We start from the raw sequence: 72,089 nt of genomic DNA on the forward strand, positions 1-72,089 counted from the left end.
CGCATTCTTATCCCCTCTGCAGACAAGCCATGACCTTGTGGAACACTGCTATAACCTATCAAGTTCACCTGCAAGCACAATTCCTGCCAGGAAAGAAAAATGCTCTGGCAGACGACTTAAGCAAAAACATCACGGATCCTCACGAGTGGAAATTAAATCTACAAGTGTTCAACATGATAACACAAAAATGGGGGAGCCCAGACATAGATCTTTTTGCCTCCCCAATGAATTGCCAACTACAGAATTTCTGCACAAGAACTTACCACTCACAAGCATGGAAAGTGGATGCTCTTTTGTTCAGCTGGAAAAGCCTAAACATTTATGCCTTCCCACCACAGCCTCTCCTTTCAAAGGTATTCCTAAAAGCCAGACAAGAAAAGCCAAAAATGATCCTGATTGCCCCAGACTGGCCACGCCAGCACTGGTACCCAATCTTAAAGAACTTAGCTCAAGGCCCACTATGGATTTTACCTCAAATTCCACATCTTCTGACTCAACAAAACAAACAGATCCTGCACAGCCAGCTCAAAACATTAAACCTAGCTGCATGGCAGATTCCTTAGTCAAGCAGACAACACCTCTCTCTAAAGCTGTTATGGATGTCATTTTGGAGGCCAGGAGGCCTAGAAACAGGAAATCCTACTCAGAAAAATGGAAAAAGATTCTGTGCCTGGAACCTGGCTCAAAGCTTTGACCCTCTTGTCCCAAATATTCCTCCGATATTACAATACTTAACTGAGATGCTGGACAAAGGCCTATCCTTTTCATCCATTAAGATCCACGCCTCTGCCATCTCAGCTCATTACAACACAGATCCTCCTATTTCCTCTCATCCATCGCTAAAACAGTACCTCAGAGGGGCTAAAAACATAAGACCGCCCCGGAGAGCACCAACACCAACTTGGGACCTCAATTTTGTCTTGGAAAAACTAACTTTATCTCCTTTTGAGCCAGCCAATTCAGCAGAATTAAAATGTGTCATGGAAAACTGCTCTGCTTCTGGCAATAACCTCAGCACAGAGTCTCAGAGTTACAGGCACTAATGGCAGTGGAGCCTTTCATCATTTTTCACCAAGACAGGGTTTCTTTAAGAACAAACCCTTCATTTATGCCAAAGGTAGTCTCCAGTGTGGCTCTTAACCAAACTATTCACTTGCCAACTTTTTATCCAAATCCCCAGAATAAATGGGAGAGACTTCTGCATTCATTGGTTCATAGCTAGATACTAGGCTATCTGCCCTAGGGCATTTATAAGCCTAGCCAGAGTGTATTTGGCTTCCGCCTCCCTATTAGATTAGCCTACTGTGCCTCTGTAAAGTAGGTCACAGGAAGGTACCCTTTTAAGATTAGTTTACTGTGCCTCTGTCTAGCAGGGACACAGAAGAGATCCCATGGGTGAATTTGCGATTTCCCATCCACACGTCCAGATTTCGCTTGAAGAGGGTCAGCGAGGGGATATGTCTAACATGAATTGGGATTCTATTCCAGAGTGAGGGGAGCCTCTGGGAAATGAATCTGTCCCTCCAGCATGTCCTATTTATTTTTGTGCTGGCATACACAGACAGCTACGTTTCTACTTGGACAAAACAAAAGCTCTCAGGAAAACTGAGCAATTGTTTGTAGCATATGCAGCAGGATCACAGGGAAAGGCTATTACAAAGCAGACCATTTCAAAGTGGATAGGATACTGTATCCGTTTCTGCTACACACAGCATGGAAAAACTGTACCTAGCAACATTAGGCCACATTCCACCAGGCAACAGCCACTTCAACTGCCTACCTTAGAGGAGTACCGACCAAAGATATCCTGGAAGCTGCAACTTGGAGTTCAGTGCACAACTTTACCAAACATTATCACTTGCCTCTTTATTCTAAATCCAGAGCTGGCTTTGCCACTGTAGTGCTGTAGGGCCTCATAGCCACCCCGAATCCTCTATAGAACCAACCACCCTACCTCAGCTTTGGGATTCAACCCAAGTGTAATGACTGCAGCAGTGAAACACGAACATAGTACAGTTTTGTACCTACCATAAATGTAGATGTTTGAGTGTATTCACTGCTGCAGTCCAGGTTACCCTCCCTCCATCCCCTCTTTTTTAGCTGGGACTTATCCATACCTTTCTACCCTATACTTACCTATGTGGTGTATTTGCTGGTAACTGAAGGTTTTTGGTTTTACCTTTTATGTATGTTTTATTAGCAATATGTATTGCCTACCTATTTGGGGCACCTGACATCTGGGGCAAGAAAAACTGTGGAAAATGGTGTCTGATGCATCTTGTATACCCCTGGTGCACTGACGTCAGGGAAGAAGCGACAGCAACCAACGCTGAACCAAGACTTTGGAACTCTGGCCGACTGCGGGACCGCCTGACGGCAGGATAACCCTAGTGTAATGACTGCAGCAGTGAATACACTTGAATATCTACATTTATGGTAGGTACAAAACTGTACTTTACCTTACAGACTAACCCATCTTTTATGCCTAAGGGGTGGTCAATGAGTTATCCATAAACCAAGGTATCCACCTTCACACTTTCTTCCTGAAGCCCCAGATTGAGAGTCCTGCATTCCCTTGATGTTCACAGACAACTCAGATTCTACATTGGCAAGACTAAGTCTATTTGAAGATCAGAGCAATTGTTTGTCTCCTTTCACCCCAGGGCTCTGGGAAAAGCTGTGACTAAACAGACTGCTTCTGCATGGATTTCCAAAGCCATCTTCTTTTGCTATGCCTTCCATGGAAAACACATAGATTCCAATATTAAAGCCCATTCTACTAGGGCCATGGCCTCCTCTTGAGCCTTTTTCAAGGGGTTGGGCACTGCCTCTATTCTAGAAGCTGCTTCCTGGACATCTGTCCGTACCTTCACAAAACATTACAAACTGGTTCACATCTCCAGAGCCAGAGTAAGGTTTGCTAAGGCAATCCTGACTGGATTTTTGGAAGTAGTTCCAAACACCCTCTTCTTCCCTTTGAGCTATGGTACTCAGCCAAAGGTTAAGAATACTGCAACATGACAATAGGATGAGACAGAATAGTAGTTGTGTAGTCTTACATAACTATAGATGTTCTTTGTGTTTCACTATTGCAGTCATTACATTTGGGTAATCTGCTTGCAGGTTGCCCTCAGTCGGCCTGATTAACAAAGTCTTCGGTCCTGCGTCGGTTGCTGTCCCTTCTTCCATGATGTCAGGTCATCAGGGGTATAAAACATGCAGACGACGTCATTACACCAGTCTTTCTTTTCGTGTGGTGCCTGAAGCAGAAGCAATTCGCAAGTGCCGGTCGGCCGACTCCTGAAACTTTCATTTTCGAGTTTCAGAACCAAAGTTTTCAACTTAAAGCTAAGTATCCCTTTGGGGAAACTTTTTTTTGCTCCGATGTCAGTAAACGTTAATAATTGCATTACTTGTGGAAAGCAAATACCTCATAAAGATTTTCATTCGTACTGTATTCCTTGCCTAGGCCCTACCACAAAGTACCTTGCTGTCGGTTTTGTGCTTTATTTAATCAGCGCACTATCCATCGTCTGTATATTTTTGCCTCTAAATATTTCAGTTCTCGATTTAATTATCCAGAAATGTCGGTTAGCCATCCGACTACCGGGATTCTGAAAAAACAGAGAGAGAGAGAAGACAGGCCACTGAGGTCCAAACCTGCTGTCGATGCTTCTAAGCCAGTCGCCAGTTCACTGGTACTCAGTGAGGCACTTTTGCAGCCCCTGATACCCGCTACTTCTGATTCACAGGCTCTACTGAGACTCATTCGGAGTCCGGTGTGCCGTGAGATACTTCAACTATGGAACCCGCGGATGTCTCTACCTTGGATGAGTCCGGAGCCACTGTGTAGGCACCGGCTTCTGAGGGTGTATTCAGGCCTAAAGACTTGCATATTAAATCGATGACTCCTTCATTACTAAGGTCTAAATCTCGATCCATATCTAAAAAAACGATGCCCAGGCCACATGCTCAGGCCCCATGCCTAAAAAACAATGATTAAAATGGCTGAAGATCTAATAACTCTAATCAGGGGTAGTCAACCCCTCCCCAAGAGGCCTAGGGCTGAGCTTGATTATGAATCTTCTGATCAGGATACTGTTTCTTCTGACTACCTGGATTTGTCCATACCTACTTATGAGGATTCTGATGCAGAGGATTCTATTCCCTCTGCTTCCCCTCCTGAGGATTTTGCTTTTGGGGAAACTTTACATACCTTAAGGGAGCATTTCCACTGGGAAAGCCAGGAGTTTTCTGATTCAAAAAAGAGACTTGTGGATTTCCTCCTCCTACCTTAGCATAGGCCTTTGGCTATACCTCCTGTACTCAACATTGTTTGTGTTCTCGGAATCCAGTTTGGCCCCTGATTCCCTGCCTCCTGCTCCTAGTAAACCTACACAGCTACTACAGGGTTTCTGAGTCCCACAAGTTCCTTTTCAAAAATCCTGTTGCAGATCCAGAGACCATTTCTCAGGGGCCCAAGGGCATTAAGGCTTCTACTGCTAAAAATCCTACCCCTTCTGATAGAGACTCCAGGGCACTGGATGGATGGGGTAAAAAGGTTTATACTTCAGCAACCTTGGCAATCAGAGCTTTAAACTGCCAATTTCATATGTTAAGATATCAACAACACATTATTGGACTGCTTAAACAGAAAATGATGATTTCTGACTGTGTGGAAAATAAAGATTTACAGGACTTAATGCATTCTGCTGAACAAGTTGGAAAACATACTTTGCAATGTGGTTTTGATTCTTTGGAGGCCTCTTGCAGGGCTGCTGTTACTGGGTCTGTGCTCAGAAGGCATGCTTGGCTTAAGGAGCAATCTTTGCCTGATAATGTTAAATTGTTAGATGCTCCTTTAAATCAGGACCGCCTGTTTGGCAACAAGGCTGAAGAAGTTCTTAAAAAGATGGAAGATAAAGCTAAATCTATGCAAACTGTTAAAGATTTTTTACAAGTGCAACCTGAGAGATTTATTAGGCACTGGCTTACTAAGAATTGGTCCTTTCCATACCCTTCCAGGTCCTCTCAAGCCAAACCCAGACACAGCAAAAACCCCAGGTTTCATTCCCAGAGGACTCTCAGAACTAAGCAGTGGGGGGCCTATGGTAAGTGTACACAACTGTACTATGTCCTCTTCCATGTTGCAGTATTCTATCCCACCCTCCTACCCCCTGTTCAAAACAAAATTTGGGCTTTGCTGGATGGTTATGGACTTTTACAGCTATCCTGGGACTGGGATCCAACTGGGGCACTCATTTCTGAGGAAAGTACATGCAGACATCACTTTTATGGCCCACGTTCCCTATGGCCAACATCATACGTCCCACGTACCTTGTAGTGACTAAATCTTTTGTATATTGGCCGGACGTTCGGGTCGCTAGGCGGAGACCAACCCAAAGGTTAAGAATATTGCAACATGGAAGAGAAGGATGTCTGTGGTTATGTTTTACACAACTATTCTTTCTCTGCAGTTTCACACATTTTGGGATTGAGTGACTCTGGAGCTTCTGACCACTGATATAAAGCTTAGCTCTTTGTGTGCCCACCAAAAGCATTCATTATCAAATGGATCCAAACATCATCCTAGCGAGAATGTAACAGCAGAAATTCAGTCCACCCTTTTTTCTCTTTGGGGAGCATCTAAAACTTAAATTTCCAATGAAAGCCTAATAAAAAAGCTTTCATTTTACAATAAAAAATCACAAGCAAGTTTCAACTTTAAAGCCAGAAAGTTGTGATAAAAAGCTCTTGTTTAAACATCATTTCTCACTGCTCTGTAGTGATCACAAAGTGCTATTTATGTAAGGGGACTACAAAGAACTAAAAGTGATCGTTTAAGAAGGAAGGGAGAGGGCTTAAAAACATAGATTGTTAATTGGGGGCTAACCTGGTTATGTTTTTGAAGATGTCTAGCTGGGCTGGTGACCTCCCATTTAATTGGGAGAGTGAGGAAAAGTTAATTCTTCCATAGCTATTGTAACCAGCAGGGAAGTGAGAAGTTTTAAAGGGAGGAGGAGGAAGAATAAAGAAATGATCATGTAAAAGGCAAAGTTTTCCAACTGAAAAGAGCAGTGTGTCTAACTGTGGGGAAATGGAGGAACAGTAGGGGATAATGTACATACTTTTTGAGAAGGTAAAGTAATATACTTTTTTTAGAATATTTCAGAGGGGTTGAGGGGGATTAATATTAGAACAAGAGGACTTAAAACAGCAAGGGAAAAATCAGAAGCATGGTTCCATTTAACAGTTGATGTAAGTGGGGAAAGTTGGATGGAATGGTTATCGGGCAATAAATTACAAATATGATTAGCTTAAGTGATTATTTGGAATGTTAAGTAGACATACCTAACTGAAGAACACAAGTACTTTTTTTTTTTTTTTTTTAAGTATGGGATGATGGGCTTTAAATATAAAAATGGACAATGCAGTGGTAGTGTTGTCCACTCACAGTAAGGTTCTCCGGTTCAATTCTCATCTGGGTTGCCTTCTGTGCGGAGTCTGCATGTCCTCCCTGTATTCATGTGGGTTTCCTCCAGGTGCTCCTGTTTCCTCCCACATTTCAAATATATGCGTCTGGAGTGTTTCTGTCCGGACCTCTGCTCTAAACTTGCTTTGTTCCAAGTCAGACTTTACCAGTAAACAAATAAGTAAATAAAATAAAAGTGGGTGAATGAGGTATGAGACTGCTGACTCTAACTGAAAAAAAAATGATCCACGTTCCTGTGTGAATTAGAAATTGATGAGTAGATTTATAGTAGTTGAGGGTAATTGGAAGGAGAAAGAATAATGTTGTTAAATGTGTGTGTATTTATACCACCTAAAAGGATGCAAAGAGAACTTAAGGGGATTTGGGGGGAGATTTTTTGCACAGCAGTGGGATCTACTACTAATGGGGTAGGGACTAGAGCTTAGTTACAAATTCAAGTGCTATTTCAGGAGGACCTGGGAAAGTTAAGGTACCAGAGTTTCTAGGAAAATATGTGAAGATCATAGGTCTTTAAAATATAGCAAAGTGAGAACAAAGTAGTAATTGTTTATTTCTCCCACCAATATGGGAATTGTGCAAAATTAAGTAGATTCTGCACATTAATATAGCATAGTGAAAGAATGGTGAGGTTTGATGACGCACATAATAAGCATATGTTCACGGAAATGTTCATGTACACGTCATATGAGGGAGGGTTAAGGCACTGGTGCTTCCCAGTAAAAGTAAGCTTCAAGAAACATGTAAAGTCATCTTTACAGAAACATTTGTTGTTGAAGGCAAGAGAAACTGAATTAATGGTGTGGGAGACACTACAGTATATGGTGCCTACATGGGAAAGTGGAATGGGAACAAAAGATATGAACAGAAACTGGAAGAAAGTGGAGGAACTCTGTATTTTGGCTTCTCCCATTAGGGGTCACCACAGCGGATTGATTAGCAGTAGAGTTTTAATGGCATTGAGTTGCCAGCCCAGCACCCAACCTTCACAGAAGGCGCACGCATGCAACCTCCTACCTGCATGTCTTTAAAACTCATTCGACCACAGGGAGGACATGCAGACTCCGCACAGAAGGTGCTTCAGCTGAGAATAGAACTGCAAGAACCTCTTGCTGTGAGGCAATAACATTAACCGCTACAGCACCACGGCCTCATCAGACTAAAACATGGGAGCTGACAGACAAGGAAATAGAAGACTGACAAAAGTAAAGGATGGTGTGGAGTGTTTAGTAATTAATGAATTCAGAAAAATAATATTGTCCTATATATTTCTGATGCCACCCCAAGAAATACCAAGATACTTGTGCAGAAAGAAATGTAGATAATCAACTCTGAGACCATGATACAGCTAAAATTGTAGAAAGAAAGGTAAGGGGAGACATTTTGCAAGTGCTGCGAGAACTTGTATATATAAAAAAATAGTAATTGGATGGGGGTGTACAAACAAGCTTTCTCCAGGAGCTAGAATTGGCAAGGCTGAATGAAAGTATGAGAAGATTACTTATTGGCCGTTTGGACCAGCTCGTTCTTACTCCCACTAGAGGTAGCAACATCCTTGACCTGGTCATTACTAACATGGTCTACACCAATAGTCAACTCCTCTCTGGTTAGATCTGACTACAAACTATTCACCTTGGAAGTCCACATCCCCCCCACCCCATCCACAAAGGCAACCACCATGAAAAACTTCTCCAAGGCTAACTTTGGGCTGCTAAAAACTGAGGTTGCTAACTTCACGGCACCCATGAAAATGTAAAATAGTTGCATGACCACTGAATCATACACCAATGCACTGTATGAATATGTACACAAATGCATGGCTCTCGCCATACCCAATAGAACCAAAACGCTCTCATCCAAAAAAGGAAAGCCAATCTGGTGGTCCCCTGCCATACACAAATTTCTACTAAAGGAGGAGGAAACTGATTCAGAATAAGGTGAAGTCACAAGACTGGAAAAACTCCCTTATCAGCCTCAACAAAATGTTGAACACCCTCATCAAATCCTCTAAAGCTAGCTATGAAAACAGAATTGCAACAGACAGTAAAGACAACCACAAGCCCTTCTATAGTTATGTAAAGAGTCTCCATGGCAATACCCAGATTTGCTCTGAGCTGGTGCACAATGGTACCTACTATACTGAGCCAACAGATATTGGCAGTATACTGATCAGCAGATTCAGTGCCAACTTTTACCCTTCTCTCTCCCCCCAAAGGACCAATCACAATACCAGTAGATTGCCAGGCACCCAGTATTACTGCTGCACAGATTAACACAGCACTGTACAAGTCCACGAGATTCTGTGGGACCTGACAATATCCCTGGCTGTCTTCTACATGAACTACAGATTGACTTGGCACCTTGCCTGTGTGCTCTGTTCAATCACAGCCTTACCTCAGGCTTTGTCCCTACCGAATGGCGCACTGCTAGTCATCCCTGTCCCACAAAGGAATGACTACAGACCCTGGGAACTAGTGTCCCCATTAGCCTGATGAGTCTGATATGCTAAGCTATGGGAACACATCACCATGGAGTTAATAAACAAGGATATAGGGAGTCTCCAAACATGAAAACATGCCAGTTGTACATGAAAAAATTGCACTTTATTTTGCTTTTGCCTCTTCTTAAAAGTACTTAATTGTATTTATTCTGCTGCATTTATTACTGCTTGGTAGTGGCCTGATTAAATTGTAACTGTTATTCTAAGCCTTTTGGTTTAAGCACTTGGGATTCAGACCAGTTTTTTTTTGCATTATGCACTGTTGTGGCAGGAGAGGTAGCTTACATCCTTCTAAATTGGGAATTGCTGATTGAAGGCTCGGTGTCTGTTATTCTAAAAGTGTATTAGTTCTGGTTTAAGCACTTTGGCTTAAGGCCAGTTATTTTACATTAAGAAGGTTTGTGGTCTGTACTCTTGTGGGAGGAGAGGTTAGATTCTGACCTTCTGAGCTGGGAATTTCTGGTTAAAGGATTATTGTGCCTGCTTATTTGAACTGTTTCTTTCTGAAATTGGTGCACCTTGTTTGCTGTAGCATAGACTAGATTCAGGCATACTGAATCTAGCTTTGCATAACTTGAGCACTAATCCAGGCCATCTTTTTTGGAGAAGGTTCCCCTGCACCCTAGTGGCAGGAGTGTGCAATTAGAACTTGTCTGATTGAAGACTGCTGGGACAGGGCTCAGTTTTTAGCTTTTTTACTGGTTAATTGGGTAAGTTGTTAAAATCAGTTTGCTCATTTTCTATTATATAAAAAATTGCACTTTATTCATCTGCTTATACTGTATTTGTGTTTATTCCTACTTTATTGCATTTATTCTGCTCCATTTATTACTGCTTGTTAGTAGCCTGAGTAAATTGTAACTGTTATTCTAAGCCTTTGGTTGAAGCACTTGGGCTGCAGACCAGTTGTTTTACATTAAGAAGGTTTGTGGTCTGCACCGTCGTGGTAGGACAGGTAGCTTACATCCTAAGTTGGGAGTTGCTGATTGAAGGCTTAGTATCAGTTGTTCTAAAAGTGTATTAGTTTTGGTTAAAGCACTTGGGCTTTGGGAAAGTTATTTTACATTAAGAAGGTGTGGTCTGCACTCTTGGGGAAGGAGAGGGTCCTTCTGAGCTGGGAGTTTCTGGTTAAAGGCTTATTGTGCCTGCTTATTTGAACTGTTTCTTTCTGAAATTGGTACGCCTTGTTTGCTGTAGCATAGACTAAATTCAGACCGGCTGAATCTAGCTTTGTTTGTATAACTTGAGCACTAATCCAGACCATCTTTTTTTTGGAGAAGGTTCCGCTGTACCCTAGTGGCATGAGTGTGCAGTTAGAACTTGTCTGATCGAAGACTACTGGAACGGGGCTCAGTTTTTAGCTTTTTATTGGTTAATTTGTTTAAAACAGTTTGCTCATTTGCTATTGTTATATTAAAAAAAAATACACTTTATGCATCGCCGCTTAGCTAGGGTTAAACTATTCCCAGCATCATAAAGTCTGCTCTTCAAAATTTTCCCTTAGAACTAGCCAGTTTTTTTAATTTTAGCACTCAAATCTGTTTCTTTGAGCTCAGCACTTGTTCAGAACTCGTAAGCACTAAATAAGCTACAAATTACTACAGCAGTCAACTTTCCTCACTTATCTAGAGGAAAGCAGTTTTTAGTACTTAATAAATAAGCACCTATCCAGGCATGTCTAAGGGTCAGTTTCCGGGTTTTCTCCTGTCTACCTAATTAATCTGGGCATCTTGGGGCAATGCAGCAATTGCCTCATGTACACAGACAAAACTCTCCTCCTACCACCCAACACTACAACCTGTGAGAGTTGACTTCTATAGCTAAACTGGAAGCAAAGCTCTATTCACCCAAGAGGAGAAGGTAAACACTTGCACCTCACCACACTCATCACACAGTCCTTCAAAACCTACACCACCAAAACACACACATAGCAACACAAAATGCACAGCTACATTCCTAAAGGCTCTCAATAAAAATCTGCTCAAGCAACAGGGACCTTCGAAGCAGAAACGCATGCAACCTCCACCCCCCCAACACAACCCAAATGACACACAGCCCACAAACTCAGTGTGCCACTCAACCACAGCCCATAAGGCATAACAACATACCCAACACTCTAGTCATAGATGACTCTATAGTTAGGCACACTAATTTTCCACTTAGGGTAAACAAGGAGAAAGTTACTGTCAGCTGTCTGTCAGGTGCCAGGATCCTCCACATAACGCACACACTCAGGTCACTCCACAATAAGTACAAATATGACTGTCATTGTCCATGTTGGTATGAATGACCTGAGATGTACCTCCCTGGACTGCATGAAAAGAGACATGGAGGAGCTCTCCGATCTTGTAGCCCAGGCAGGTATGACCCTAGTCCTGAGTAGCATCCTGCCATCATCCAGAATGATACCACAGTACAAGGACAAAATGATTGACTTCAACTGGCTAAGCTTCTGGTGTCATTCTAAGGGGATCCAGTATCGGTCTGCCTGGGATGACATGACCGACAGACCATGATGCTTTGCCAGAGATGGCCTGCACCTGTCACCCTTGGTATTGCGGATACTGGCTAAGGCTCTTGCCACCCCTATAGTGCCTTTTTTAGGCAAGGTCCAAATGACAAATTCACCACCATAACAGGTACAAGCAGGCAAAATCTGAGGGTAATGCTACTCGATGCTAGAAGTATAAACCTCAGAATGCATTCGTTCGAGGCACTTCTTAAAATGGAGAACATTGACATCTGTGCAGTGACAAAGACTTGGTTCAAAGCTGCAGAGAGCACCCCTGAATTACCAGGCTATAGTTCATACCGCACCTTTCGGCCACCTAACCTGGAACAAAAAACTAAAGGTGGAGGTGTGTCCATATTCATTAAGGATATCCACACCTCCAGGCTAGTTGCTCAGCATAATGCATCCGAGATTACCCAAGTGCAACTTAACTCTGGGCAAGACTGCAATCCAAATTGTAACTTACTACAGATTCCCCACCATGTCCCATTATTCCCACTCCTCATTTCTTGATGTACTGGAAAATATTAGGGTACAACCCGACACCCTTATAATGGGCAATTTCAACTACCCCACCATTAACTGGAAAAACGACTCGTGTACCAACTCTTTTGCTCAACGTTTTCTAGATTTCATAAATTCCAACCTCTAGGATCAACTTATCCACACCTCGACCAGGGGCAGGAATATCCTAGACCTGGTCATTACCATCATGGGCGACCGGTGTTCCACACCAGTGGTCAGTTCTTCATTGGTCAGATCAGACCACAAGCTAATCAGCCTAGACATCCCACTCCAACCCCCCATTAGGGAAACCACAGTAAAAAATTTCTCCAAAGCCAACTTCACGCTTCTTAAGACAGAAGTGGCAAACCTCACGACACCCATGCTGACGGACAATAGAGGTATGACTGCTGAATCCTACACAAATTCACTTTATAAGCACTTACATGAGTACATGGATTGTACTATCCCTAACAGAACCAAGATGCTATCCTCCAAAAAAAGGAAGCCAATCTGGTGGTCCCCTGCCATAAACAAACTGTACAACAGAAGAAATAAACTATTGCAGAAAAGAGTAAAATCCCCTGACTGAAACAACTCCCTGGTCAGCCTCAGTAAGAAGCTGAGATCCCTCATAAAATCCTCCAAAGCTAGTTATGAAAACAAAATCACCACAGATGCTAAAGACAACCACAAATCATTCTATAGCTATGTCAAGAATCTCAATGGCAACACTCAGATCTGCTCTGAGTCACAGCACAATAGCACTAATTATACAGAACCAACTGATATTGCCATCATCCTGGCAGATAGGTTCAGTGCCTTTACCCACCTCACCCCCTAAAGGGCCCATTTCTATACCAGAAGAATGCAAACTTCCTGTAATCACGGCTGCACAGGTAAAAACTGCACTCTCCAAAGCCAAGAACACAGCATCCATGGGACCTGACAACATCCCAGTCTGCGTTCTACATGAACGACAGAATGAACTGGCACCCCACCTAAGCACCATGTTCAATCATAGCCTCACTTCAGGCTTTGTGCCCACTGAATGGCGCACAGCAACGGTTATCCCACTCCACAAAGGGGGAGCCACCACGGACCCCAGGAATTACCACCCCATTAGCCTAATGAGCCTGGTCTGCAAGGCCATGGAACGAACGTATCATCATGGAACTTAAAAACAAAGACACTGGTAATCTCCAAACTCTGGACCCCACTCAGTTCAGGTTTGTAAAAGGCGGATCATGTCTCCTAAACCTGATTGACTTTGAAGCAGTCAACAAAGCCATAGACGAGGGTAAGGTGGTTCACACAGCCTATCTAGATCTCACCAAGGCTTGTGACACCATCCTCCACTCTGGAATTATAGATAAACTCACTAAACTAAGTATAAATTCCTATGTCACAAGATGAGTTGCCAACTGGCTCATTGACAGAACCCACACTGTGAAAATAGCAGACTCCAAGTCCAACTTTAGACCAGTGACAAGTGGAGTACCACAGGGTTCAGTCCTGGGTCCTCTCCTGTTTGGTATCTACTTTTCTGAAGTACAGGCTAACACAGAAGGTCTTTGGCTAATGAAATTCACAGATGACTGCAAAGTAGGAGCCATAACTGAAACTCCTAATGATGTGGACATCCTACAAAAGGGCCTCACTGAGACAGATGCCTGGTGTCAAAGCCATGGCCTGAAGCACAATGCCAAAAAGTGCATTGTTATCCCCTTTGGTAAAAACTCTGTACCATGAGCTACGACATAGGTGGTAGTCTACTTAACACCAAAAGTGTGATGAGACCTTGGGACACAGGTGGACAGTACTCTCTCCTTTGATAATCACATCGCCACAGTAGTCAGGTAATCCTTCTACATGGCACACCTCATCATAAAATGCTTCTCATCCAGGAAAAGAGGTCATTTTCCCCCTCTACTCATCACTCATTAGACCCATTATAGAGTACAATACCCCTTTTCATATGTACCTCACAAAACATCTACAACAGATGGAAAGGCTGCAGAAATACCTCACAAAGAGGATTACCAGCCTCAAACAGATGCCCTATGCAGACCAACTCAAAAAACTCCAGATTTACTCCGTCGCATATCGCCTACTCAGAGGTGATCTCTGCCTAACATACAAAGCTATGTCAAACCCAGAGCTGTTGGACATGCTCCACTTAAAGAAATCTTAATCCCTCCGAGCTACATGCTCTAGGGATTTAAACATTGTCACCTCAATAAACAGAACATGCTGCTGAAGGGATAGATTCCTGTCCCAGAGACTACCCATACTCTGGAACAAACTACCTTTCTACATCAAACAAAGCTCCTCATTAGCTCATTAGGAAGTAGGAAATTAACCCAGGGGATCACCTCTGTGGCTCTGCTCAACAGGGGCACAGGAAAATAATTTTCTTGGGTGGCAAAAGCCAGGGTACCTTTTTGGCTAGGCTTGTATAAGCCCTAGGGCCAATAGCCCTAGTACCTACCTATGGATCCCACACAGTTTGGTTTTGTAAAGGGTAGATCATGCCTGCTGTACTTGGTCGACTTCTTTGAGTCAGTCACCAGCCCTGTGGATGAAAGCAAGGTGGTTCATACAGCTTACCTTTATCTGGCCAAGGCCTTTGATACCACTCCCCACTCAGGAATCATAGAAAAACTCCCTAAGCTAGGCATCAACCCCTGTATCACTAAGTGGGTTGCAAACTGGCTCACAGATGGAACCCACAGTGTGAAAGTAGCTGACTCCAAGTCAGACTGCCGACCAGTCACAAGTGGAGTCCCACAGGGTTCAGTCCTGGGTCCACTCCTGTTTGGCATCTACTTCTCTGAAGTCCAGACCAACATGAAGGGACTCTGGCTGACAAAGTTTGCAGAAGATTACAAGTTGGGCGCTATTAACTCCCTAAGTGATGTTGACATCCTACAGAAAGGCCGCACTGAGACCAATGACTGGTGTCAGAACCATGGCCTTAAGCTCAATCCCAATAAATGTGTCATCATCCCCTTTAGGAAAAACCCAGTTTCCATGAATTACCACATCGATGGTAGTCCACTGAACACAGAAGGTGTTATAAGAGGTCTGGGAACACAGGTTGACAGCAACCTCTCTTTTGACCACCACATTGCCATTGTGGTCAGAAAGTCCTCTTTTGTGTCACATCTCATTACTAAGGGTTTTGCATCCAGGAAAAAAAGAGGTCATTGTCTCCCTCTACTCTTCCCTCATTAGACTATTCATAGAGTACAATTCCCCATTTGGCATGTACCTCACTAGACACCTGCATCAACTGGAGAGACTTTAAAAGTACCTCACAAAGAGGATCCTAGGCCTTAAACACTTGCCCTGTATGGACAGCCTCAAACTGCAACTATTCTCTGTCTCATATCCCCTACTTAGAGGCAATCTCTGCTTGACTTACAAATCCATGTCTGATCCAGCTCTGTTAGAAATGCTACAGCTTAAGAAATCCCAATCCCTCCACACCACACACTCCAGAGACCTCAACCTCATTAACACAATCAACAGAACATGCTGGAGGGACAGGTTCATAACCCAGAGACTGCCCATGCTATGGAATAGATGTCCCATACATGTCAAGCAGAGCACCTCACTGGCCCACTTCAAGAGAAATTTTGATGAGTGGATGGGAAATAGAAACTTCACCCCGGGGATCACTGCAGTGGCTTTACTCAACAGAGGCACTGGGAACTAAGGTATTGTGGCACGATGCCAGGGTAATCCTATAGGCTAGGCTTGTAAAGGCTCCACGGCCATTAGCCTACTAGACACCTATGAATCTATGAACTAAAGCGTATGAGAAATTTAAAAGGCAATGCAGCATCTGTCCACAACAGTTTGACTCTAGGTGGTGTACTGACTGAATTGAAAAATTTCCAATAGAACTAATAATGTATGTTGGGTAACCATATTTAATGTGATTGTAAGACGTGCAGCAAAATATGCTGACTTGGTCTAAACATGGCCTAAAGTCTTGGGTAGGCTTATAAGGGCTAATAGCCTAGTAACTTCCTGTGGTCCTATGAATACCAGACTCCTGGAGGATAACCATGATATTGGCAAGTATCCTGACTGAAATCACTGTTGCAGTATTCCAAACAAGTGGGTTATCACCACAGGTGTGGGATACCAAAGCTTAACCTTAGGTCGTACATACAATGTTTGACCTCCACTCATGAGTTTAGGCATATGTTGGGGGACCATCCTTTACTTACCTATTTTGTTATGCTATATCTGTATTAGGTATCAACTAGGAGGAGCAAGTGCAAGTCCAGTAGGCAAATCCCTTACAAAGATCTGCATACCCAGGGTATGTCCTTCTATTCATATGCTGCAGTATTCCTAACATGAGGGAGTCTGCCACCGGGTGACTCGTATGTTGGCAAGTGTACAAAAGTCTGTTGCTACTGTGAGGTACATGCAATGCCGCACATCAGCCATAAAACTGAGACATCTGGTATAAAACGGACATCACGTACCAACCTCAGAACTTTTCTGCTGCCTGTCTAATCTCCTGCTTCAGCATCGCTCTTCAGACCAAGTTGCAAACATTGGTTCTAGTACCCCGTTGTTTTATTTTCTTTAATATTTTGGCTACTGTGTTTTGCTGTGATTACATGTCAACTAGGAAGGGCAAGTGTCAGTGTGGAAGACAGATTCCACATAAGGACTGTCATGATCTTTGCCTGTTTTGCCTAGGCCCAGACCATGACCAATACTGCCTGTGCTCTCTGTAATGCCTTCGTACCCAAAACCCTTTGTAGCCATTTAGCTTCCCTGGAGTTATAGCTTAAACAGCACCTTGAGTGTCTCACGGATGACATGGAGGCTGCATCGGGCCCTTCCGATGAGCCACAACCTAAAAAGGCCAAGAAACCATGGCCTGATTTACCCACTGCTCCTTCTCATCCAGACATCTCTGTCAAGGCTGGTGTGGGCCCGAAGGCTCTTCCAGAGTTGGTAGACGTTCCTTTGATTGGTACCAGAGTGGAGGCCGTGAAGAACCCTACCAGAACATCCTCGAGGGAATTGTAGGTGTCTGACTTGGACATGGGAAGGGCCACGGCTTGCTGTTACTGAAGGCCCGCATGGTGTCATCCAGATCATTGTGCAAGAGGATGTTACTACCAACATTGTGGAGTGCAGGCTGACTTCTGGCTCATCCATCTTCCACAACATAGAGGTTCCACAAAAGGTAAAGCTCAAGACTAAACATGTTTCTCTTGCCCCCAGGAGTAATCACTGGATTGGCAGGCCTTTTCAACCCCTTTATGGCTCTACAACAGACCTCAGCTTCCTCTCTCCCTTCATTTCTCCTTTTACTCTCTTAAAGAGAACCTCTGAGGAGGTTTCCTCAGATGATCAGGAATCAGCAGGAGATGAATCTTTGGCTTATTCAGACCAAATTTCTTCCCCTTTAAGTTATGCCTCAACAAAGATGAATCTAATGCCACATATTCCCTGGGGAGGATATCCCCTTTGGGGAAGCTATCCTGAAGGTGAGAGAGTTGAAGTGAGACTGCTGCCAAGTATCCGATATCCAAAAAAGGTACTACTACCTCCTACAGATGGATTCCTCCTCTCCTTCTACTATACCTCCTGTTCTACTGGCCTTCTTAGATGTTTTTGCAGCTGCATCTAAGTGCCCTAATTCCCAGCCTTCAGTCCCCAAGCACCCAGATATATTTTATAATGTGCCTGAGGACTCCAAATTCCTCTTCAAATGTCCCTCTGCAGACCCTGCTACCATTTCAGTCTGTGCAAGTAAGGCATCCAAAATGCCTGTGCGTCTCCCTTTAACTTCCAGGTTGGAAGTTGAGCTTTTCTTAAAAGGTGTCCTTCACATCAAACCACCAAGAAAACTAGTTCCTCCTCCTTGGGATCTCAATTTTGACTTGGCAAAACTTACCATAGCCTCCTGTGTGCCAGCAAGTTCCTTTTCTTTGCACCATTGCTCCTGGAAAACTGTCCTTCTCGTGGCTATTAATTCTGCCAGAAGGGTATCTGAGTTACAAGCTCCGATATCTTCCTCTCCTTTCACAGTTTTGCATAGAGATAGGGTCTCCTTCCACACTAATCCCTCTTTTATGCCTAAGGTAGTTAATGAGTTATTTTTCAGTCTGAAGTGAGACTGCTGCCAAGTATCTGATATCCAAAAAGGTACTACTACCTCCTACAGATGGATTCCTCCTCTCCATCTACTATACCTCCTGTTCTACTGGCCTTCTTAGATGTTTTTGCAGCTGCATCTAAGTGCCCTAATTCCCAGCCTTCAGTCCCCAAGCACCCAGATATATTTTATAATGTGCCTGAGGACTCCAAATTCCTCTTCAAATGTCCCTCTGCAGACCCTGCTACCATTTCAGTCTGTGCAAGTAAGGCATCCAAAATGCTGCCATCTACCTACTTGCTTCCCTTAGATAATGAGAGCAAAGTCAGGGAGAGACTAGGGAAAAAGGTTTATACCTCTGCTACTCTGGCCTTCATGGCAATTTAATTATCAAACTCATATGGCCAGATATTCCTTTGCCCTTCTATCAGATGCAGGAAAGCTATTTTCTGAGCTCCCTGATTCTCCCACCAAGGCTAAGCTCTCCTCCATTCTTAATTCCTCAGCCCAGGTTACAAGGCACTCCATTAAGAACAGTTATGATGCTGTGGAGGCCTCAGCTAGAGCAGCTGGATCTGGGGCCATCCTGAGGAGCGGTATTCATGGCTTAGGCTCCAACTCTTGCCTGATGATAAAGCAAAGATCATGGATGCTCCTCTGGAGAAACAAGGCTTTGGTACCTCAGCTGCAGAACTATTTAAATCTTTACAAGAGAAGGGCAATGAGCTGCAAAATCTAAAACATATCTTTGTTTCCCCTGTCCCTAGGTTTCAGAGAAATTATCTTACCAAAACACATTTGTCAGAAAGCAGGCCAGGCCCCAATCATCCAAAGGTAAGAGAGATCCTAGGTAACTTCCATCTTAATCTTCCTCTTCTACTCCCACCCAGAAACAGCCCTTTCAGCCTAAGCCAGTAGTCTGACTACCCACCTCCAGGCCATTTAACTCCTCTGTCTCTTCACCCCCCTCCCCCCTGCTTGGAATCGGATAACCCAGGACTCTTGGGTCCTATCCATCATCCGACAAGGATATTTTATGGTGTGGAAAACTCTTCCCCTCTTCAGGGGCATTTCACAACCTCCAAAACCACAATTGAAACTTTTTCCCCAGGTCATATACAGCCTTCTTTCTCAAGGCGCTATTCAGGAAGTGCCACCCTTCCAAGTTGGAAAAGGGTTTTACTCCAGGATGTTCCTGGTTACTAGGAAGGATGGCCTTGGAGGCCCATTCTAGACCTTTCCCATCTAAATACCTTTCTGAAAGTTCCCATTTTTCGTATGCTAACATTACCCACCATTGTTGTTCTCATACTTCCCCAGGCCTTTATGGAGTCATTCGACATCAAAGATGCCTACTTTCATATCCCCATTCACCTTCGGTTCAGGAAATTTCTTCTGTTTTCGATTGCTTCTTCACATTTTCACTTCTGTGCCTTGCCATTTGGTCTGTTTACAGCACCAAGGGTCTTCACAAAATGCTTAGCTCCTGTCATAACCTATTGCAGACTACAGGGCATACAGATTTTTCATTACATAGATGACCTACTTCTACAGACCTCATCTCCAGACGTCCTTCAGGACAACTTCTCCTTCACAGTCTTTCTCCTGGAGAGTCTAGACTTCATTATCAGCTATCAGAAATCTGCTCTGATCCCTTCCCAAGACCACATTTTTCTTGGCTGCAGGATTCAAACAGACAGGATGATGGCCTCCTTACCTCCAGAAATGGTTCTGTCCCTAACTTCCTACTTGCAGGACCTCTTGCCTCTCCGATCCCTGACTACTAGGGAGTTTTTCTTTGCCTCTTGGGGTTCATGGCCTCAATTATCCCCATGCTCCCTCTAGCCAAGTTACACATGAGAAAATTCCAGTGTTTTTTGGGGACAGTTTGGATGCAACACACTCATCCTCTGGAGTTTATCCCACTCCTGCCTTGCTTGAAAAGGGAATTAAACTGGTTGATACTTTAAGTTGCAAGGAAACCAGGTCTACCCTTACAACCATCTCTCCCTACTCGGGAGCTGTTCACAGGCACTTTAAACTTAGGATGGAGAACAGCACTGGAATCCTGGAAGGTCAGAGATGTCTGGTCTCCAGGCCAAACAAGGGAGCACATCAATATAAAGGAGATGAGGGCCTTGATTTTTGCCCTCCAAATCTTCAAGGCTATACTTTCTTCAGGGGTCCCAGGGTGGTTCACAGGCAAATACCACTGTCCTCTGGTATGTCAATAGACCGGAAGGGATGGAGTCTTACCTCCTGTGCAGACTGGCTTTACAGACCTGGGAGTTAGCTGTGCATAATCTACTTTCCCTTCAGGCTGTCTTCATTCCCTCAAGTCAGGATGTTGTGGCAGATGCGCACAGTAGGTCTATGACACAATCCCATGAATGGATTTTACTCAGGGATGTGTTTTTGGATATAGTCCATTGATGGGGTATACCTCAGGTTGAGCTCTTTGCCTCCCCCATGAAAAGACAACTTCCCAAGTTTTGTGCCAGGGTCCCACATCCCTTGGCATGCAAGATGGACACACTGTCTTTCTCTTGGAAGGGGATGTTTCTCTGTGCATTCTCACCTTCCCACTTCTCCAAAAGGTCCTGTTGAAAATCCAGCAAGAGCACCCAAAAATCTTGCTGGTGACCCCTTTTTGACCAAGACAGCTTTGGTTATCCCCTTCTCCTGGATTTAGCCAAAGGTAGTCACTACAAGTTAACCCACAGAGTGGACCTACTCGTACAGGGCAAGGGACCTCTAGTACATTCACAGGTGTCAACTCAAAATCTGACTCGGGGGGGGGGGGGGGGTGACAGGGTTTTGATTCCCTTCAGACACTTTGTTCTGAGAACATGATCCAAGTTCTGCAGGAGGGTAGAAAACACACAACTTGGAAATTCTATGGTTTCCAAATGGAAATGGTTTTCCATCTGGTGTCTCAAAAAGGATTTACGACCACTGTTAGTGGATATCCCAGTGGTCCTGTCTTGTCTGTGTGAAGTAATTAAGAGTGGTCTGTCTTACTCCTCAGTTAAAGCCCATCTTTCTGCTTTCTCTGCATGCCTGTGCGTCTCCCTTTAACTTCCAGGTTGGAAGTTGAACTTTTCTTAAAAGGTTTCATTCACATCAAGCCACCAAGAAAACTAGTTCCTCCTCCTTGGGATCTCAATTTTGACTTGGCAAAACTTACCGTAGCCTCCTGTGTGCCAGCAAGTTCCTTTTCTTTGCACCATTGCTCCTGGAAAACTGTCCTTCTCGTGGCTTGGCTATTAATTCTGCCAGAAGGGTATCTGAGTTACAAGCTCCGATATCTTCCTCTCCTTTCACAGTTTTGCATAGAGATAGGGTCTCCTTCCACACTAATCCCTCTTTTATGCCTAAGGTAGTTAATGAGTTATTTTTCAGTCTGTCAGTCAACCTTCCAAACTTTTTTATTCTCCACAGTCCTCCAGTGAGGGGATTCTGCACACTTTAGATGTGCATATGCAACTCTGATACTGTTTGGACAAAACCAAATCAATCCGTAAGTCTGAATGCCTGTTTGTTTCCTGTCACCCAAGGGCCCTGAGCAAACCTGTTTCCAAGCAAGACTATCTCCTCTTGGATTTCAAAAGTAATTTCTTTCTGTTATGTAGCCAATGGAAAGGTTCTCTCCTCTCCTGTTAGTGCACATTCCACTAGGGCAGTGTCTTCCTCTGGAACTTTCTTTAAAGGGTTGGACACTTGCTGATCTTCTGTTCATACCTTCAGTAAACACTATAAATTAGATGCCATTTCCAGGTCCAGGGCGGGTTTTGCCAGAACTATTTTGCATGGCTTTGTGGAGAATGCATCTGCTCCTCCACCTAATTGTTCCTCTGCATGAGCCTTGGTACTCTCCGTCATGTTATGAATACTGCAGCATATGAATAGGAGGACATGGAATAGTCACGTAAAATCTTACCATAACTATAGATGTCCTCTTCTGCATGCTGCAGTATTACTTTTCCCCCACCTTCCCTCTGATGCTTGCCTGGCATCTGGTGGCATATTTTCCTTGCCTATGATCAGGCTGGCGCCTTTTGTGGGATTCAGTTTTGAGGTTGATACGTGCTAATGTCCACTTTATACCTGGTATCTCTGTATGGCTGAGTATGTTTGCTGATGTGCGACGTTGGACTTACCTCACAGTTCTAATAGACTTTTGTGTACTAGCCGGACATACGAGTCAACCAGTGGTGGACTCCCTCATGTTATAAATACTGCAGCATGTAGAAGAGGAAGGACATCTATGGTTATGGTAAGGTTTTACATAGCTATTCTTTCTTTTGCCTAGGTATGGAACACTATTACAAGGCCTGTTCTGTCTGCCAATCTTTTGTCCCAAAGACTTTGTGATCCCATTTGGTGGCCAAGTGTCTGAAGCACTTGGCCCACTCCAAGATGGCAGATCCCACTTCCCCATATGTACCTGCACCTCTCAAGAAAAAAAAAATCAGAAGGCCACTTCTGGTTAGGGAAGATAATCCCTGGTAAGTTAATAGAGGTGCATTGGGGGTCTGAACCTCCCTGCTTGGTGTAGGCAGATGTCACACAAAAAGAAACTTCAAAAAAATAAGCTGGTCTCTTCTCCCCCATCTGGGTAGAAGGAATGGATGTACTTTTCTCAATGTCATTAGGACTCTTAAATGTCTGTTTTCAACCCACCCTCCTCCTCCTCCTCCCCCTCCCCCTCTCCCTCTCACACCCTGTAAAATTACTGCAAAAAATTCATTTTTTGAAGAGGAAATCTGACGCTGAACATTCTCTAGCATACTCCTCTCAAATACACTCCTCTTGTCAAATCCCTTTTGATGATACAGACTCCATTTTCCAAGACTCTCCTTTTGGAGAAACTTTATTTGGAGAGGCCATTGTAAACATAATACAACACTTTGAGTAGGAGTCTAGTTAGATTTCAGAGGTGCAGAAAGGATACTACAGGCTCTTGAAGGTGGGCATTCCAGGCAGTTCACTTGTCCTTCCAGTTCTGGATGCTTTCTTGGATACTTTCCAGTCATCTTCAGCTACCCCTGATTTGCATCTTCTTGCCTGCAAAAGATCAGACAGTAGACCCCTCTGAAATATCTGTCTTCTGATAAACCTTCCAAACTTTTTCAAAATGTCAATGCCCTTCCTTCAGATAGACAATAGGGCTATGGATAGGTATGGAAAAGAGTTTTATACATATATTCTGGCATTCAAGGCTAGTAATTATCAAACACACATGACCAAGTACCTGTCAACTATTTTGAACTCCTTGAACAAGGTAGTGGTAGATCCACAGGGGCTGCATTTCAAACAGCAAATGGCCTTGCTTTATCAGACTACTGAGATAGCCACAGTATTGAATACAGTTATGTTGCTGTAGAGGCCTCTTCTAGAGCAGCTGGTGCACATTTGTTGATTATCCTTTGGAAAAAGACCTTTTGTTTCATCCACAAGCTGGCAATGTATTTAAAGCCCTACCAGAGCTAGACAAGGCAATGAAAGACTGCAGGCAGATTCTGCTAACTTTTGTGCCTAGGTACTACAGAAATTATTCAACCAAGCCCACTTTTGTTAGTTATGACTCCAGACCCATTCATTAAAATAAGGTTCCCAGAAAGAGATTCCCTGAGAAACCACAGAGAGATCCCACATCTGGGAGGCCTCTGTTTGGAAGGAAAAATCTGTGTGACTATTTACAAAAAAAGTATCCTCCCAAACCCTTGATCCTGCTCCTCTCCAAAATGCATACTTAGTCAATCTCATGCTGAGCAAAGATCACCAAAGACCACTGGGTGCTTTCCATTATAGAAAAAAATTGTCATTTCCTGGAAAGAACTTCCCCCTGAATGACATACACTCTTCCCACAACCAAGTCCATATTTTACCACCTATACTCCAAGATTTTCAGGCACAAGGCAGTATAGATCCAATGCCCACAAACTTTGTAGGAAGGAGTTTTTACTCCAGACTCTTTCTGATTCCAAGAAAGGAAGGGTAGTGGATACCCATACTGGGTTTCTCTTTGCTTTGCTAAACAATTTCTTAAAAGTGCCAAACTTCAAAATGCTCTCACTGCACACACCACTGCCTTTCGTACTCTGGTATACCTAATATCCCTAGATCTAAAGGATGCTTACCTCCATATCCTAGTTCACCCCTCTTGCAGGAGATTCCTGTGGTTCTGTATTAGCTCATCTCACTTTGTGTATTGCTTTGCCTTTTGAGAGTTCCACAGCCCCAGGAATTTTCACCAAGTGTCTAACATCTGTGATAGCATTTTGCTCAACTTAGAGAATTCAGATTTATCCTTATTTAGACAATCTGCTGATCCAGGCTACCTTGCTTCAGATCATGCTACATCTTCAGTTTACCATCTACCAACTTCTGCTGTTGGGGTTCACTGTCAGCTACAAAAGGTCCTCCTTCCAGCCCAACAGACTGTGTTTCTGGAGTGCAAACTTGATACCAAAAAGATGGAGGCTAAACTGCCTCAGGAGAAAAGTACAGAATCTTATTGCTTCCTCCCTCAACCCAGTGCTCAGATAGGGAATATCTTAAGAGCTCTGGAGTTCATGGCAGCCTCTGTCTCAATGCTCCCTCTAGTTAGACTGCATATGAGAAAAATTCAGTGGTACCTGTAAACAGTCCTAAAGAAGTTGTCAGGCTCCAGATGAACAGCACCAAATTTATTGTAGAATAGTAAAACAGATAATTCCAATTAGCGCTTTGTCTCACTTCTATTAACTGAGCCTTCAGACTAATAATTTCTGGGCACACCAAACACTTTACATACTAAAAAAATCGCATGGTCTAAAATGTCACATGACTATTATAAAAACTTTTTTTTTTTTAAGTTTTTTTACAAAAAAACATATAGAGCAGGATTCACGAAGCCTCCGTGTAAGAGGTAGCAAGTCTTACACGGAGGCTGCAGTTAAACTGGGTGATGTCAGCATGCCATGCATATTCATGAGGGCATGCTGAATCACACCCTAGGCTAACATGGTCCATGTAGCAATGTAGGGGGCGTGTCCTCATGGCAAGTCCTGCAAAGGGACACGCCCCTAGAAGAAACACAGTCCCGAAAGGAAACTCCCATGAGCGAGTCCGCAGAAATGTCAAGAAACACAACAGCACACATGCCCCCACAGACTATAAACCCAACTTAAATGTAAAGCGTAAAAATGAACAGTTTAATTTTTTTTATAATTTCAAAAATGTTTGCCCGTAATTGCGCTCATTTACACGGGTGAGCCCTTTGCTCAGCCACAGTTAGCAGTCATTGAAAAAGCATATAAGATCTAAATATGCAAAATAAGCCAAGTAGCAATAGCGTAGTGGTAGAGACGGCCAAAGAGGAGGTAGTCACGGTTCGAGCCCCAACAACATCATTTTTTAGTGAAATAAGCACGAAACAATCCCCTGACATACATATATATATATATATAATATATATATATATATATATATATATATAAAACTATAATTTAAGTAAAATGTAATGAAATGGGCCATGTTTTTATGAAGAAATCTGACACAATAAAAAAATATATTTTATAATTGCCCATAGCTGAGCAGCGCTCTAACAAGCTGAGTATGTTTGCCCGTAGGTGACCAGTGGTTTAACAGGTGTAATATGAGTGCCCGGAGTTGAGCAGCGCTTTAACACGCTGAAACTGTGTGCCCGTAGTTGAGCAACATTTCTCATAGCGTAATATGCGTGCTCATAGCCAAATAACGCGTTAACCAGCCTAACCCATTTGCACGGAGCTGCGCAACTCGCCAACCGGCTTACTGGCGGGAAATGTTGAGCAACCTGTATCAAAGCCACCTTTAAACAGACACACCTTCTAGCCTGTCTAGACAGTAGTAAAATAAAAAAAAAGCAATGCCCAGGTTCGAACCCAGGATACTGTGCATCATAGTCAAAGTACTGAACCACTAAGCCATGACAGCTGTACCAAAAAATGCAGTATTAGCATATATATAGGAATGAATGGAAATAGAAGCATGACAAAGCAGGTTTTTTTAAGCTGATACAATTCCAAAATGGCCAATCACAGATAAGTGCGGGAAAAACGGCATATATAAGCCCCATAGGCGGGAATACACAGCATAACTGATTGTGGAACCTATTTGCAGTCAGGATGGCAGGTGTAGGAGAGGGTAGTCGCTTCCGAGCACAGAGGTGGGGTGTTGAGGAGTCCAAATACATGGTTTGGCTCCTAGTCCATGATCATGAGGCTCAACTCATGCAAGGACAGGTTCTGTGGGGTGTGTACAAGGCAGAGGCGTGGAACCGGTTGGCACATGATCTCACCAGTGCCACAGGCATACCAAGGACTGGTGAACAGGTCCGTCACAACCATGCGGACCTGAAGAGACGAAAACAGGACCAACTGAACCGTTGGATCCAGGAGGCCCGGCAAATGCCCGATGCCCCACTACTGAGTAAGTATCCATGTAATTATGTATGTAAGGAAAATTATCCTAGCTGATATTATGGAGATGTATGTTCCAATATTACTTCATTTATATTACAGCTGCAGGTGTGCGTTCTGTGAATCGGCGAGCCTATGGTGATAGGCTGGAGCGGTTGCACCACCAGGTAGGTTAGTAATTATATTTCTGTAATTGTTATACAATATAAGTGAGACAGCTTGTAAAAGAGTTCAGTGTAGTTACATATTAATAAAGTTCGAATAACACTAGAAGAAAGATTCTGCTAGTTCTATATGATTAGATAAGTGATGCAGCCTGTAATCCAGAAATAAAAATTAAACAAGTCTGAAATAGTGATTTCCCACCAGTAATGTAATATCAGATAACCTGCTGCAGCCTGAAAATTAATGGTAAACAAGCTAAAGACAATAGACATGTGTCAAATACATCCCCTTTGAAAATCTGCCATATGAAACAAGTGAGTCTGTTGGAAAGGATTGTTGTAACCAAGTATGACATGTTAATAACGCCTAAAATAAAATACCATCTTGAATTGTAAAAATAAAACAAGTGAGTGTGTGAGAAAGAGGTATGAATTGACCAAGAAAGCTGTTATAACGTCTGAATAAAGTATACTGCAGTCAGTACATAATGAAATGAATGAGATAGCCACAACCAAACAGTGAAATGTTTGAAATAAAGTACTGAAGCTGGAATGTGTCTGTCCCACAATTTGGATATGTTGCTGTACCCTTGCAATATGGAGATAGTATGGTTGTATGAAATAATGAACATCCACAGTTGTCTAGAGCCATATAAATGAAATGTAGCAGGATGCTGTACCTGAACACAGCCAGATATGAACGTGTATGAATAAAAATGCAATGCATATTAATGTAGCAGTAACAAGTCCCATCACCAGCATTCCTAAGGTTACATATAGGAAACTGTACTAAGACCTGTAGGGTGTATATATCTGCAGCTACTAGAGATGTACAGCATATGTATAGGTAGTTGAAGTTGTTAATGAAATATTTCTTCACCCTACCCTATATTCACAAATAATGCCATTCCACAACAAACTGGGTATGTGTATTCACAATTAATTCCTATGGACATTTATCCTGTTGGTTCAAACATATTTGCACGTACGTTGCTGCATGTGCCCTGTTCACATATCCAAACCTGATGGCCTGTTGCCATCAATCAACCCTGCATTCTGTTGGATTATGTACTGTTGTTCAAAATATGCATGTGTTATGCTTGCTGTTCAATGTTTGGAATTCATGGGTGTTTGGTTAATGGGAATACTGATGCATGCTGTTACAACTAATTTTGAATGGTATTGTTTGTTACTAACCCAAAATATCATAAAATATTGCTAAACATAGGACAACAGGGAAGGCGGGTCCCAGCGGACCCACCTCTCCCACCTCAGCTGGCGAGTGCACCTGGCACTAGTGCCCAGGCCGGAACCTCCTCCGGTGGCCCTGTGCCACCTTTGGGTGGAAGCGCTGCAGGGGATGGGGCTCATCCCCCCTCTGCAAGCATGGCTGGAGGAGACCGTCCACTCACCCTCCAAAGTGTCCGGTCTGTGGTGCGTAGCGAGATCAGGCATTCTGTGCTTGAACCCCTACGCCAGCTTGAGGCTTGGGTGGCGCAGCTCATGGGTGTGCCTGCTGCCCATCCTACACAGCCCCTAGCACACCCCCGTCCTGGGCTGTGAAGGCACAGTGGCAACTGCCCATGGGTGGGGATCTCAGTTCCACTGTTGCCATCTGTGGGCTCATGGGCTCGCGATATCCAAACATCCATCCCAGTCAATTGTGTTTCCCCCCATGTGTCATAATCCACCCCTGTATGCGTCTTGTCTTGTCTGTTAACCTCCCCTACCTACCTCCCCAAATATACCTACTTCCTGTACCTCACATTCCACTCTCACTTGAAAAAAAAATAAAAAAAGGGCACTCTGTTCCCGCAAAAAAATTGCGCCCCATACATAGCTGCCCATTTTGCAGACATGTCTGCTGGACATGTGAACTGGTAATTACAATTGGCTGTACAACATATTTTGTTGTCCTCACCCCTCTCTCAGGGGTGGAAGGTTTCAAATTGCACACCAAATTACAGACATATGCACAGCTGTTGCTGATAAAGAAATGGGCAGCTATGGGCCTTTCCTACATCCTTCCTGCAAATCCCAAGCTTGTTTTCCTACTGTCCTACCTTCTTTGTGCCCCCTTTTTCACTACTTTCCTATCTCCCCATTTTCTTTTCTTTCAAAGAAATTAGCGCGGGTGTTCACGAGAGTAAGCACTTTTAAGCAGTTGTAAGTGGGTGTGCACTTGTGTGCGCTTAGCTAAGCGACAGTGCGCATGCGTGAGCTCTGCGCAAACCAGCTTACAACTGCTTAAAAGTGCCTTAGTCACTCTGAATGGCAAGGCCTGTAGTCTGCTCAGCAGCAAAATAAAATTCCTCTGTCAGTCTCGAACCCAGGATGATGGAAACACTAGTCTGCATGACTTACCACTAAGCCATGACTGATATACAAGAACTTTGTGCTGAAAGCAATATATCATGAAATAGTAAGACTGAATGTAAAGGGAATATAGGAAGGCTATTACACAAAGCTTTTCTTGTATCTTTACTGGCAATTCTTGTGGATTTGTATAACATTAGTGTGAGAAGAGAAACAGCCATGCTAGTCGGTAGCTAGTAGGTAATAATGTGACAGTAGCACCTTGCAAACCACACACACTATCAGAGCAGGATAAACACTGCCATATTTGAATAGGTAAGAGGCCAGACCTCACAACTGTGACTGATTTACAGGGATGTCCCTGATTTGAAAACAAATGTTAACTGTGCCCCACTGACTCCCTGTGAAATGTACTAACAGTAGGCAGAAAGGTGTTTTATCCCACGTAAAGGTAACTGTCAATTACTCAAAGTATGCACTACTTGCATGTCAGAAATGGTGTAGTAATACATATGCTCAAAATACCCCACAGTCACAACTGCAGAATATCTGAAATATATCATGGGTGTATCCCACTGTTATGTACCATTCCCTGAGGCTGATAAAAGATACACCTGAGAGTATCTGAGGCCTGCAAGTGTCACAAACTCACAGGCATATCATTCTGTCTGCTGTCACACACTCTGTGAATAGCTGTAGAATAGCTTCCACAAGCACACCCACATGTAGGTGTACAACCCACAAATATCAAAGGAGGTATCCAACTAATAAAATAAGGACAGTATAGCAGTTTACAAGCGCTGCATGTACCTGCTATCCATAACTGTTAGTACAAAGTACAAGGCCCCACTACTGCTCAGCAGCAAAATAAAATACCCTTGTAGGTGTCAAGCCCCACACCTTGGCCAGACCAGACTGCATGCAGTACCACCAAACCACAACAAACATATAAGGAATTGCTGCTGAAAGAAATGTAGCAAGCATTACAAGGAGTGAATGTAAATGGAAAATAGGAAAGCCATAGCAACACATTCCAGTAAAGACACCTAGCAGGCATTCAAGGAGTGAATGTAAAGGCCAAATAGTGAAGCCATAGCAAAAAATTGCAAGAGCCACTGCTGTATACCAGATGTTCTTCATTCCACATTGCTGCAGTCCTAACTATTGGGTAGTCCGCTGTCCAGTCGGCCCGAATACCAAAGTATATGGCTGACGTCGGCATTAGACTGACGTCAGTACGTCAAGGTACTAATGCGCATGACCGACGCCATATCCTCAGTCTTTTTTGCCGCATGGTCCGATGCAGAAGCAGTTTTTGCGAGTGCAGGTTGGCGTTCTGAAAGTTTCTGAAGTCAGAGTTTCAGACCGAATCAAAGTTGGCTAAGTACCCGGATGTGGAATATTTTGTTTTTCTTGCCTCAGTATTTAACCGGATGTCAGAAAAAGTGAATAACTGTATTTCTTGTGGGAAACAGATACCTCATAGGGATTACCATACTTTGTGTATACCTTGTTTAGGGCCTGAGCACGACGTTGTTGGATGCCGCTCTTGTGCTAGGTTTAACAAACGCACTATTAAGAGAAGGTTAGACTGTGCCAGGTTAGTGTTTGGGAAGCGTTGTAATTATAAAATGCCGTCGGATGCTCCGGCCCGCTTCAGCCAAAAGCGCAAGGACAAAGCAGGGAAGCCTAGAGTGGAAGAACCGACAGTCCCGGACGCCGGTTCTTTAAAAGACTCAGTGGAGCCGGAGGTTCTGCCAGGAGTTTCTTTGGAGTCTCAGGGAGAAACTTTACTGTTACAGGATGTATCCTCTCAGGAAGTAGGCCAGCCTGAAGGGGCTTCTCAGGTGGCTGTTCTTCCCTCTCTTCCTAAGGTGGTTAGGGCCTCGCCTTCTGTTTCTAAGGCTTCTTTAAGAGGCAGGCCTGCTTTAGCTTCAGTGGGGGCTCCGAGTGTTTCAGGGTCTTTGCCTAAGAAGCATATGCTAAAAATGGCAGAGGATTTGATTACAATGATTAGAGGTTCTATGCCCCCTCCTGATAAGAGGCCTAGGTTGGAACCTGAGTTTGAGAGTTTTGAGCAATGTTCGGAGGCTTCTGAGTCTTCGGCTGAAGACTTGCAGGAGTATCCTCCTTATTCTGATTCTGATGTGGATGATTCTACTCCTTCAGCTTCGCCTCCTGAGGATTTTTCATTTTCTGAGACTCTGCATTCCATGAGGGAGCATTTTAAATGGGAAGGTCAAGATTTCTCTGATTCCAGGAAGAGGCTTAGAGATTTCTTGTTTTTACCCCAGCATAGGCCTTTAGCTATACCTCCTGTTCTGAATGTGGTAGAAGATGTTTTTGAAGAGGCTTCCCTGAATCCTGACTCTTTGCCTCCTGCCCCAGTTAAACCGGATAGGTACTATAGGGTGCCTGAAGCCCATAAGTATCTTTTTAAGAGTCCTAGGGCAGACCCAGAAACTGTCTCTCAGGGGCCTAAAGGTGTGAAGGCTTCTGTGGTTAAAAATCCTGTTCCTCCTGATAAAGAGGCAAGGGCTTTGGATAGATGGGGAAAGAAAGTGTATACTTCTTCCACTTTAGCCATGAGGGCATTGAATTGTCAGTTTCATATGTTAAAATATCAGAATTATCTCCTTTCACAATTGAAGTCTAAGGTGGATGCTCTGGCTGAAGGTATTGAGTGTAAAGAATTGCAGGATTTAGTTCATGTTTCTGAACAGGTGGGTAAGCATTCCTTGAAGTGTGGTTTTGATGCTGTGCAGGCCTCCTCGAGGGTGGCTGCTACTGGTTCTGTTCTTCAGGCACGCCTGGTTGAGGGATCAGAACTTAGCTGAGCATGTTAAGACAAGGATTTTGGATGCTCCTTTACAGTCAGATGTGTTGTTTGGTTCGCCTGTGGAAGCAGTTTTAAAGAAAATGGAGGACAAGGCTAAGTCTATGCAAACTGTTAAGGATTTTTGCAGGTGCAGCCTCCGAAGTTTAGTAGAAATTGGCCTACTAAGGGGTGGACTTATCCTGCTTATGATTCCCAGTCTAGGGGTAGGTCTAGACGTGGTAGAGGCAGAGCTCAAGGTTCTTTTAGGCCTAGGACAGGGAGTTCACCTGCTCAGACTTCTGGTGAGGGCAGGAGTCAGTCCTTTCGTAAGCAGACCCAATGACCTGCCTTTTAAGCTGCCAGTACATTCTCGCCTGGCAGCACCTTTGGGAGGAAGGCTGTCTCTTTTCAAAGAAAATTGGGATTTAATTACCCAAGACAGATGGGTTCTGGATATCATTCACCACGGTTACAGGTTTTATTTCCATACCTTGCCTCCTTTCAAAGGCATGCCAGACATTCCTCCTCTACAAAGAACAGAGGCTCACAAGCAAATTTCTCTGTTGCTCCAAATAGGGGCTATTCAGTCAGTTCCTGTGCCAGAAAGGGGCCTAGGATTTTATTCTCGCCTGTTCCTAGTACCAAAAAAGGGGAACACGTGGAGACCAATTTTGGATTTATCTATCCTCAACACTTATCTGGACATTCCCAAGTTCAAAATGTTGACGTTACAACAACTTTTACCTCTGCTGGGCAAAGATCACTGGATGGTAACTTTAGATCTAAAGGAAGCTTACCTTCATGTGCCAATAAGACTAAGTTGCAGGAAGTATCTGCGTTTCGAGCTGGAAATTCTCATTATCAGTTCTCTGCATTGCCCTTTGGCTTATCTACTGCGCCCAGAGTATTCACAAAGGTTCTGGCTCCAGTGATAGCTTACTTCAGGCTAAAAGGAATTCAAATCTATCCTTACTTGGACGACTGCCTGATTCTGGCTCAAGAAAAGGAAGACCTTCTACAGCATTTGGAATATGTCATAGCAGTGCTAAGATGCCTAGGGTATTCTGTGAACGAAATAAAGTCCAGTCTAGTACCATCTCAAGTCATGTGCTTTCTGGGTGTGAGACTGAATACAGCAGCCCAGATGGCCTTTTTAACCCCGGACAAACAAAAGAATCTTTCCAGTTACTTCCATCACCTATCTCTTCAGTCCGGGCTGACTGCAAGGACAGTCCTTCAAGCCTTAGGGTTCATGGCATCTTGTATTCTGGTGCTTCCCAATGCCAAACTGCATATGAGGAAGCTACAATGGTATCTCAAAAATCTGTGGACACAGCACTGCCAGGATTTGGACACTGTCATTCAAATAATACCTTGCATTCAAAAGGAATTCTTGTGGCGGGCTCAGCAGTCTCACCTAAACCAGGGACTCTCCCTGTCCCGGCCAGCGCCAAGTCAGCTCCTAACGACAGATGCCTCCGATATTGCTTGGGAGCTCATCTAAATGGAAAGTGGATACAAGACAAGTGGCCTGCCAGACTACAGCATCTACATATCAACATGAAAGAGATGTTAGCAGTCCAGTTTGCATTAATGGCTTTCAAGGAGTTACTTCTTCCAGGGCAGGTGTTGATTCTAACAGACAACACAACTGTCATGTGGTACATCAACAAACAAGGAGCAACACATTCTTACCCATCGTGCTGACAGGCAACGTTTTTATGGGAGACTGCTCAGTTTGCAACTAACTCTTCATGCAAGGTTCCTGTCCGGGGCACAGAACTCCTTAGCAGATGTGTTAAGCAGACAAATCATGGATCCCCACGAGTGGAAACTGGATCTTCATGTATTTCAAACATTGACAGTGTCATGGGGAACTCCAGACATAGATCTGTTCGCTTCTCCACTAAACCACCAGCTGCCAAAGTTTTGCACGAAGGGATTTCATCACACAGCTTGGAAAGTGGATGCTCTTTCTTTCATTTGGAAAAGTCTTCATGTGTATGCTTTTCCACCTCTGCCTCTTCTTCCAAAGGTGCTTCTAAAGGTCAGACAAGACAAGCCAAGGATGATTTTAATAGCTCCAGATTGGCCTCGCAGCACTGGTACCCATTACTGAGGAGTCTGGTAAGGAAGCCTCCATGGCCTTTACCTTGATTCCACACCTGTTGTCTCAGAGGACGGTCGTCTGCTCAATGTCAAGCTTCACTCTCTTCATCTAACAGCCTGGCATATTCTGTTTTGAAGGACAGCAGGTCTCAGCTTCCTCAACAAGTTTTAAATGTGATTATGGAAGCCAGAAGACCTAGTACAAGGAAAGTGTACAGAAAATGGAAGAGATTTTTGTTTTGGACTGCAGCAAAAATTTGGAGATTTCTGAGCCTAATTTGAGTGTGGCTCTTCAATATCTTACTGAGTTATTGGACAAAGGTTTGTCTTTCTCTTCTATTAAGATTCATGCTGCAGCAATTTCAGCTCACTATGATTGTGACCCACCATTGTTTTCACATCCTTTGTTCAAGCAATTTCTTAGAGGGCAAAGAATATAAGACCCCACGTAGAGCTCCTACTCCTGCTTGGGACCTCAATTTTGTGTTGGAGAAACTTACTCTACAACCTTTTGAGCCTGCTACTGCTGAACTGAAATACTTGTCATGGAAGACTGCTTTTTGTTGGCCATTACTTCTGCTAGAAGGGTTTCTGAGTTGCAGGCCCTTATGGCGGTTGAGCCTTTTTGATTTTTCATAAGGATAGGGTATCATTATACTAATCCTTCCTTTATGCCTAAGGTGGTTTCTAGTGTGGCTTTAAACCAAACTATTCATTTGCCTACTTTTATGCAGATCCCGAAATAAAGGGGAAAAGATTTTGCACTCTTTAGATGTACACAGGCAATTGCGTTATTATTTAAGCAGGACTAAGGATTTTAGGCAGTCTCAGCAGTTGTTTGTTTCTTTTGCTTTGAGTTCAGGGCAAGCCTGTGTCAAAACAAACTATTTCTAGGTGGATTGGGTTTTGCATTGCATTTTGTTATTCCCATCATGGCAAGGAGATTCCAGCTGGGATTAGGCCTCATTCCACTAGGGCTACTGCCACTTCAACAGCATTTCTAAGAGGGTGGCAACTAAGGATATTTTGGAGGCAGCTACTTGGAGTTCAGTGCATACTTTCTCTAAGCATTACCACCTTCCTCTCTACTCTAAGTCTAGGGCTGGTTTTGCCACAGCTATTTTGCAAGGCATGTTATCAGCTCCTGCTTCCTTATGATTTGCCAGCCTCCCTTACCTCTGCTTTGGGATTCTACCCAATAGTTAGGACTGCAGCAATGTGGAATGAAGAACATAGTACAGTTTTGTACCTACCATAAATGTAGATGTTCGAGGATCCACATTGCTGCAGTCCAACCCTCCTCCTGCCCCTCTGTGTTTAGGGGTGGTTCTGTAGGTGAGATTATATTCTGGTACCTTTGTATATTTTGTATATATTTTTGGTGCAGGTATGTTTGGTGTTTTTGGTTTTGGCCTTGTCTTTTTAGGGTCTTCTGACATCTGGGGCAAGAAAAGACTGAGGATATGGCGTCGGTCATGCGCATTAGTACCCTGACGCACTGGACGCCAGTCTAATGCGCGTGACCGCCAGCCATATACTTTGGTATTGACTGGACAGCGGACTACCCAATAGTTAGGACTGCAGCAATGTGGATCCTCGAACATCTACATTTATGGTAGGTACAAAACTGTACTTTACTCCACAACTCCCACAGGAAAGCACATACTCCCATTTAAACAGTATTAGTATTATTAGGTGTCAGTTAACATAGACACTGAGAAGAATAAACTGGAGGAAGCAATAGTCAGGTGTCAGTACAACATGCATTTCAGTGCCTACAACACAGCCTGAAATATGAGAGACATACCAACCTTTACACTCACAGAACAGTGTCCACAGCATACCAGCATGGTCCCCACCTTGAAAATCTGAAAGGGCTACACCTACCTAACCTAACATTTTATAGCACTGTCCTGAAATCACAGTGAGAACTGCAATTACCACACAGCAGGCTGCATGCAATTAGTAAATGCTGGCTAACAATTGGTGCAGAGGCCATCACATGCACATGTGCATATACCTACAAAAGCAGCCTGTACTCCCAGTCCACACATGCAATAATTTCATTGCAACATCCGGAGGGAGAGACAGAGAGAGAGAGAGAAAAAAAGAGAGAGAGAGAGACAACCATCGAAAATAAAACAATACAAAACAGCAAGCTAACAAGCAGCAGGCCACCAAGCAGCAAGCCATCACAACCAGCAGTGGCAAACAAAGGTAATGTAAACTAATAATGTAATAGTCTACATACTGTGAACCCTCCATATGTGTTAGCAGTCTATATATATATATATATATATATATATATATATATATATATATATATATATATATATATGAAGATGTGCATAGGGCAGGGGGACATACTACAACTGTTAGTGAAGGCTGGACATACATATGTATGTGAATGTTGCTATGTGCACATATCAATGTAGGTTGTAGTGCAATATACAATGTAGGTTGTACAGTAATGGATGTTTAGCAGTATGTTACGTGTGTGTGTGTATATATATATATATATATATATATATATATATATATATATATATATATATATATATATGTTATATGTATGTATATTTATATATGTATCTATATATAATATGCATATATGTATACATAGATAAAGAGGGATGTAAAAATAGACATATATAGATAGAATATGTTTATACATATATATGTAATAGACACATACATATATATAGATACATACACATATACAGACAGATATGAATGTCTACAGATATGTATGTATATGAATATCTCTCCCTCTCTCTCTCTCTCTCTATATATATATATATATATATATATATATATATATATATACACTGAGAGAGGCACATGTGTGCAGATGTATTGCAACAGGTGTCTGGTGACAAAGGCATGGACTGAACACCAGTGTGGATACTGGAGTACCATACCCCATTCCAAAACACTTGCACCACTAACCACCACATATGTGGTTGCCTGCCTACTACTGGAAGTGTTAGGAGGGAACATGGGAAACAAGTGTACAATAGCCTCCCCTTTGATATTCACAGTGGCACACTAGTCTTGTAATACCTGTACATGGTACGTGTCAGCAGAAATGGTGGGTCAGCTAGGGAAATGTAGGTCACTGTACCCCTCTACACCTCACAATGTCCTACATGGTATGTACCTCCCATGACAACTACAGAAAGGGAGAAGGACACAGTCATACCTAACAAACTGTGATAATGCCCTCAAGCACATTACCTATGCAGAGTAACTGACAAAACCACAGATAGAGTGCCTCTCATACTACCTACACAGAGGTTACCACTGCTGGATATACATAGTTAAGTCACACCCATAACAGTTGTCCAACAACCATGGTAACACCTCACAATATCCCCAGCCTAAATGACCTATGTCTGTCATCCTTGGCACCACAGTAAAGAGCACATGGTGGAGGTACAGGTTTCTACCCACAAATAAGCCATACCCTGGAGTAAACCACCCAGCATTAAGAAGCAAGGCTCCTCATTAGTAGATGTCAGACATACCCCTGTTGAATGTTATGCAGATAGGTAATATGCCATATGAGTCCCCCTGTGTAACTGTTTAACAGGAGCAAGTACAATTGCATTACGTGTCCCAAGGGGCAGGGTAGCATAACAGTATGCTGCTGTAGGCCCAGGGCCAATAGCATACTACCTGCCTATGACACAATGCACACACACATGTACTCATTGCAATACCAACTATGTGAGGTGGAATGAGTGTGCCACTGACTCTGTGCAAGGTCTGTAATGGTGTGATTGCTCAGCATGACTTTGTGTCTGTCATGGTAGTGTGTGTCCTTGGTGTGAGGCCAGAGAAAGATGTCAGGTATTGGGATACAAACATACTACATTGCCATATGTTGTGCTGTGGTACCCTGTATGTGACTGCGGTGTAGGTATGGTTACGGCAACAAAGACTACAGTGCATTACCAGTGAAATTTGTACTGTGCATTGCATGGGTTGACAATGTTCCCCATACATTACCTTGATACAAACCCCCAGTGTGAGGCTGTGCATTGGACCTCAAACAGTGTGCCGACTGCTGGAGCATACTTTGTTGTATGGATTGTGCCAGGCACTGTCACACAGTTGTTGGCTGAGCACTGGTATGTGGTCATTTACATGTGTATCCCCCAATAGACAGACAGATGCTATATATGGTAGTTCAGTGATATCACTACAGTAGAGTATTGTGTGTGCCATATCACTTGCTCACATATTTTTCTTTTCCTTCTAGGGCGATGGTGCACCAGCGCAACCCCACGTACTCTACTGCAGAGGAAGAGGAGATAAACCAGAGCCTGGTGTGGGATTTTGCCACACTCTTTTCCCGCACCAGCCAGAACCAGCAGGAGAGGGTTGCACTGTGGCAAGACCTTGTCCGTCGGGTAAATGACATAGGCATGCATAACCAGGCATATGAGCAGGTACGCCATCACTGCAGTGATTTAATTAGAAATATCCATCAACGTGCGTCTGATATCCACAGGCAACAGCTTGCCACAGGTGGTGGGGCGGATATACACCCCCCCTCACCAGACTGGAGGGGCTCCTCCTAAGTGTTGTGGCTCCTGCCCAACAACAACATCCGCACACATGTGTAATGATGGAGGCTGGAGCCACCCAGCATGAGGACTTGGAGCGTACAGGCAACATGCCATATCTATAGTTGACTGTTCTCTACACTGGTATTTTATGCATGTGTGAGGTGTGTACTGTGTTTGTAGCTGTTATCCTGGTAATTATTGTGCAAGAGTGATATTCTCAATATCAGCAGTAGACCTGTGAAAGCCAACTGTTGTACTACTGAACTGTATCATACTCACAGTATCAGTGGCACAGTTGTGCCCACTGACAATAAATGTCTTATTTGTGCAGGTCCCTTGGGTGTAACAGCAAGGCAGCCAATCCATGCTGGTGAGTGTGTAATAACAATCCTTTAATACTAATGATAATAATAGTAATAATACCCTCAAACGGTATTGCTGTGTGTTTGATTGCAGGTGTGTTTGTGTCTGTGTGTTTGTATCTCATGTACCGAGGAGTGTGCATGTGCACATGTGCGCATGTACCCATGTCTCCATGTGTGCATGTTCCCATGTGTACATCTGTGGTAACATTGTGTACACATTGTAAACTGTGATGTGAGTGTGTTCAATCTCGCCGTTTGTTCTTACACATGGGTGTCGGAGCCGATCCTCGGCTCCGAGTCGGCCGCTTAGCAAAGCTTTGCATCCAGAAGAAGCTCGAGACCAACCTACCTCCCACAATTCCCTCTGCCTTTACCTCAGATCTAGTTTGCCGCTGCAGCTGATCGCATAGTTTCTGAAGAGCTCTGACCAACTGGGAAGATAAGCTAACTTTTTTCTTAAAAATTTTTTTCTTGAAAATTTTTAGGATTCTTGACATATATATTTAGTGTGTGTGTGTGTGTGTGTGATCTGGTCATCCTTTTTCTATTATATATAGTTTATATATATATATATATATATATATATATATATATATATATATATATATATATATATATATATATATAGTTTAGGTTTACCTTAGGGCCTACCCCACCTACTACTAAACTTGGAATTTGATACTTGCAATATTATTGCTGTGACTTACTAACCTATTTTGACAGTGCTTTTGATAGTGTACAGTAGTTTTTCTTACAGAATGTCTGAAAAAGCTAAGTCAGGATTTAAGAGGTGTCAGTGTGGGCAGAAGATGTCTGTCACTGACAACCATAGCTCCTGTGTCCTACTGTCTTGGCCCTCTCCATCTACAAGAAGACTGTTCTATTTGTCATTCCTTTAGTGGAAGGGTCATGACAGATAGGCGCAGGAAGCTTATGGACAGAGGTCTTTTGAAGCCTGCCTTCCAAGAGGCTCTTGACAAGTCAGACCAGGCTTCTAAATCCTCGAAGGAGTCGAAGACATCGGAGCCCATGTCATCAGCTCCAAGTTCTTTGTTTAAAGTTCGTTCACCGGTTCCACAGACTTCGGGGCCAAGTGTCGAACTTCTGTCTGTCACCGAGCCTCGAGTCTTGGAACCGGTGACGGAGCTTCCACCTCCTGCTCTATTGAGGTCGGCACCGTCCTCGATTCCTTCGACTCGATCTTCCAGGCCCCTCTCCAACACCAACATAGATCGTGTGATGCAGAAGTTAATGGAGAACACGGCCCTGTCCAAACTCATTGCAGTCTCCTCTCAATTGGTGTCGAGACTCGAAGGCCTTCCTTTATCTCCATCTGATCCTCCTCCGAGGCCTACTCAGCCTTCGGAGCCAGGAGATACTGATCTGATGATAGTGGAGACCTCAGTGCCGGAACCGTCCCTTTCTCGGTCGGCACCGTTGACCTAGACTCCGTCGGAACCATTACCGGACTCGCGGAGCCGACGATCTATCCTTGGTTCCAGGACAGAGAGTCGAACCGATGTTTCGGTGCCGACTCTACCCCTCGGCACGGATCACTTCGGCTCTGTCCTCGGGGTCGATGCCCTTGGCTTCCACGTCAGAGATACCTCCGCGTTCTTCGGAATCGGGGGATTCCTTGGCTCGGGGTCCAGGGGCCTTCGACCTTATGAGGAAGGTATTGTCTTCTCAGACAACCACTTCAGCAGAAGCAACTTCTCCCTCCCATAAAGGTCCGTTGTCTTCCTCTGCACCCACGACTACACAAAAGCGTTGAGCACCAGTGTCTCAGCCTCTCCCAGAGGGAGCCCCTTCTTCCTCGGAGGCTTCATCGGATGCCCCCCCCGATGAAGTTCCGAGGAAAAGATTGTGCAAGAGGAGGCACTTAGATTCTCCACAAGAATCCTTAACATCGGATACTGACTTAGATGAGTCAGAGGGGTCCCCAAAATCACCCTCAGAGGATGTCTCCTTTTCTGACATCCTGGAGATCCTGAAACAGAGAGGTGATTGGCAGGCCCTACCCCCTTCTGAGGATGAGTCGGTTCTGCTGAAGGTATTTGGTGCTCGCCCTTCTTCCTCCTGGGTCACTCCGCCCTTCGAGTTAATGGAATTAATTGCTCGAAGGGCGTGGGAGGCACCTGACACAGTGGAGCCAGTTCCCAGGAAGCCTAACAAATATATAACTGCCCCTCAGGATAAGTCATACCTCACTAAGGGAGTTCCAGTGGACGATATGGTGGTGGCAGCTGCCATGAAAAAGATGTCCGAATATTCCTCGTCTGTTCACCCTCCTAACAGAGACTCTAGGACCATGGACAGATATGGGAAGTGCATTTTCAGCTCAGCGACTTTTTCCATGCGATCTCTGAACTACTTGACACACTTCACACGATTACAGAGGGATCTAGTCAAAGAGTTGGGAGATACCCTCCAGGGTAGTACATATGCTGCTGTCTCGGATAAGGTTACAGCACAGCTCAATGCCCTTACATCTATTGTGAACTCGTCCATGAGGCTCATCTCGTATGCGGCCGAAGGGTCGAGTAGGGCTGCAGCTTCAGCGATTGCTCTTTGTAGACAATCCTGGATGCACCTGTGCTCCTTTGCGGAAGCCTTCAAGTCTTCCTTTACTAACGCCCCCTTTGATGGTTCCAATCTTTTTGGCCCCAAAGTAAAGGAGACCCTGACCCGGTGTGAGCAGGAGGGAAAGACTCTGTCTGCTGTCGGAGTCCATTTTTCCACCCCATCCAGACCGTACCCCAAAGGGCAATGAGGTGGAAAGATGTGGTTTCGTAAACCCCAGGGTTCTTTCCCAGGCACACAGGGTGATGCCCCCTCCAGAGGCAGAGGGGGGGGGCAGAGGTGGAAGACGCCACCGTGGTGGCAGAGGGGGTCCGCAGAACCAAGGTGACAGGGATACCATCCCTGGGAAGCCTTTCCAGCACTCCTGAGAGGAGGCCCGACTGTCCTGCTCTGGAGGCAGTCGGGGGACACTTAGCTTTATACCCTCAGGCCTGGAAAAACCTTACTTCAGACAAATGGGTAAAAAGCATTATTACCAGAGGTTACAAAATTCCTTTTGTATTCCCCCCGTTACCACAAAAAAGATTCCCAGATGTGCCACCCCATCTGCGAGAACCTGCAGCTATAGAAATCTCAAAGCTGCTAGAAAAAAAGAGTCATCCAACCAGTCCCGGCGGACCAAAGAGGATCCGGAACTTACTCAAGGTTCTTTTTAGTTCCAAAAAAGACAGGGGACTGGAGGCCAATTCTGGACCTAAGCAATCTCAATACGTATGTGAAGAAAGAAAAGTTCCGGATGGTCATGCTTCAATCGATCCTTCCGTTCTTTATGTGCTCAATAGATCTCAGGGACGCCTACTACCACATCAAAATGGCCAGAGCGTCCAGAGATCACCTGCGCTTCCAGCTGGGAGCCAGCCACTTTCAGTTTCGGGCCCTGCCCTTTGGTCTAACCTCAGCCCCCAGGGTTTTCACCAAATGCATGGCAGTGGTAGCGTCTCACTTGAGACGCCTAGGATTCCGGGTGTTTCCGTATCTGGACGACTGGCTCCTTACTGCCACCACCGAGCATCAACTGATACAGGCCAGGGACTACACACTCAGCCTTTGTGTTCAGCTAGGGATTTCGATAAATTTCGAAAAATCTGCGTTACAGCCCTCGCAGCATATTTCATTTATAGGGGCAGATCTAGATACCCGTTCTTTGCTACTAAAACTCCCCTCCGCAAGAATAGCTTCCCTACAAGAACACGTTTCTCTCCTACTATTGTCCAAAAAATCCCCAGCCAAACTAGTCCTGAAAGTCTTGGGACTCATGTCAGCTTCCCTCATTGCAGTTCCCATGGGGAGGCTACACATGAGAGTTCTCCAATGGCTGCTGTTCGCACAGTGGTCGTTCCAACAGTTACCACTGACACATGAGATTCACATTATGAACACCTGCAAAGCACACCTGTCCTGGTGGTTACAGAGTCACAGTTTCATCAGCGGCCGACTGTTTGTGTTACCCACACCGTCAGCCACAGTGACCACGGATGCTTCCCTGATAGGGTGGGGGGGGCATCTTTCAGGGACAGACAGTCCAAGGCGAATGGACCAGTTTAGAGTACAACCTGCACATCAATGTTCTAGAGATGAGGGCAGTGTTTCTAGCGTTGCAACACTTCTCCCCCCCCTTCTACCTCTAGGGACCATTGCAGTTCAGACGGACAACATGTCCGTAGTCTGGTACATAAACAAACAGGAACAAAATCTTACCAGTTGTGCAGAGAAGCCATGAGAATTTGGCAATGGGCAGAATCCACGGGTTGCTTTCGGATAGCAACGCACATCCCGGGGTTATCCAACGTCATAGCGGACAGGTTGAGCAGAGCCATCCTGTTACCTCACGAGTGGTCCCTCAACCAGAGAGTGGCGGAAAGAATCTTCCGCAAGTGGGGCCAGCCTTGCTGCGATCTGTTTGCGTCTTCAATGAACACCAAATGCAGAAGCTACTTTGCCCTGTTACCCCCTCCAGGGGATGTCCCCAGGGATGCTCTGATTCACGATTGGCCCCCGGGTCTCCTGTACGCTTTCCCCTCTATACCTCTGATACCCAGATTTCTTCAGAAAGCCAAGGACCAAGAGAGGACTATATTTCTCATTGCCCCATTCTGGCCTCGACAGATTTGGTTTCCCTTTCTTCAAGCTCACCAAATGCGGGAGCCCTGGCTTCTGGACCCGGTGCCAGACCTACTGACTCATTCATCAGGAGATCCCCACCCGTCGCTCCTGTCCCTCAAGTTAGCAGCTTGGCTGCTCCGCTTCCCTACTTAGCCAGGTCTGATCTTCTCTCTCCGGCGGTTCAGGACATTCTGGTAGCCTCTCATAAGGCTTCCACTACTAAAATTTACACCGGTAAGTGGAAACGTTTCATCTACTGGGCGACTGCACAGCATTTAGATCCCTTAGTAGCCCCTCTAAACAAGATTTTGGAGTTCCTGTCCATGCTGTTTCATCAAGGGGCCTCTACTGCCACTTTAAAAGTTCAATTGGCTGCTATTTCTAACTTTCATGTAGGAGAGAACGGAGTGCCCATTATGGCTCATAGGCTTTGTAAAGCCTTCTTGAAAGGGTCCTTTCATCTTAGACCAGCAGTTAGGTTTCCTACAGCTCCTTGGAATCTAAATCTACTCTTATCCCAACTAATGTTACCACCCTTTGAACCAGCTTCTTCCTGTTCCTTAAAGTTCTTGTCCTGGAAAACTCTTTTCCTAGTAGCTATCACTTCAGCCAGATGAGTATCAGAACTTCAGGCTCTTTCCATTAAGCAGCCATATTTAATTTTTTACCCGGACAGGGTATCATTACGCACCAACCCTTCTTTCCTCCCTAAGGTTTGTTCAGTTAACAACATTAATCAGTCCATTGAGCTTCCCACATTTTTCAAAAACCACTCCAATAAGCTGGAATATATGTTGCACAAGTTTGGATGTTCATAGACAACTCAGATTCTACCTAGATAGAACTAAAGACAATAGAAAAGCGGACAAACTCTTTATAGCCTTTGCGGACAACAAAAAGGGTATGGCAGTGACGAAGCGTACTCTTTCCAAATGGCTAACTGATTGTATTACCTTTGTTTATTCTGCTTCTAATCAGAGTTTGCCCACCAAACCAAAGGGACATTCTACTAGATCAGTTTCTACATCTTTGGCTCATGTGGCTCGTCTACCTTTGGACACTATTTGTGCAGCCGCCACTTGGTCTAAACCACATACATTCATCACTCATTATAAAGTGGATAGGACTTCCAGGGACAGAGCATCTTTTGGTTCCACTGTGCTCAGGAACGTTCTTCCGTGAGTCACTCAGGGCAACAGAGCTAGGGACGCTACCCATGTGTAAGAACAAACGGCGAGATTGAACACTCTCACATAAAAAAGTTATGTCCTTACCATAACGTTCCATGTGGAGTGTTCATCTCGTCTTTGTTCTTACATTCCCACCCTCAGGTCTGGAAGAACGTTCGGTTTAGAAGTCTGGTCTGTTTGTCTCCCACTAGTGGTCTCTCTGTTGTTCTACTGGCTTGAGCTAGTTACGTTCCTTGTGTATACGTATGTATTCTTTATGGGTGATTACATTGTTATTGCTGGATCTGGTGTTGTTTCTTTTGCAAACTAGATCTGAGGTAAAGGCAGAGGGAATTGTGGGAGGTAGGTTGGTCTCGAGCTTCTTCTGGATGCAAAGCTTTGCTAAGCAGCCGACTCAGAGCCAAGGATCGGCTCCGACACCCATGTGTAACAACAAAGGCGAGATGAACACACCACATGGAACGTTATGGTAAGGACATAACTTCTTTTTTCCTGTCTTCCTCTCACAGGTTCTGGTGTTGCTCTGGTGGTGTGTAGCAGGGAACCTGAATCCGCTGCTGGGGATAGTGATAATGATGATACCTGTGTAATGGCACAGGGAGGTGTGCCAGGGTCCATTGGTCAGCCAATCAACAGTACACAGCTGTCAACCCCATCAATGCGCACAGTCATCCTGCCAATACATGCATTGTCACCAATGTCCCTAGGTGATGGACAGCATACAGTGGGCATTGACCAGGGTAATGTGGTATCAGTGGCACATGCATCCCCTCACAGCAGCCATGGCCAGAGTCCTGACATGGTACCACACAGGCAGATGTCCAGGGGTTCTCGTGGGAGCATCCATGGTCGTACTGCCCGTCAGAAGTGCCCACAGAGGTCTTTCAACCTCAGCTATGTTCCGAGCTGTAATGCAGGCACAGTCACGTATGGAACGGTACACCAGACAGGGTCTGAGGGAGCTGAGAGCATATCGCACTGCTATGAATGACACTATGCATGACGTAATTTCACCAAGGTCATTGACAGACGGGGGGACACATTAGATATGTTCCACAACTACATGTCCATGAGCCAGGGCAACGCAGGACGGTTGAGGCATCGACGTGGACGTATGCTAGCAACAGCAGCAGCTGGCAGTTGTCGCGGACGACAACAAACCCGTGGCTGCTCCCATAGTGCCAGTACCAGCCCCAGCAATGCTGGGTCTGTGCTGTCATCAGACCGCCCTAGGAGACCATGTGCACGTGGCTCTGGACAGTCCCAGCAGGGACATGTCTGCAGTCATCAACCAACTGCTTCTGATGACAGTACCCAATCTGGCTTAGTACCTGATACTGTCCGTAGCACCCCTGCCAGGCACAGGTACTGTGTCTGTAGCCAGAGACAGTGATCTGTATGACCTGGCAGGTACAGTCTGTGGCTGTCCACAAACACCCGTATATGGCAGCCACGAGGTGGAACTGTGTGCATGCATACACACATGCATAATGCTAACACCTAGGGCTAACACATAGACGCACACACTGCATCAACATTGTCCCATCTTGTACTGTTGTCCCTCACTAACACACACATGTCGATTGGTTGTATCAGTGGCAGACTCAGGCATACCAAGTACACACCCTGTGCATATGATGAAACTGTGCCACCTCCTGCAATCTGTAACATCGATGCAGGAACCGGTTAACATGGTGCTGATGCACAGGGTGACTACATAGAAGTGTAGTAATATTATCATGTTGTCAACTGTACAGTGTAATGATGATATTGTGGGTATATCCCAGCATGCCTGATGCATTAACAGTATGATTGTCATTGTATTGTTTGGTACACCCCTATTAATTACCATAGTGTAATGTCTGCACATCTTTGCATTCTGGTGGTAAGGCTGTAACAGAAGGCCACCTACATAGGTAGCTCAGGGGATAAGAAAATGGAAGTAATGATACTCAATGATGGACATGTAGACCGCAAGATGCATGCAGTCCAAACTCTACTCTGCATGGAGAATGTTGATATCTGTGCAGTAATAGACAACAGGTTCAAGACTCCCAAGAGCACCCTAGCACTACCAGGTTACACCTCATACCATGCTTGACAGCCCCAAAACACAAAACTAACTATGACAGGAGGTGAGTCTCATTAAATGTCAAGGAAACTGTGGTGGCAGGATGGGTAGCATACATCCTACTAAGTTGGGAACTGCTGATTGAGGGCTCAGTGTCTGTTATTCTAAATGTGTATTAGTTCTGGTTTAAGCACTTGAGCTTCAGGCCAGTTATTTTACATTACGAAGGTTCATGGTCTGCACTCTTGTGGGAGGAGAGGCTGGACTCTGCCCGTCTGAGCTGGGAATTTCTGGCTAAAGGCTTATAGTGCCTACATATTTGAACTGTTTCTTACTGAAATTGGTACACCTTGTTTGCTGTAGCATAGACTAGATCCAGGCCTGCTGAATGTAGCTTTGTTTGTATGCTTGTTTGCTTGTTATTTCCCTGAAACACTAATTCCACCTGGAACGCAGCTTTACAGCACCTCTGTGGATCCCTAGTGACATCTGCATTGCTTACTGTACATATTTCCTTGTTTCACTTGACAGAAAGTTACTGTTTGTCATTTTTGCATTTAAGTTACCTGTAACACATTGCATTTGAGTTACCTGGCACTTGCTCACTAAAGCATTTATATATGCCAGCACTAACAAATTAAAAGCACTACATCCTCACAAACTCACCTTGAGTACCTTGTTCCCCATTGGCCCTTTTTGTTGTTAATTATAAAGGAATTCCCAATACTATTCTAGCATGTCCAAAGGTCAGTTGTCAATCTCCTCTCTGGTCCAGCTGGTGAATCTGGGAATCTAGAGGCAATGTTACAACTGCATCATGTACACAGACAACCCTCTCCTCCTCCCAACAAATTCCAACACATGTGAGAGATGCAACCATATAGCCAAACTGCAGGCTAAGCACTCTCTCAACTCAGTACTGGCGAAACCTGTCAGGAGGAGAAGGAAACCACAGTCACTACAATTCCAGTCTCACATAGACCTACCACAACAGCAATCCAAACACACGAAAACATACTCTGAGTCTCTAAATAAAATTCTGCCTAAGCAGCAGACACCTTCAAAGCAGACACACAAGCAACCGCTACCCCAGAACAGAACACGTGCAACACATATAGCTCACAAAGCCAGTGTGCCGAACAGTCACAGCCCTTGAGGCTAAACAACACACCTGATACACTTGTAATAGGTGCCTCTATTGTCAGGTACACTGACGTCCCGCTCACCAGGCTGAACAAGGAGAAGGTCACGGTGAGATGCCTGTCGGGTGCTATGATCCGCCACATAACACAAGCACACAGGTCACTCCAAGGCATGTAAAAATATGACTCAGTCAGTGTCCATGCCGGTGTGAATTACCTGAGATGTACCTCCCTGGACTACATAAGAGACATAGAGGTGCTCTCTGAGCATGTGGCTTAGGCTGGTATGACCCTGACCTTGAGTAGCATCTTACCCTCACCAAGAATGATGCCACAATATGAAGACAAGATGATCAATTTCAACAATTGGCTTACGTTTCGGTGTCATTCAAAGAGGATCCAATGCCTGTCAGCCTGGGATGACATGCTCGACAAGCCATGTTGCTTTGCTAGGGATGGCTTGCACCCGTCACCCATGGGCTTTCGGATATTGGCAAAGGCTCTTGCTACCCCCATAGTGCCTTTTTTAGGCAAGGCTCAAAAGACAAAACCACCTCCATAGGTATCACAAGGGATAGGAAACTAATAGTAATGCTACTCAATGCCAGCGGTGTAAACCTCAAGATGCATGCACTGGAAACTGTCCTTAGCATGGAGAACATCAATATCTGTGCAGTAACAGAATCCTGGTTCAAGGCTCCCAAAAGCACCCCAGCACTGCCAGGTTATATCTCATACCATGCTTGTCGGCCCCAAAACTTGCACTGAAACAGAACAGGAGGGGGAGTATCAATATTCATCAAAGATACACACACCTCCAGGTTGGTGGCACAGCAGGAAGCATCAGAGAATATCCATGTGCAACTTACAGTGGGTAAAACTGCCTTCCAGTTCATAGCCTGGCACACACCACCCTCCCAAACCCAGGAACCCCACTTGGCCTTCCTGAGAACACTGGAAATATGAAGATCTCTCCAAACACCATTATATTGGTGGACTGCAACTACCCAAACATAGACTGGGAGCATTACTCTAGCTCCAACACCCTAGCTCAAAGGTTCCTAGCGGTCCCTAGCATTTATATACTCAAATGCTATGGAACAACTTGTTACCATTCCCACAAGAGGGGGAAACATACAGGACCTGTTCATCACCAACATGGGGACTCTATGCTCCAGACCAGAAGTGTACCCCTCACTGGTAAGATCAGACCATAAACTAATCTCACTGGATATTCACATCCCAACCCCACCCCCTGCCCACAAAACCACAGTGTAAAACTTCTCTACAGCAAATTCCACACCCCTCAAAACTGAGGTGGAATCCTCCAAAGCCCCTGGGGCTGTGGAAAATACAGCCCAGACCACAGAATCCTTTATAAACGCATTATGTGAACACCTTCAGGAATGCATGGATCATGCAATCCCAAATAAAAACAAGACCCAATCCTACAAAGGCAGATGTCCTGTCTGGTAGACCACAGCCATAACCAAACTATACAATAGAAGGAGGAAGCTACTACATGATAGAGAAACCCCCCAAAAAGGGGAGGCATCTCTGTTCAGTGTTAGCAAAATACTACGGGCACTCATAAAATCGTCTAAGGACAGCTTTGAGAGATGAAATGCACAGGGCACTAAGTATAATCACAAGGCTTTCTTCAGTTATGTTAGGAACCTGGGTGGGAATTCCCAGATATGCTCAGAATTAGTCCAAAATGACAAAAGACTACACCGAACCCACAGACATTGCCAACATCCTAGCTGACAGGTTCAGCACAAACTCCCCCCCCTCCCCACCAGAAGGGCAAATATCTATGCCAGCAGAGTGCTGCCCTCCTGACATCTCAGATGCTCAGGTAAGAGCCACCCTCTCCAAAGCAAATAACACAGCATCAATGGGACCAGACTGTGTCCAGGGCGGCATCCTACATGAACTCCAAGATGAGCTAAACCCAAACTTAAAACTACTGTTCAATCTCAGCCTTACCACAGGTTATGTAACCAAAGAGTGGTGTACAGCAACAGTGGTCCCTCTCCACTAAGGTGCTGCCTCAACGGATCCTGGAAACTATCGCCCCATAAGCCTGACTAGCTTGGTCTGCAAAGCTATGGAAAAGATCATCATGGACCTCATACATAAAGATATTGGGGACCTACAGACACTGGATCCTACCCAGTGTGACTTTAAGGGTAGATCCTGCCTCTTACACCTGGTTGATTTCTTTGAAACAGTCACCAAGGTCATTGACAAGGGGAAGGTGGTCCACACAGCCTACCTGGACCTCGCAAAAGCCTGCGATAGAATACCCCACTCGGGCATTATAGATAAGCTCACCAGCTTAAATATACACCCCTATGTCACTAGGTAGGTTGCAAACTGGCTCAAAGACAGAACCCACATGGTTAGAATTGCTGGAGCCATGTCAGACTCCAAACCAGTTACAAGTGGTGTCCCACAAAGCTCAGTCCTGGGACCTCTCCTGTTCGGTATATATGTCTCGGAGGTACAGGCCGACACGGAGGATCTGTGGCTGACCAAGTTCGCGGATGACCGCAAACTGGGCACTATAATTGACTCTCCAGCTGACACAACCATCCTCCTAAAGGGCCTCATAGAAACAGACAACTGGTGCCAGAGCCATGGCCTCAAGCTAAATGCCACAATGTGTATAGTCATCCCCTTTGGCAAAAACAGTGGCCACAAATGACCACATAGGTGGTAATCCATTACGTACGGAAGAAGTAATTAGGGACATGGGGACCGAAGTTGATAGTAATCTCTCATTTGACGACCACGTGGCCAAAGTGGTTAGAAAAGCATTTTATATAGCCCACCTAATCATGACAGGATTCACATCTAGATCAGGGGAGGTCATCGTGCCTCTTTACTCATCCCTCATCAGGACCATAATTGAGTACAATGCCCCTTTTGGGATTTACCTTACCAGACACCTGCAGCCACTGGAAAGACCACAAAAGTACCTCACCAAGAGGATCAAAGGGCTCAAACAGATGCCATATGCTGCCCGGTTAACATAACTCCATACTCAGTAGCATATGGCCTGCTCAGAGGTGATCTGTGCCAGACGTATAATGCCATGTCCAACCAGGAAGTAATGGACATGCTGCACCTCAGAAAATCAAACTCCCATCGAACTTTGCGCTCGAGAGACTTGAACCTCAGCACTGACATCAATAGGACATGCTGGAGGGACAGATTCATAACCCAGAGGCTCCCTTCACTCTGGAATAAAACCCCAGTCCAGGTTAGGCAGAGTCCCTCATTGACTCTCTTCAGGAGGAATCATGATGAGTGGATGGGGGATTGTAGGTGTACCCTGGGTATCACTTCTGTGTCAATGTTAGACAGAGGCACAGTATACTAACCTCAGAAAAGGGCATAGCAACATTAATCTAAACTGGGTGGCGAAAGCCAAACACACTCTGGCTTGGCTTATAAATTCCCTAGGACAGATAGCCTAGTATGAACCTATGAACCTATACCCACACCCCCAGGTTGTTGGCACAGTGTGACGCATCACAGACTATCCACGTGCAACTAACAGTGGGTTAAACTGACTTCCAGTTCATTGCCTGCTACGGACCACCCTCCTAAACCCAGGTAACCCACTTGGCCTACTTAAGAATACATGAATATCTGCAGGTGTCTCCAAACAACAATATATTGGGCAGCTTCATTTACACCCACACATAGACTGGGAGCATTACTGTAGCTCCAACACCCTAGGTGTAAGGTTCCTAGAATCCATACACTCAATTGTTATGGAACAACTTGTTACCACTCCCACAAGACGGGAAAACATGCTGCACCTGATCATCACCAACATGTGGACTATATACTCCAGACCAGAAGTGTATCCCTCGCTGGTAAGATGACATCATAGACTACTCTCACTGTATGTTCACATACCAAATGCAGCCCCTGCACAGAAAACCACAGTCATAAAGTTGTGTAATGCAAATTCCATGTATTCACATGAGGCAGGCTTCAGACATGGGAACTATTTAAGGTCACAGGTACATATGTCTATGTGGCACACACATACCTCATGTGTGCATTGACATTACTGATATAATCTATGTCATACAATATTAAGAGCAACACCCCACACACATGGACAAACTGTGTGACAAAAACACACATGGCATTTGTAGGATTCAAAACCCTTACCTAACTATATTATGACACTTGAGAGAGACGCATTAGCAGAGCGCGCTATTCAGAGGGTGCTGACATCATCAGTGTTTAGAAAGAGGAATGTGCATCATGTAGTGTGTTCTTCTAGTTGCCAAAAGGGACATTTCTTTCACACAGAATTGCACACACACTAACCCCCCTCACCCAAACACACACACACACTGAGCATTTGCAGGATTCAAACCCCTACCTAACTATGTTATGACACTTGAGAGAGACGCATTAGCAGAGCGCGCTATTCGCATTACTGGGAGGTTTCCCTTCTCCTGCTATACTTATAGGGTGCTGACATCATCAGTGTTTAGAAAGAGGAATGTGCATCATGTAGTGTGTTCTTCTAGTTGCCAAAAGGGACATTTCTTTCACACACACTAACCCCCCTCACCCAAACACACACACACTGAGCATTTGCAGGATTCAAACCCCTACCTAACTATGTTATGACACTTGAGAGAGACGCATTAGCAGAGCGAGCTATTCGTGTTACTGGGAGGTTTCCCCACTTCTGCTATACTCATTAGGGTGCTGACATCATCAGTGTTTAGAAAGAGGAATGTGCATCATGTAGTTTGTTCTTCTAGTTGCCAAAAGGGGCATTTCTTTCACACACAATTGCACACACACTAACCCCCCCCCCCACCCAAACACACACACACTGAGCATTTGCAGGATTCAAACCCCTACCTAACTATGTTATGACACTTGAGAGATTACTGGGAGGTTTCCCTCCTGCTATACTTATAGGGTGCTGACATCATCAGTGTTTAGAAAGAGGAATGTGCATCATGTAGTGTGTTCTAGTTGCTAAAAGGGACATTTCTTTCACACAGAATTGCACACACACTAACCCCCTTACCCAAACACACACACTCAGCATTTGCAGGATTCAAACCCCTACCTAACTATATTATGACACTTGAGAGAGACAGCGGAGCGCGCTATTCGAATTACTGGGTATCTGTTCTTCTCCTGCAGTATTTATAGGGTGCTGACATCATTATTTATATAGAAGTATGTACATCTATTACTATCTGTCAGTTAGGGGGATAGCATATATATGCATTAACAGCCGCCTACTTCAGGGTCAGATATGCACATCAGCACTGCCAGGTTATGTTTTATACCATGCTTCATGACCACAGGACCTGTAACACACAACACAACCAGTTCAGACCACCCCTCCCATATCCAGGACACACACTTTGCTTCCCTGGGAACAGTGTAGGATATGAAGGTGTGTTTACATACACCATTACAGTGGTTAACATTAGGTACAGGTATATTGTTTGGGGGAACTACTCAGGCCTCAACAACATCACCCTACAGCCACTACAATTTGTGAATCCATGTGCTATGGCAGGACCACTCACCACAGTCACAAGGGGGAATACATATTGGACCTGACCATCTGCAACATGGGGACTCTGTGTTCCACACCAGAGGTAGACCACCATTGTTAATATCTGACCATACCCAACTTTCCCTGGACATCGATATCCCATCCCCACCCCCAGGCAAGGAAGTCACTGCAAACAAAGTATTTATCAAAAGCAGACTTTGCACTTGTGAAGACTGGGGTGGAAGACTTCAAAGGACCCATGCTGGGGGATTATACAGGCCACTCTGCATAACCCTTGACAATTGCATTCTATGAGCATCTGGAAGGTTTGCATTGATCATGCTATCCCAAATAAACCCATGGCTCCTCCACAACAGGAGACCTGTCTGGTGTACATCAGCCATATATAAGCTGTACAACAGGAGGAGGGAGCTAATACATTACAGAGCAATATCCCACAGAGGGAGGATGTCTCTGAACAGTATTGGTACGACACTTCAATCCCTCAAACTCATCACGTCAAAGTGTTGACAGTGAAATTGTCCAGACACTGCAGATAAGGCTCCCCTCAGTCTGTAATTGACGCCCAATTACTGTTATAAGTCCTCACCAACCCTCTTCCTGCAAACACCAGCCACATGGATGTGACATTGCAAATTCAACCCCTGGGATCTCCACTGTGTCCCTGCTTGACGGAGGCACAGCACACTAGCCTTAAACGGTGCCTTCTGTGACCTACTTTACAGAGGCACAGTAGCCTACTGTACTGGGGAGGCAGATGCCAAGCACACTCTGGCTAAGCTTGTATTCCCTAGGGCAAACAGCCTGGTATTGACCTCTACACCCATATGTTTAATTTTCAGATGCACAATATTTGTTGCTGATAAACTGTTTGCAGGTCTTTATTGCCATAGCTTTCCCTGTTTCTATGAACAACTTGTGTATCTGTGGAAGATGTTTGAATATGACAGGGATCCACTATTTAACTTATGTCTCTGTAGTCATTTAACTGTGTGCACTGGGCAGATTGCTGTATTGTGGTTGGTTCCTGGATTAACACATACAAATACCAGATATGTGTGGCCAACTGCTAAACTGAGACATGGCCTAAGTGTGTGAGCATGCCCAGTTCAGGCTTTCCATGGCTTGCTGCCTGGCATATGTCTCATTTATCAAAGTGTGTGAGCATGCCCAGTGTGAGCTTTCCATATGCTGAAATCTGCAGTCCACCACATTTGTGGTTATGTGTGAACTTCAACAATATTTCACATTTATAGTTGTGTGTTGGGAGTCATGTTGTGTACTTACTGCCCAACTGCTTTGTGTCTGAACCCAACAGGGATTATACTGTGCCCTGCAGGGTTTCCATGGGATAGTTTGCATACAGTTGTCAACATCCTTTCATACTGACCAAACACTGTAATATCGTATAGTGTACTGGTTCAGTACTTTCACTGTGGTGGACAGTAACCTGGGTTTCAGTCCTATCACTGCTTTAAATATTCATAGTGAGCACACCAGACTGGTTAAGGGCCAGTTGTGCACATATGACCATGTTGCATTTTGTCCAGATATGGACTACTTAAACCAGGCTTGTCCAACATTGGTAGTGTATTCCGCAACTTGGGTGGACATTGACAAACACTAGCGATGTGCCCTAGGTCATTTCTATTGCTAGTCAGAGTGTGTGTTTGTCCTTCAACACACATTGTAACTGGATTTTGTCATGACATATTTCAAGGTTAGTATACTGTGCCTCTGTCTACCCATGACATAACAGTGATACCCAGGGTAAACCTACCATCTCCCATCCACTCATCAAGATTCCTCTTGGGGAGAGTCAGTGAGGGACTCTCTGGCTAACCTGTACTGGGAGTTTACTCAAGAGTGGAGGGAGCTTCTGGGTTATGGATCAATCACTACAGCATGTCCTATGTATGTCAGTGCTGGGGTTCGGGTCTCTCGTGCATAGCTCACTGGCATTCAGATTGTACAAGATGCAGCATGTTCATTGATTCCAGCTTGGACATGGCTTTATACATCAGGCACAGATTGCCTCTGGGCAGGCAGTATGGCACTGTGTGGAGCTGCAGTTTGTTTAATCAGGCAACACATGGCATCTGTTCGAGCTCTTTGATCCTCCTGGTGAGGTACTTTTGGGGTCTTTCCAGTTGCTGGAGGTGTCTGCTGAGGTACATCCCACAGGGGCCATTGTACTCAATTGTGAGGCTGATGAAGGATGACTGAAGAGGCACGATGACCTCTCCTGATCTAGATCTGACTACCTTCATGATTAGGTGGGTATATGGTATGTTTCTGTAACCACTACAGCCACATGGTTGTCAAATGCAAGATATCTGTCCCCAGGTCTCTTATTACTTCTAAAGTACTTAATGGGTTAACACCTCTGTGGTAATTGGTGGGCACGTACTGTTTATCCACAGGGGATGTCTATACACTTTTCTGCAATTAGCTTGATGACATGGCTCTGGCACCAGTTGTCTGTTTCTATGTGGCCCTTTGTAGGATGCTTGTGTCAGCTGGAGGGTCAGATATGGTGCCCAGTTTGTAGTCCTCTGCAAACTTGTTCAGTCACAGTCCTTCCATGTTGGCCTGTACCTATGGGAAATATATACCAAACAAGGGAGGTCCCAGGACCGAGCCTTGTGGGATGCCAGTTGTAGCTGGTTTGTAGTCTGACATGGCTGCAGCATTTCTGACCATGCCAGTTCTGTCCTTGGGCTGGTTTGCAACCCATCTACTGACATAGGGGTTTATATTTAAGCTGGTGAGCTTATCTATAATGAACACGTGGGGTATTGTATGGAAGGCTTTTGCAAGGTCCAGATAGGCTATGTGGACCACATTCCCCTCATCAATGGCCTTGACTGTTTCAAATGAGTCAAACATGTTTAAGGGGCAGGATCTGCCCTTAAGAAAGCCACGCTGGGTAGAGTCCAGTGTCTGTAGGTCCCCAATATCTTTATTTCTGAAGTCCATGATGATCCTTTCCATAGCTTTGCAGACCAAGCTTGTCAGGATTCTGGGGTGATAGTTTGCAGTATCCATTCAGGCACCACCTTTGTGGAGAGGGACCACTGTTGCTGTACACTGCTCTTTGGGTACATATCCTGTGGTAAGGCTGAAATTGAGCAGTAGTGTTATTTGGCGTTCCATTCTTCTTGGAGTTCATGTTGGGCACAGCCCAGGACACCATCTCGTACCATAGATACTGTGTGTTTTGCTTTGAAGATGTTGGCTGTTACCTCAGCATCTGCAATGTCAGGGGGCCAGCACTCTGCTGGGATAGATATTTGGCATTTGGGGGGGGGGGGGAGTTTGCACTGAACCTGTCAGGTTGGATGTTGGCAATGTGTGTGGGTTTGGTGTATTGTTTGTAATATTTGGTAATTCAGAGCATATCTGTGAATTCCCAACAAGGTTCCTACCATCAGTTAAGAAAGCCTTGTGATTATCCTTAGTGTCCTGTACAATTTGTATCTTCATAGGTTCATAGGTTCATACTAGGCTATCTGCCCAAGGGCATTTATTAGCCTAGCCAGAGTGTGTGTGGCTTTCGCCACCTTTTGCTATGTGAATATTATGCCCATTTAGGGTTTACTTTACTGTGCCTCTGTCTAGATGTGACACAGTGAAGACCTCCAATGTAAATCTACGATCTCCCATCCACTTGGCAAGATTCCTGTTGAAGAGAGTCAGTGAGGGGCTCTGCCTAACATGGAGTGAGATTCTGTTCCAGAGTGTAGGGAGGCTCTGGGCTATGAATCTGTCCCTCCAGCACATCCTATTTATTTATGTGTTGAGGTTGACATCTCTCGCGGCTCTGATGGATTTGGATTTTCTGAGGTGGAGCATGTCCATTAATTCTGTATTGAACATGGCCTTGTACATCAGGCATACATCGCCTCTGAGTATGCAGTATGTGACTGCATACAGCTGGGGTGTCATCAGCCAGGCAGCATATGACAAATGTTTGAGACCCTTTATCCTCTTGGTGAGGTACTTTTGAGGTCTTTCTAACTGCTGTAGGTGTCGGGTAAGGTACATCCCAAATGGGGCATTGTACTCGATTATGGGCCTGATAAGAGAAGAGTATAGGGGCACAATGACCTCTCTTGATGTAGATGTGAATCCTTTCATGATAAGGTGTCCAATATAGAAGGTCTTCCTAGCCACGTTGGCAATGTGAGTGTCACATGAGAGGTTACTGTCCACTTGTGTCCCTAGGTCCCTGATTACTTCTTCCATACGTAATGGAGTACCACCTATGTGGTAATTTGTGAGTACCTTGTTTGGTATTTGGAGAGACATTCATACTCTCCAGTGTCTTCAGGAAGGCTGAGTGGGGTTCCTGGGTTTGAGAGGGTTGTCTGTAGCATGCTACAAACTGTACAGCAGTTTTGCCTATGGTTAGTTGCACATGGATGGTCTCTGATGCTTCGTGCATTGTCAGTAACCTGGACGTGTGGGCATCTCTGCTGAATATGGATACTCCCCCTCCTTTTGTGGTTTGGTCCAGGTTTTGGGGCCGAAAAGCATGATATGAGGTATAACTTGGTAGTGCTGGGGTGCTCTCAGGAGCCTTGATGCATGTTTCCATCACTGCACAGACATCGATGTTCTCCATACTGGGGAGGGCCTCGAGAGCGTGCATCTTGAGGTTTAGACTTCTGGCATTGAGCAGCATTACCCTTATGTTTTTTCCACTTATGTTTTCTAGGGAGGTGGGTTTGTCTTTTCAGCCTTGCCTACAAAAGGCACTATGGTGGTGGCAAGAGCCTTAGCCAATATCCAGACTACCAGGGGTGACAGGTGCAAGCCATCCCTGGCAAAGCAGTGTGGCTTGTCAAGTATGACATCCCAAGCAGACAGACATTGAATCCCCTTGGAATGACACCAGTAATTGAGACAATTGTTAAAGCTGATCATTCTGTGTTTGTACTGTGGCATCATTCTTGGTGAGGGTAGGATGCTGCTCAGGGTCAGAGTCATATCGGCCTGGCCTACATAATCGGAGAGCTCCTCTGTCTCTTTTCATGTAGTCCAGGGAGGTACATCTCAGGTCATTCACACCAGCATGGACAATGACTGAGTCATATTTGTACTTGCTTTGGAGTGACCTGCGTGCTTGTGTTATGTGGCGGATTGTAGCAGCCTACAGGCGGCTTACTGTACCCTTTTCCTTGTTCAGTCTGGTGAGCGGGACATCAGTGTGTCTGACTATGGAGTCATCTATTACAAGTCTATCAGGCATGTTATTTGTCCTTACTGGCTGTGACTGTTTGGCACACTGACTTTGTGTACTATGTGTTGCATGTGCTATGTTTGGAGGTAGTGGTTGCTTGGGTGTCTGCTTTGGAGGCCTCTGTTGATTTGTTGGATTTTTAATTAGAGTCTCCGGGAATGTTTTTGTGTGTTTATGTCTTTGGTTTGCAGTTGTGATAGGTCTATGTGAGACTGGGTTTGTGGTGTGTGTGGTTACCTTCTCCTCCTGACTAGTTTTGACAGTACTGAGTTGAGAGAGCTCAGCCTCCAGTTTGGATAAATGGTTGCATCTCTCACATATATTTGTATTTCTTGGGGGGAGGAGGGGGTTGTCTGTGTACATGGGGCAGGTGTAACATTGCCCAAGATTCACAGATTCAACTTGTTGTAGCTGGCCTTAGTGGATTTTATGAGTGGCCATATTTTATTGCCATAATACTGATCAGAGATTACTTCCCTTTTTGGGTTTGCTCTATCATGTAGTAGCTTCCTCATTCTCTTGCATGGTTTGGTAATGGCTGGGGTCCACCATGCCAGATGCCTGCGTGTATGGTATTGGGCCTTGGTTTTATTTGGGATTGCATAATCCATGCATTCCTGACAGTGTTCATAGAATGCGTTTATAAAGGGTTCTGAGGTGTGGCCCATGTTTTCCACAGGCACAGGGCCTTTAACGGATTCCACATCAGTTTGGAGGAGTGCAACATTTCCTTTACACATGTTTTTCACTGTGGTTTTGTGGTCAGGATGTGAATATCCAGTGTGATTACTCTATGGTCTGATCTTACCAGTGAGGGATACACTTCTCATCTGGCCATAGAGTACCCATGTTGCTAATTATCACATCCAGTATGCTTACCCCTCTTGTGGGAGTGGTACGTTGTTCCTGAGCATTTTGGTTTATGGATTCTAGGAACCTTTGGCCTAGGGTGTTGGAGCTGGTATAATGCTCCCAGTCTATGTTTGAGTATTTTCAGTCACCCAATTTAATGTTGTTTGGAGAGCTTGATATCTCCATGTGTTCCAACGTAGGCCAAGTGCAGTTCCTGGAGTTAGGAGGGTAGTCTGTAGCAGGCTACAAACTGGGAGGCAGTTTTAGCCACTGTTACTTGACCATGGATAGTCCATGCTGCTTCTTGTTGTGGTACCAACATGGGGGTGTGGTTATCCTTGACAATTATTGCTGGTTACCCTCCTTTTGTAGTTTGTTCCATGTTTTGGGACTGTAAAGCACGGTATGAGGTGTAACCTGGTAGTGTTAGGGTGCTGTTGTGAGCCTTGACCCAGTTTTCTGTTACAGGACAGATATCAACATTCTCCATGCTGAGGGGAGTTTAGACTGCATGCATCTTGCAGTTTAGACTTCTGGCATTGGGTAGCATTACATCTAGGTTCTTATCCCTTGTGATACCTATGGAGGTGGGTTTGTGTTTTGAGCCTTACCTATTCAAGGCATGGTGGGGGTGACAACAGCCTTTGCCAGTATCCAAAAGGCCAGGACTGATAGGTGCACGCCATCCCTAGCAGGTGGAGCATCATGTCTTGCTCAGCATGTCATCCCAGGCTGGCACGCATTGGATACCCTTTGACTAACAGCAATACTTACGCCAATTATTGTAATTGATCATCTCGTCTTCATATTGTGGCATCATGCTTGGTGAGGGTAGGATGTTAGTCAGGGTCATCAAGTTTGCATATACTACATGGTGTTACATTGCTTAACACATGGCAATCATGCCTCAGGTGGTGCTGCAGGGCTGTCTATGTTGGATGCACATACTACACTCCCTATACATGTTTGATAGCAGGTTGTGTCAACTTAGGCATCCCTTTTACTATATGTGAGAGTCAGAGAGAGGTATCATTTCCAGGGTTCCTACTGAGCCAGTGTATGTGCTATGCGTTGCCGCTTTGCCAAGGCATACTGGGCACGCCTCCTTCTGCCTACTGGGGCAGGCTCAGGTTGTTCCTCCTCCGAGTCACTCTCTGCCTGTGATTGGCTTGGCAATGGTGGGGGGCTGTTTGGCCCAGCCCTATGCTGGTCCTGCTGCAGCTGTTTTCACAGAATCATATTATGTAGCATAGCACATACCATGACAATTTGGGTACATGTAGTTGGTGAGTACTGCAAGGCTCCACCAGATGTGTCCAGGCACCGGAACCGTGACTTGAGCAGCCGAAACACACACTCGATTACATTTCGTGTTTGTGCGTGTGCCTCATTATGGCATTCTTGTTCAGGTGTGTGTGCATTTCTGATGGGTGTCATCAGCCACAGCTCCAGTGCATAGCCAGTATCCCCCACTAAGTGACCATGTGAGATGTCCCCATTGGCAAATGTCTGGTACAGCTGCGTCAGATGCCAGATATGGGAATCATGGTAGCTTCCAGGGCAGCCAGCACACACATTCATGATTATGCCCTGGGCATCGCACACAACCTGGCAATTGATGGAGGGGAAGCCCTTGTGGTTAATGTAGGCCCTACCCCGCTCACCAGCTGATGCTTTGATGCATATATGCGTGCAGTCTATTGCACCCACTACCTCACGGTATTCCTCTATTTGCTGGAAGAGACGCATATTGCTGGCCAATACCACACGGGAATTGGAGAAATATACATGCTCACCGACATGTGCTGACATGGCATCCAGGAACTGGTGCAGTACCCTGGATGCTGATGCCTGTGATATCCCCATCATATCAGCAGTTGGTCTCTGGAAGGTACCTGTTGCTAGTATTCCTAGGCCAACACATACCTTGGTTTCCACTGGGATGGGTTCCCCTCTGTTGGTACTGTGTGTGAGGTGTGGCCTGCACAGCTCAACAATTTGCTGCAGGAGGTCTCTGTCCACTCTATAGCCCTCCACTATCTCCAGCTCATGTAACCCCTGGTAGGTGACTCTGGGCCTGTACACTCTTCTCCATCTCCTCACTGTGGGTTGTCTGGCAGCATTTGCATAGTCACCGCCCTCAGCAAGTTACATATGTCTCCTTATAACAGCTATGGCAGCCCTTAGCATTTTTGGTCTGAGTGAAGCTTTTTCAGTTTTCACTTCTAATAGCTTACTCCTCTGTTGCAGTGTCTCTTGAGAGAAACATTCTGCACTGTTGTTTGCAGAATTTTAAGTGCTGGGCTGGGCTACTGTTCTGCCTGTGTAATTGCCTTCTTCTGATTGTTTTCACCTGCTAGCTCTGCCAGTAATCCCTGCTAACTTCCTACTGTTTCCCATGCTTCCTTTTTCCCTTCTGTTTCCTCAGGGGGAGCGACGCGCATACCAGTGAAAACAAGCTCACAGTGGCTAACACGCGTGCACACATGCTTAGATGGACTAGAATCTGCTTATTCGGGTTAAAACGCACGCACACCAGCGCAAACAAGCTTACAGGTGTTTAAACAGGCTCCTACATGTGTATTCTGCCTTAAACGCGCGCACACACTAGCTTACTTGTGCCTACCAGCACGCACATGCGTGCATGCACGCCCTGCAAGAAACTTTGGTGTTACCCATAGTGTACACCTTCCATTTCTTGGCTTTCCCATGCCTACTTGTTGACACTCCTCTTTCCATGATGTCTGACTGACAGCTTTCACATGCCACTGTGCTCCAATGAGCTGCATTCCTTTCATACATTCCCCCCTGTGATGTCACCTATCTCCTACTCTGTTACTCCCCCTTATCCTACTCCTACACTGCACGGAATGTGCTCATTTCCAATGTAACAGTACGATTCACTATCCTACCACTCATTTACATAGGATTGCCTACTAATGCTTAGTTACGTCTTACACTCCGCTTCCCCCCTTAGCAACCCCTACTCAGTGGCCATGTTGTTTTAGCCTTCTATTCCCTTCCATTGTAAATTCATGCTTTGCATAAACCCACATTTGTGGGTTTAATTTTTTTATTTTTTGGGGTTTTTTTTATAGCGCAGCCCGTTTGCGCTGCGTTTAAACATCGGCGATCGCCGAAAAAAAATAAATTTTATGTTTACATCAGGGTACGTTGCCAGTGGCCACATATCTGGCCATTGGCATGCTGCCTGGGACATTTGTAACCTTTATTTGGAGCTGACAAGGCTCCATTGTGATCAGATCTGTCTGCAAGTCTGATCAACTGTTCGCCTCATTCATGGATTCAAATCTTGATCTACCAGTATCCAAGCAAACCTTTGCAAGCTGGATCTCTAGAAGTTAATCTCTTTTTTGCATTGCACCCCTTGCCCTCAAGCTTAATTTACCAGGGTATTGGCATTCTCAGGAACCACCTTCAAAGGAGTGGACTCCAGTTCCATATCCAATGTTGCCACCGTGTCTTATGTACACACATTCAGTAAACACTACAAGATTGATGCCTTTTCAAGGTCCCGGGCGGCCTTTGCTTGGTCAGTCCTGTCTGGATTCTTAGTTCCTTGACCTATTAGCCATCTCCCCCATATGTACCCTTCAGCTCTGGGAATGAGCCATTTGGAATACTGCAACACTGATTTCATTTAGAACATAGTACAGTTGTGTAAGAATTTACTTTAACAATAGATGTCCTTTTGATCACTGTTTCAGTATTCCTTCCCACTCTCCTTCCCCTCTTACGTGGTTACCATTTTCTCTATATGTATTTTACTGACCCTTTTGTGTGCCCTGTCACAATACCCTAGGACTGAGAGGGCTCTTTACCACTTCATACTTGGCCCCTCTAGCTGACCAGTCACATACTCTGGGGTCTTGTGGCCACTGGCTTGGAGACAGTCTGAGGATCTATGCTCATACATCTGCTTATATACCCCTACACTTCCAAACTGCCTAGGGAAATTTAAGCTTTGATACCCCAGCTGGATATCAGCATGATAACCCATTTGTTTGGAATACTGCAACAGTGATCAGTAGGATGTATACTACTCTAGTACGTTATTGCACAACTGTACTTTATATGTAAGGACTTGGTGGACCCTTGCTCTTGCTGACCAACGTGTGTTAAACCATTGTAAAATATTTGACAAATTAGAATGGATAAAGGTGTATCAGCTTTAAATAACTTGGGTCACTGTGACTTTGTGGAGAGGAGGCAGATGTTTGACGATATTAATAAATGTTAATTCAGGAGACTTCACAGGGGAGTAAGGAAATTATATTGATTGGGTTACATGCAGGAAACAAATCTGATTGTCATCTGGTGTTCCTAATCAAATGCTTTAGGGGCTTTGGCTTTCCCAGATGGTGGTGGGTAGACTTGATCATGATTATGGTGGAGAAGCATACATTAAAGTGATAGGGAAGCTGTTGTATAGCCAGAGGCAGAATTTTTCCCTGTTTCTGTTTGCATTATGCATTGAATCTCTAGCTATAAAATAACATTTTCCATACAGGAATATAACTTGTGTGGGTGCCACAAATTGGCATAATTTACAAATAGTAGTATTGACCCCCCCCCAGAAATGAGATGCTGAACCAATGTCCTATGACAGCTGGTTTTAAGGTTAACAAGTAAGAAACACAATTACGCATTATGTATTACTACTGCAGCTTTACCCATTTTTTATGGGATGATATGTCTTGTAGGAAGATTCATAAAGGTTGACACAAAGTGCTGTATGTGTAACCTTTCTGAATTCAAAAGCTGCCCTACCACAATGCTTTTGCTATCTATCCATTCAGAAAGGTAACACACCGTGTACAGTTGCCCCTTCCCTTAGTATTTAGCTAGAAACTAACCTTGCATAGTTAGCAGCAGATAATATGTGAGGAAATTACAGAAGTTCAGTATATTAGTAAATGGATGGTAAACCTGGATCTGGATAGTATGGTTATAACATGCAAGATGCTTCTGGGGGCCACTCATTTAATATGCATGTAGGATAGTCTTATTAAAAAAAGACTGCAAGAGAAGTTTGAGCGAATGGATTAGGAAGTAAAGTTCAGTTGCAATGGAAAGGAAACAAAAGTAAAATGAGGCAGATGGATGCTGATATTCGATGGGAGAACAATCAAGGGGTATGGTTCCGATGAAGTTCTTAATTTAGTTTTAAAAGAATGAAAAGCACTCAAGTTCTTTTAGTTTTGTAGCAAGTTATTTGGTGTTTTTTTTTTTTTTTTTTTTAAACAGATATGTACTGCCGATTGGGCTAGGGGTGATTGCAGTTGTACTGTACAGCCACACAGATAAGACACTGCTATCTCATGAACATCATAGGATGTGGGTCACAATAAAAAAATGGATGCACAGATGGAATTTGGGAGGTATTGGAGTCTGACTGTAAGACTGGATGGCCATAGTAAGGTATGCTTTCAAAGTTTTTTTAGAGAGACTGAAACAGAAAATGCAATAGTGGATGTTTTACTTGTTTCTGATAGGGGTGATCTGTATCAAGAAAGGGGAGAGTTTTGGCAACATAGTGGCAGAAAACTGTTTAGGATTGAAGAGGGAATCAAGAAACCAAAAAGAGCAAATGGAGCAGGTTACTTGTTTGAAAAACTTGGAAGTAGTCAAATGCGAGTTTAATCTGGGGAGATATGAGAATTTCCCATATATGGAGCTAAGGAAAGAATGGGAAAAAAGGCACACCAACAGTAGTATAAGAAAGGAAAGACTCATTAGTACATCTGGTGGAATCAAGAACAGAAGTAGCCTTTGGAAGAAGGGTAATTAGTAGAACATTTAAGAAACTAATGGAAAACTACAAAGGGCTGAGGAACTGAAGGAGATTTGAAACAAATTGTTACAGAGGCAGTTGAACTTACTACAGTTGGTGGCAATATGTGGAGAGCTCCAATGTGCAGAATGAAATCTAGAAGATTTTGTATTATTGTCTTGAAGTGCTTTCACTGATATTTTAATACACCATGTGGGTTTGCAAAAATGTTTGTTAATGCTAACAAAAGATGTTGGAGATGTAATTAGGAAGAGACAAGAATTTGATAACGTTTGTGGCTGTACAAAGCTTAAAAATGGAAGAGAGATTTGCAAGGTTTAGAAAACATTGTATGGGGTTCCTACTATTAAAATATTAGGGGCTCTTTTCTTACTGAGTTGGGATACTCAGTTGAAGCTACTCATCACTGGTCAAGCCAACAAATTGAAAAAGTAAGATATTGGGAATAAAAGAGTTGCTGAACCAAGTTGAGAAGTTATAACTAAGGGAGGAGTAAGTTGCATGTGAATAGTGGAGCCTCTTGAATGGTAGCATCAGTATAGAATGAAAGAAGGGACTTTACTGGTTGGGCCATTTAAGTATTGTGCATAAAGGAATGGGGCTGTCCAGTTTAATAGAAGAGATGGAAAAAGATGTTGAGGAGTATAATTATAAGGAATTTTGTAATTCAGCAAAACGCTGATCTGCATATGTATTCAATCGGTTATGTTGAAAAGCTGTTGAAAACAAATCATTGTTGAAAGTACTGATGTTCATCGTGTTTCACTGTTGCAGTCATTACAATTGGGTTATAGTGCTGGCAGGCTACCCACAGTCGGCCTGAATTCCAAAGTCTAGGTCTAGCATCGGTTGCTGTCACTTCCTCCCTGACGTCAGTGCACCAGGGGTATAAAAGATGCAGCCAACGCCATTTTCTTCAGTCTTTCTTGCCGCGTGGTGCCCAAAGCAAAAGCAGTTCACAAGTGCCGGTCGGCCGACTCCTGAGATTTTCAAATTCGAATTTCAGATCTGAAGTCTTCATTAAAGCTAAGTACCCCATTGGGGAAACTTTTTTTCTTGCTCCAGACTGATGTCAGAAAAAGTTAATAATTGTATTTCTTGTGGGAAACAAATACCGCATAAGGATTTTCATTCTTACTGTATTCCTTGCCTAGGCCCGGACCACGACATTGCTAGTTGTCGGTTTTGTGCTAGATTTAACCAACGCACTATTAAGCGTTGGTACAATTTTGCATTTCATTACTTTGGCAGAAGATTCAATTATATAATGCCGTCATAACAGCCGACTACCGGAGTTTATAAAAAGCGCAAAGAAAAAGAAAAGGACAGGCATCCGAGGTCCAAAACTGATGACAAGGCTTCCGCTAGCCAAGTCACCGGTTCTCAGTGAGGTGCTTTCGCAGCCCCTGATGCCCGCTACCTCAGAGCCACAGGCTGCTTCTGACTCTCACGTGGAGCTGACTAGGCCACTGGAAACTCAAGGTATTGGACACTTGGAAACTATTCCCTCAGATGTGTCCGGAGCCGCTGAGTAGGCATCGGCTTCTGAGGGTGTTTTCAGGCCTACACAGTTATATGTGAAACCTACTTCAGCTTCAAAGACAAAGTCTAAAGCAGCTCTAAAGACAAAGAAACAAGTGCAGCATTCTCCTGGACAGGTCTCCATGCCTAAAAAACATATGCTTAAAATGTCCGAAGACCTAATTACTTTGATCAGGGGTTCCCATCCCCCTCCTGATAAGAGGCCTAAGCAAGAGATAGAATATGAATCTTCCAATCAGGTTTCCATTTCCTCTGATTCCTCTTCTGAAGAGGAATATTCTCTTCCTCCCTATGAGGATTCTGATGCTGAAGAATCTATCCCTTCAGCCTCTCCTCCTGAGGATTATTCTTTTGGGGAGACTCTGCATACTTTGAGGGAGCATTTCCACTGGGAGAGCCAAGATTACTCAGAATCCAAGAAAAGGCTCAGAGACTTCCTTTTATTACCTCAGCACAGGCCCCTTGCTATCCCCCCTGTTTTAGACATTGTAGATGATGTATTTTCAGAGTCCGGTCTGTCTCCAGACTCTCTACCTCCAGCTCCTGTTAAGCCAGACAGATACTACAGGGTTCCTGATTCACATAAATTTTTTCATAAAAACCCTGCTGCTGACCCAGAAACTCTCTCTCAGGGTCCCAAAGTGGTCAAGGGTTCCACTGCAAAAAACTCTATCCTCTCTGATAGGGATTCTAGAGCCCTGGACAGATGGGGGAAAAAGATTTATACTTCTGCTACCTTGGCTGTAAGAACTTTAAATTGCCAGTTTCATATGCTTAAATATCAGCAATATCTTACGTCACTGCTTAAACAGAAAATGTTGACAAATTCAGAATGTGCAGAAAACAAGGAAATGCAGGATTTATTGCATGCAGCTGAACAAGTGGGAAAGCATACTTTGCAATGTGGTTTTGATTCTCTAGAGGCCTCCTGCAGGGCCGCTGTTACAGGTTCTATCATTAGGAGGCATGCTTGGTTAAAAGAACAGAATCTTCCCGATCATGTTAAAGCAAAACTATTAGATGCTGCATTACAGCATGATACTTTGTTTGGTGTTAAAGCAGAAGAGGTGTTGAAGAAAATGGAGGATAAAGCTAAATCTATGCAAACAGTCAAGGATTTCTTGCAGGTACAGCCTCTCAGATTTAGCAGGAACTGGCCTACAAAGAATTGGTCCTTTCCAGTGTCAGACAGGCCACAAAGAGACAGATACAGATGCCTCAGAGGCAGATCACAGCCCCAAGGCTCATACAGGCCTAAACAATGGGGTGCTTCTACCTCCAAAAGCGGAGAGGAAAAATCACAGCCATACAGGAAACAGTCTCAATGATTTTCCTCTGCCAGCACCAAGCACTTATCTTCTGGCAGCCCCTTTGGGGGGAAAATTAGAACTTTTTTCACAAAATTGGCACGTGATCTCCCAGAACAAACGGGTCTTAAATATAGTATCACAAGGCTACAGGTTCCACTTTCACACCCTGCCAAGGCCAAATGGTATGCCAGACCTGCCACGCAATCAATGGGCAGAGGCATAAAAACAAGTTTCATCCCTCATGGACATAGGTTCATAGGTTGATACTAGGCTATCTGCCCTAGGGCATTTACAAGCCTAGCCAGAGTGTGTTTGGCTTTCGCCACCCTTCTTAGATTAGTTGACTGTGCCTCTGTATAGTAGGTCACAGAAGATAGCCCATTTAAGGTTAGTTTACCGTGCCTCTGTCTAGTAGTGACACAGAAGAGATCCCAGGGGTAAATTTACGATCTCCCATCCAAACGTCAAGATTCTTCTTGAAGAGGGTCATTGAGGGGCTCTGTTTGACATGGATTGGGATTTTGTTCCAGAGTGAGGGGAGCCTCTGGGATATGAATCTGTCCCTCCAGCATGTTCTATTTATTTCTGTGCTGAGGTTTAAGTCACTGGAGCGTGTAGTTCTGATGGATTTCGATTTCTTGAGGTGGAGCATGTCCATTAATTCTGGGTTGGACATGGCTTTATACGTCAGGCACAGATCGCCTCTGAGTAGGCGGTAAGCAACTGAGTAGAGCTGGAGTTTCTTTAGCCTAACTGCATAGGGCATCTGTTTGAGTCCCTTGATCCTCTTGGTGAGGTACTTTTGGGGTCTTTCTAGTTGTAGCAGGTGTCGGGTAAGGTTCATCCCAAATGGGGCATTGTATTCAACTATGGGCCTGATGAGTGATGAGTAGAGGGGCACAATGACCTCTCTTGATCTAGATGTGAACCCCTTCATGATAAGGTGGACTATATGGAATGTCTTTCTAACCACTTTGGGAATGTGATTATCAAAGGAGAGATTGCAATCTACTTGGGTCCCCAAATCCCTAATTACTTCTTCTGTACTTAATGGATTACCAACTATGTGGTAATTTGTGGGCACTTTGTTTTTCCCAAAGGGGATGACTATGCACTTTTTGGCATTTAGCTTTAGGCCATGGCTCTAGCACCAGTTATCCATCTCTGTGAGACCTTTTTGGACGATGCTTGTGTCAGCCAGTGAGTCGATTATGGCCCCCAGTTTGCAGTCATCTGCAAACTTTGTCAGCCATAGTCCTCCTGTGTTAGCCTGTACCTCAGAGAAATATTTACCGAACAAGAGAGGTCCCAGGACTGAGCCTTGTGGGACACCACTTGTAACTGGTTTAGAGTCTGACATGGCACCTGCAATTCTGACCATGTGGGTTCTATCCTTAAGCCAGTTTGCAACCCATCTTGTGACATAGGGGTTGATATTTAAGCTGGTGAGCTTATTTATGATGCCCGAGTGGGTATTGTGTCGAAGGCTTTTGCAAGGTCAAGGTAGGCTGCGTGGACTACCTTCCCTTCGTTTATGGCCTTGGTGACTGTTTCAAAGAAATTGACCAGGTTCAAGAGGCAAGATCTGCCCTTAACAAAGCCGAATTGGGTAGGATCCAGTGTTTGGAGGTTCCCAATGTCTTTGTTTATGAGTTCCATGATGATACGCTCCATAGCTTTGCAGACCAGGCTAGTTAGGCTTATAGGGCGATAGTTTCCGGGGTCCGTTGTGGCACCACCTTTATGGAGTGGGACCACTGTTGCTGTACGCCATTATTTGGGTACATATCCTGTTATAAGGCTGAGACTGAACAGTGATTTTAAGTGAGGGTTCAGTTCTTCTTGGAGCTCATGTAAAACACAGCCCGGGACACAGTCCGGTCCCAATGATGCTGTGTTTTTTGCTTTGGAGAGGGCAGCTCTCATATGTGGATCTGTGATGTCAGGGAGGCTACACTCTGTTGGGATAGTCATTTGCTCATTTGGGGGGAGGGGGGAGAGAAGTTTGCACTGAACCGGTCTGCCAGGATGTTGGCAATGTCTGTGGGTTCAGTGTATTTTTTGTCATTTTGCACCAACTCAGAGCATATCTGGCAGTTTCCACCCAGGTTTCTGACATAACTAAAGAAGGCCTTGTGATTATCTTTAGCATCTTGTGCAATTTTTCTTTCGAAGCTAGCCTTAGATGATTTTATGAGGGATCATAGTTTCTTGCTAGTACTGATCAGAGTTTCCTTCCCTTTCAGGGATTTTGCTCTATCATGTAGTAGCTTCCTCCTTCTGTTGTACAGCTTATTTATGGCTGGGGTCCACCAGACAGGTGGTCTGCCTTTGGAGGAGTGTGTCTTGGTTTTCTGCAGTTTGGGATGTATTTTCCACTGGCACTGGGGCTTTGAAGGATTCCACCTCAGTTTTGAGAAGTGGGAAGTTTGCTTTTGAAAAGTTTTTGACCATGGTTTCCTTTGCTGTGGGTGGGGATGGGATATGGATATCCATAGTGATTAATTTATGGTCAGATCTTACCAATGAGGGGTATACCTCTGGTATGGAACATAGAGTCCCCATGTTGGTGATGATCAGGTCCAATATGTTTTCCCCTCTTGTGGGAGTGGTGACCAGTTGTTCCATAGCATTTGAGTTTATAAATTCTAGGAACCGTTGGGCTAGGGTGTTGGGGCTTGAGTAGTGCTCCCAGTCTATGTTTGGGTAGTTAAAGTCACCAAATATAATGGTGTTTGGAGAGACCTTCATATTCTCCAGTGTCTTCAGGAAAGCCGAGTGGGGTTCCTGAGTTTGGGAGGGTGGTCTGTAGCAGGCTACAAAACTGGAAGGCAGTTTTGCCCACTGTTAGTTGCACATGGATGGTCTCAGATGCTTTGTGCAGTGCCACTAGCCTGGAGGTATGGGTATCTTTGATGAATATGGATACTCCCCCTCCTCTTGTGGTTTGGTCCAAGTTTTGGGGCCAAAAAGCATGGTATGAGATATAGCCTGGCAGTGCTGGGGTGCTCTCGGGAGCCTTGAACCAGGTTTCTGTTACTGCACAGATATCGATATTCTCCATACTGAAGAGAGCCTCGAGTGTGTGCATCTTGAGGTTCAGACTTCTGGCGTTGAGCAGCATTACCCTTAGTTTCTTTTTCCTTGTGTTGTCTAAGGAGGTGGGTTTGTCTTTTGAGCCTTCCCTAAAAAAGGCACTATGGGGGTGGCAAGAGCCTTGGCCAGTATTCAAAAACCCAGGGGTGACCAGTGCAAGCCTTCCCTAGCGAAGCAACGTGGCTTGTCAAGCATGTCATCCCAGGCTGACAGACACTGGATCCCCTTTGAGTGACACCAATACTTTAGCCAATTGTTGAAATTGATCATTTTGTCTTTATACTGTGGTGGTATTCTTGGTGAGGGTAAGATGCTACTCAAGATCAGGGTCATACCGGCCTGGGGCACATGATCAGAGAGCTCCTCTGTCTCTCTTCATGTAATCCAGGGAGGTACTTCTCAGGTCATTCACACCAGCATGGACAATGATGGAGTCATATTTGTACTTGCTTTGGAGTGACCTGAGTGCTTGTGTTATGAGGCAGATCCTGGCCCCCGACAGGCAGCTTACAGTGACCTTCTCCTTGTACAGCCTGGTGAGAGGGACGTCAGTGTGTCTGACAATAGAGTCACCTATTACAAGTTTATTAGGTGTGTTGTTTAGCCTTAAGGACTGTGACTGTG

This window comes from Protopterus annectens, chromosome 1.part1, assembly GCF_019279795.1.
Source record: "Protopterus annectens isolate FY-2018-M chromosome 1.part1, PAN1.0, whole genome shotgun sequence".
Taxonomy (NCBI): domain Eukaryota; kingdom Metazoa; phylum Chordata; order Ceratodontiformes; family Protopteridae; genus Protopterus; species Protopterus annectens.